Consider the following 66,223-nt stretch of genomic DNA (forward strand, 5'->3'; position numbering starts at 1 on the left):
ATCAAGTGTTTGCCAGTGCTCAATATCCTTAATGATGTGCTTATATGATGCCTCTTGTTGACTTAAAATGTGAAATTATTGCTTTCTTAAATTGCATGTCTTTCTTAGACCTCACTGGGCGCAATCTCATACCTTTCCTTTTGTTTTCCTTAGTAGGGTTGGTTCGTCATTCGGGGAATTAGCACTTAACTTTTATTTTAATTAAATTAAGTGATTAGGGTACTACATTATTTTGAATATGAATTGAAAACTTAAATTCTTTTTTGTATTTTAAGTTGCTTCGACAAACAACTGGATGCATTAGTTGTATTTAGCATATTTTGTTGTAAGATTGGATATTGGATTTGATTTTGTGGTTTGAAAACGACTCTTGATGAGAGTTGGGTAGGTGGTCCACTGATACCTTAGGGTACGCCCTTGGAAGAGGTGAGATCGTCACAAGTTTGATCTATTTATCATCTCATAAGTTTACAAGTAAGGACAAACTAATATCGAAGTCATGACTTGATAGTTCTATTGAATGGGGTGATATTATTGGAATACTTCTACCCGACAATTAGTGTGAAACAGGCTATGATCAATTTGAAGAAACATCCCGAAGTTTTGTGAATAATGGTAGAAATTTTGAGGACAAAATTTTTTAAAAAAGGGAAGAGTGTGAGAGCTTGAATTTTATACCTAATTGCATACACTATCATTATAAATTTTGAACGTGCAATCTTGTTGGATTGTTGACTACATGAAATATTTAATTGATTACCTTATACTTAAGTGTACTAGAATATTTTAAATTCATGCATGATTCACATTCATGAAATTTAATACAAATTAGACAAGAAACTAGTGGGGTAATAGTGAGATGGAATGAAAGTGCATGTTTTAAAATTTTATCTATTCAGCCATTTGACACTTAGCTTGAGGTGGACATTTGTCCAACTACTAAACCAAGCTAACACGACCTTATTTGACCCTTGACATGCAAAACAATTCTTGACCGAGGGAGAGAGAGAGAAAACATTTCTGGTTCCTTAATCTTCCAGCCAGCAACCGAGAGAGAGTGAGGGAGAGAGTTAAACCATTTACTCTTACCAATTCAAAACAAGAAAGAGAGTTGAGAGTGAGGAAGACAATGCGGCTTCTTGGTGTCCAAACCAGCTACATTGAGGGAGAAACATTGAAGCATTTGCCTTTGAGAAACCGAGGGAGAAGGAAACAAAACAGTCTGCAAATTTCAGCTTTTGTTGTGAGCAAACAAGGGGAAAAACCTGATAATTTCCCTTATTTTCTCCCTACCTTAGTTCTATAATGTCTTAACTTGAACTACATCAAGAAAAGAGGAATTTAATCCGGGAAAAAACACTTGAAAGCTGGAAATATTTCTGCTAAACACACTAGATGAAATCTGTCTGCAATGCTATGGCTATTTCTCACAAAATTTGTTAAGATCAATTTGTATGCAACACACACACACTCTAGCTCTTTTATCCGGTCATGCATGCCGAATTTCACTTTAAGAAAAGAAGGATCAGTGTAAAAACTTGGGGGAAAACTCTGCTTAAAAGCTGTTTACTTGCTGGAAGTTTTTTGTGTTGGCCGAGAGGAAGAATGCTTGAGTTTCACAGCTTTTCATTTGAAATTTTGGAAGAAATTTTACTAGGAATGCATGATATATGTTTTATCTCTTGTCTTATATAAGGTATTTATCTTTGAAACTAGTGAAACGTTGGTAAACTTGGTGGAAAATGTTGAAAGAACTTGCTGGAAATTTGTTGAGATGGCCGAGAAAGAAAGGAAGAATTTTTCCAGTTTTCCTCTATGAAGTTTGGCTGCAAACTTTAATATTGTAGTTCAATACACATTATAATACCTTAATCTTAACATGCATGTTGGATTTGAGTGTAAAATGAAGAGTTTTATTGGATAAAAATTTGTTTTCAAATTGTTGACTTGCTGGAATTTTTCCATCTTTGGCCGAGAGAAAAGGGGGGTTGGTTTCCCAAACTTATATCCAAATTTTTTGGAATTTGACTTGAAGAATTCTTGTTATGTTCTCCTTCTTTGTTGTATATATGTCGTGTCATGTGTTTTGCTTTTGGTTCTAGAAAGTTGGTTGTTTTAAGAGAGAAAACTTGAGGAACAATGCTAGAAATTTTGAAGAGGGTCGAGGATAGGGAGAGCTGAGAATTTTCAGTTTTAACTCCATAACTTTAGTTGTTATTAAGTATATCTTTGCTTCATATACCTCTTAATATCTAAAACTTGGCATGCATGTGGTAATTTACTTGATCTAAGCAAGGAATTTGGGTGAGTTTGCAAGAAAATGAGGAATGAAATTCCTGAAGTTTTATTTCATAAATTTGGCCGAACTAGAGCTGGTTATTTGTGCAGCTTGTAGCTGTAAAATTTTAAGGGTTTTGATGAATTGTTGCTTCTCACCTATTTTACTAGATGTATGTTGGTTGCATGAATGAACTCCCTTGAAAATCAAAAGTGAATTTGTTATGTGAGAATTTGGGAAAGGTGAGCTGGTTGCTTCACCTAAACATGGCTATAGTTTAAAACCCTTTTGGAATTGTGATTGGAGGCTAGGAAATAACATGTATGTAGATCATTTCTTAAGAGTTTTACCAAGTGAATAGTTAAATAATTATGATAATTATAAATTTTCTCAGGAGGTAATGGGGTGCAAGAAAGGAATCTCGAAGCTAAGGTGTAAAATGTTCTCTTAGAGTGAGTGTTCTATATTTGTTCGTAATGATTGAATACATGATGAACATAAATGTTATGTGTTTAGTTGAACAATACTTGTTGGATTATTGATGTTTGAATTGTTTAGAGTGAAATTTGTCAATTACTACTATGTTACTGAAAGGCAAGTGCATAGTTTATTGCACTCGACCTAGGTGAATTTTGGAAATGTTAAATGCCTAATTGTTACTGCAATTGTGCATGAATGTAAGCCGAATGTATACTTTATCACATCGACTAAATTGGGCCCCAAACCCCATCATTGGACAATCTATTCGAGCCAGTAACGGGCTTGGTCGAGTAGGCTAAAAGACCTTGGGTACTGAAATATTTGGTATACTCGAGTATTACCCCCTTAGTGAGGCGCCTATTGAAGTGATGAAGTGACTAATGATTGAAGGCAATTTTTTACTATTTGGAGAATATACGGAGGAGATTGGTGGAGTGTGAAGTGAATTGCAGGAAGTTGTGCAATGAATTACTGAACGGAGCTAAGTGTTACGTTTGGAAACGGACGGGAGCCGTCTCTAGAGTCCATATCGGTACCATATCTTTTGATATTGATTGTGCTATTTGATTGTTTCGTGAATTATCCTGCTATTAATTGGTTTGTTACTCCTGTTATATTACTGAAAGTGTGAAATGCTGTGTTTAAGCTTATTTATTTTCTTAGAACCTCACTGGGCGTAAGCTCACTCATTAGTTTGTTTTTCTTAACAGGGGTTGAAACATAGAGTCAAGGAATGGTGAGTTCAAGAGTAGAAGTCTTTTTTTTAAGTAAATTGCCATCTTATTTGTATTTAGTAAATTGATTGAACAACTTGTATTTGATTTGTTTAGTAAATGACGGGTGTGGCGAGTAGCCAAAAGTATGCCCGAGACTTGAATTGTACTTGGATGAATCCTTTTGTACTTAATGTTATAGTTTTACTGACTTTATCATTTTTAAGGATTGTACATATTAAATGTTGTGGGTTGAGATGGCTTTTCTTTTGTGGGAATGTATGATGGACTGTTAATGGCTTTAGTTAATGAAATGTTATCTCTCAAGTTAAAGTGAGTGAGTGAGTACTAGCAAGAGTTAGGCAGGCGATCTGCTAAACTCTAGGATATGTCATAGGGGAAAATAGGGTTGTCACAAGTCATATACCCTAATGATCAAGACGAATGCCCAAGCATTCAAACAAATTTTTCTTTTAGGCATTCTAGCACATTTTCCCTTATTTTAAGCTCCAGAAGAACATCCCAACTTGATTTTCTCTTTGCTTGCTTGGGGAAGTTGAGTCTCTTAAGCAAAACTTGCAATTTCCAAAAAGTTTTCTTATGTTGGCTTAAAAATTTAAGTTGGCGAACATGGATGTAAATTTGGAATTTAATGATGTAAAGGAGGTGAAGTTTCAAAACTTTGTAACTCACATTAAGGATACTCTAAAGAAACAGCTGAAAGACAGTGCTCTGGAAAAGAGTTTTGCAACTATGATAATTAGTTTGCGAGATGGCATCAAACCTTTTATGCAAATAATCATCGAAGCTTATAGTATGCCGAGTTTCTGCTCATGATCGCATTAGTCATACAAACAGGTTTTATTTTAATTAGTTATACAAACAGGTTTTACTTTTCTTATGTGGACATAAGATTATAATTTTTCTTTATTTTATCTAATATTTTTTTTTGTGTTTCAGTGTATGTGTGTATGTGTACATATATATTATAATATTTTTTGTATTTTTATATTTTTAAAATATATAAAAAATAAAATTTTGTGGGGCAATTTCATCCCATTTGGTTGGATACAAAACATCCTACTCAAAGTCTTTGCTTTTTAAAACACTGATTCCAATCTAGATAGTTGTGTATCCCAACAAAAGAAAGCTGTCTCATCCTCAATTCAAGCATTCAGGGACACCTGAGAAGAAAAATACGAGTATTCAGGGATACCTGTAGGCTACAGCACATTTGTGCCATAAAACAAGAGAGATGCCCCATGCTCAATGTCTGAGAAAATAAGCTTTACATGCAAAAAATAGACATATGGTTGAAATTACACAGTGGATGGGTGTTGAAAAGAATTATTAATGAATATGTCCAAACGATCGATCTGTTAAGCATGGAAAGTTAAAAGAGTAACATTCTTTTTAAGTCTCAAAGAAATGAAGAGCAAGGTACAATCTACCAATTTAGGGAATCCAAACTCTATTTTTACTTGTATTTTTCCTTTTTATAGTGCAAGAATTTTTAAATTAAGGTTAAAATCACTTGGCTTCAATCATGAACAAATAATTAATATTAGGACTAAATAGTTAATAAATTGAACGAGAAAGGGAAGACATCAACACTTAGAAGTTATCGCAATTGAAGACTTAAGTCGATCAATCCTTACTTTTGATGATTAACAAACAAAAATGATCATTTGCACTGATGTTTTTAGTGAGAATTTTACTAGAATAGGTGCTCAAATATTTGGAAAAAATAAAAAGAAACGAAGATTGTCACTTAGTATCAAACACAGTTTCGAAAGCGTAATACTTGATCGGACGTGCAAAGCACCACAATAGAAATATCCCCCTATCATGGGATATAGTATCGGATGCATAATCAAGGGTTAACTATCCAAATATTAAAGCAAATAACATTGGGTGAAGTGTCAAACATAACTCACTCTATCGGCCATCCAAAATGTTAGGAAATTGGCTTAATTTCTTTTAATCAATATCATTATTTTGTGTGAAAAGTAACTAGTTTCCTAATTGATTTTAGTTGCTTGAAGTAGCAACCAAGGAATTTCCTATTTTGTTTAGTATTTAGAAGTTATTCCCTATTCTATATAAGTCTAGGAATGAGCATTAGTTTTCTATTGTTATTTGGTTTTTTGGCCAAATAATGTTCTTTATAAATAGGTAGATTGACATGCTATAAAGACACACAAGAAAAGGAGTGAGAGAGTTCTTAATAGATATGGGAGTTATACAAGAGTTGGGCTTTTGGATCAAATTGTAATCTTGTAGTTCTTTTTTTCTCTCACAGTCAAAACAGTTTTTCTTTCTATGGATGTAGGCTTGGTGATTAAGCCGAACCATGTTAATTCTTGTGCATTGTTCATCATTCGTGTTAGTTATTGTTTTCTATTAAATTATTGATTTTTCCCTTTTCTATCTCAAGCAGTTGGCTTGATACCCTAACACAAAAATCAAATGCAAAACTTGGAAAGCTATTGATCTCTTTCAAACGCATCTATTGGAAAGAAAACATTTGGATCTCGATCGGGTGTCAGATGCATGATTTGGATGCAAAGCATTTGATTTGGACGTCTGACAGCTCCAAAGGTTAGTTTTTAACAATTAGATTTTTTTGACTGTTGGAGAATTTCTTAAACCAGATTTTCATCTTCTATAAATATTTCAAGGCCTAAAGTATCATAGCAACTTCTGCCTACATCGAACACAAGTTTTTTAGAGTGATTTTGCAAGAAAATACTCCTTTCTTCTACATTTGTAGTTCTTTCTTTGTGAGGTTGAAAAGTTCAAGTATTCTTCATTGTTTGGGTGAGTATTCAATTGTAACTTAGAGAGAATTAATTAGGAAGAATTGTAAATTCCTTGACTCAACTATAGTATGAAAACTTAGTGTAAGTAAGGGGTAAGCCTTTCTTATTACTAGTTGGTTTGCTTCATTAATATTGGAAGAAGCACTTAGTGGCTTGACCTCTAAATTTAGTAAAACTTAGTAGTGAAAGGAGGTGCCATAGAGGGTACCATCTCAATTGGTTTGCTTTCTTTTTTAATTTATTATTTTTTTCCTTGCTTATTTGTGTGATTTCATTGTTTTATCTCTTTTTACTTTCTACTTGTTTAAGTCTGTGATTATTTAGATAATTTGGCTAGTTAAAATTGGGTGAAAATTTATCATATTTTGTTCAGTTACTAATCAATCTAATTTACCCCCTCTTAGGTTGCACTAGAATCTTATAATTGGCATCAGAGTTTGATCTCTTAGAGATTAAACTCAATTGGCTTAGGAGTAAATATGGTAACCAACAATACTTTATATTTAGAGGGTGTTAATTATGTTAGTTGGAAAGAATGTATGAAAATATTTTTGCAATCTATTAATACTGAGTTATGGTATATTATTAATGAAGATTCATATGAAACTACTATTTTAGATGTGAATTTGGGTGAGTTTAGACCTAAAATTACAAACGAATTAAATGCTCAAGATAAGACTAATCTTACTTCGCATGCCAAGGCTATGAATATTTTGTACAATATTTAGATGCCAATGAATGTACTGAAGTTAAAAATTGTAAGTCGACTAAAGAAATATGAGATAAATTCAAAAAAAAAACTCATGAAAATAGTGATGATATTAGAGAACGAAAAAAAAACTTTGCTTATCACCAAATATGAATCTTTTACTATAGAGTCGTATGAAAATATTAATAAAATGTATTGTAGATTTAATGATATTATTAAAGATCTTGAAGTGTTCGGTGAGAAATATTCTTTAGGTGAAAGAAATAGGAATATTTTGAATAGTTTTCTCAAGGAATGATAAAGCAAAACTACTGCCATAAAAGAAGCAAAAAGTTTGAATTCTATATCTATTGAATCTCCAACCAGGCCCCTCATCATCCCTCTTACCATAATCCCTTCAAGCAACCCCACCCTTCATTTCAATTACCACTAGCTCCCTAAACCACACACATCCCAACTCCCCTCCTTCTAGTAGGGTTGCCTAAAACCACCAAGCACTTGGAGACCAACTAATACCAACTCCATCCTATCATGGCAAAATGGCTACTCATTCAATACTTCTCAACTTGGAATATACTCGAAATTAAAAATAAAGCAAAAAATTTCTGGGGAGAGAAGGAGAGAGAACTGACCTTCAGGGAATGAGAGTTTGTCTGAGTAAAGAGCTCTGGAAAGATAGAGAGGTTTGGAAGTGATTTGGCGGGATAAGGTAGTTAGTGGCCAGTGTTAGTTAGGAAAGATGAAAGAATTAATTTTACCCTTTTTTGAGTTAATTACATCTACCTCCCTTATGATTTGACCAAATAAGATCTCCAACCCTGAGGTTTAGCAAAATAATGGTCTCCACCTTGTGCATAACAGAGTCTAAATACCAAGTTGAAATAGAGTTTTATTTCTAACATCATATTTTCTTCCTGAAAAGAAGTACTAAAATTAGGCACATCAGAAGAATAAATATCCTCCAAAATTTAGAAACATACTAATAAATTCTAGACAAGAACAAATAGCATCTAAAAGAAAACCAGCCAAAAAATCCCAAAAAAAAATTGGGTTCGTAAAAAAATTTAAAGATCCATGAAATAATTCTAAGAACCTTTTTGCCCGAGTACAAAAATCATTCAGCAATTTTTGTTACTTTTTTCTTAAAAAAAATCGACGGCTAAGGATGTTTCATGGCTGGATTTCATGTTTATTTTGTTGAACTTTCTTGAATTCGAGGTTAAAAATGTGTTAAATGGATTGGGATCGATGAACAAAGGACACAAAGCGAAAGAGTTGATTGGCAAAAGTGCTGTAACCTTACGTTTTGATGGAGGTAAAGTTTCCAGATTTAAAGAAAAAAGGAAAGAGATGAAGGATCATTTGTTAGGATGGAGGATCATTTTGTAATATTGTCAAATCTCAAGGTTTAAATATTGTAATGTTGGTCAAATCTTAAGGCAAATATATGTAATTAGTCCAAAATTTTATGTATAACTAGCACAAGTGGTGAAATTAATACATTATGAATTGCTGTTTTTCGAAAATATGTGACGCCTCCACTTCTCCCTAAGGCGAACCAAAGGGTATCCGCGGGACGCCTGCCTAGCTCTCGCCAGGACTCAAGCAATTCCATTCAAGCTTGTTATCGAACTACACAACACACAAAAAGAACTTAAATACAGTAAATGCGGAAGCGTTCAAACTTAACAATAGTTATCCATTATCCAGCCCGCACTTCGGGTGTTCAAAGTACATCAAATTCCCAAAAGTTACATTTCAAATCCAAAAGTACAGCCCGAAACCAAGGCATAGCCAAAAGTGATAGAAATCCTAAACAAAAGTACATCAGGAGGGTTTTTCCGAGTACACCTCCGAGTTCCACCCTGTTAAGGAAAACAAATCTACAGGGTGAGCAAAACGCTCGTGAGGCCAAGAACACACATGCAGGCACATAGTTCAGATAACAAGCCCAAGTAACGATTCAAGTAATAGCTTGCAAGTAATTAATAATGCCCACCAACAATGTAACCAGAAACAATTCAAGGATATGGTAGCTCTCAGGAGTTAAGTTCCACTTGCTTTGCCAGTTCATTCGTATATCTTTCCGTGATGACTCTCCGTCAACCGGGTTAATATTTTCAAACCGTAGATCACCACTTACTTCTCATCCGTCCACCATACACCGCTTCGGGCCCGCACGACATTTATGAGGCGATACTCCACGAGTATGCCAAGCAAGATCTCTCCAATAGATCAAACTTATCATGTGAATCTCATGGCTCACCGAGATTCCCGACCAAGTCCATGCCGGCTCGGGTTCCAAGGTCGGCCTATGAGTTTGGGCGTCCCCCATGTATCATGTAAGTTTTGAGGAGATTCACTCCATCGACGTATGCAGCCATAGCATACCATGTCATGTATTTAAGCATTTGACAGGTTTAAGCATGTATTTCAGGTCATGTAAACCAGGCAAACCATGTTAAGCATGAGTCATTTGTTTCAAATGAGAACGAGTGCGATAAAGTACACACTCGACTCCATTTTTCAAAACTAAGCAGGTTAAGCATGTAATCAGGTAAGCCAAACATGAATCAAGTCCATAGAGTTCAAGTAGTCATACACTTGACACCCACCGAGCAAATCAAGAAGAAATATTTTTTGGAACTTCAAGTGTGCACGGTAGGATCCTCTTGAAGATCCTCATGTGCGCCTGAGCAATTAATAATATATTGTCATTCATATATCCTAACTATCAAGGAAGATTGTACACCAGTACAATCTGAGAAAATTTCATGAAATCGAACCTCAATTACTCGTAAATCGAGGTTCAATTAGAGTTTCTTAAAGTACAAAAGCATTTGGATTTTTATCTTGGAAATCGAGATTAAAACGTTTGCATAATGTCGAAAGAATAAAGAGTTCTTGGAAAACTCTATTTTCTTGAAAGTTGGAAAATTTCAGTTTTGATATGGATCTTTGAAAAATCGTATCTCACTCGATACAAGTCTAAAATTGGAAAACTTTATACCGTTGGAAACCTCTTGGAAAGTGCTAAAAGTTTTTAGAAGACACTGTTTCATGAATCTAAGCGGAAGGTATTCAAAAATGAGCTTAAAGTTGCTGTTCCAGAACACCCAGGATTGAGCCGGGGTTGGTTTTTCGCTAACTTTGGAAATTCGGCAGAATTCACTCGTTGCAAACCTGCCTTTGAAATTTATAAATCAATTAGAGGTACAAGTAAGGTTTAGGACAGAATAAGCGGATCGAGAATCGGAGTTTCGAACACCAAGATATGGTAGCTCAAAGTTGGGAAAAATTCAAGACTGTTGAACAATTTCCAGATTTGGGTTTCCGACTTTGGACCTTTAGTTAAGTATCGAAACGGACTTGAATTGGTACCAAATTTTGTAGTATAGTACGTCTGTATGAAGGGTATCTCTCTATCAAATTTCGTGGAAAAATACCTTCGGGAAGATGGTTAATCAATCAACCAAAGTTTTGAAATTACTAAGGCAAAACTGCCTTTAGCTCCATTTCTCTCCGTTTCCAAACATTCGGCTAAGGAAAACCTCCAAACATGGTTCATTTGTACAAGACAAGTCTAAGGAACATACATGGTACATTTGGTAGGTGTTTAGCACTAAGAAATACATTTAGTAAGACCACAACAAGTCTCACATCAAATCTGTCCAAATCCAAGGGTTTTCAAGAACAGGGCAGTCACCGTATTTTGATCATAACTCACTCAATTTAACTCGGAATTGAACATGGTTGATATTTTTGGAAAATACATTCATAGGGCTATAATTTCTCAGAAGAAATCATTTTAAAATTCAGTACACAACTAGCTCGAAATCGAGTTTCAAATCACAGCTTCTGTATTTCATTCCAGCAGAACAGAGAAACAGAACAGCTGAGTTCAAAAGAGTGGTGCGGCTCACACACATCGAACCAGAACGTGCATTATATACCGTTGGAAAGGTGGGAATGTCTAGTTTCAAATGCTGCTAACGGCACTTGATTTTAACGTCGAAGCACGGAGTTATGGATGAAATACGAACACTGGTTTGAGCATTACGGGAACAGTTTCCAGATTACTAGCTTTGGGAAATAAATTCATTTGACCAACCAAAACTCAATATTTTCCAATGAAAATTTTTATACAACTACTACAACATATAAACAACACAATCAAGCCATTAAATCATCAAAAATTGGCCTTAAAATAACCGAACAAGGCAGGGGCAAAATCAGAAATTTCTATCCCATGAGTTCCTTGAAGTTTCTACTAATAATACACCATTAATCCACCATTTTAAACACTAAACCAGCATTATATCCAACATCAATCATTTCATCAGCCATCAAACCAAGGGTGGGAGTTCATAGAGCCCACCATCAAAATTTTCCAACAATACAAGTTACCCATGTAAAGATTCAAGCTCATATGTGTAATTTAACCTCCATAGGACAAGTTTAGAGTGTTGGATCATTACCTACTTTGGTGGTTGTTCAAGTCAGAATTTTCGGCCCTTTGAAGCCTGAAGAAAACAGTGGAGAGCTCCTTTCTTTTGCAGCTAGATGGACTTCCCAAGTGTTGAGCTAAGTGGTGCTAAAATTTGAGAGGATTTGGTAGTGATTTGAGCAAGATTTTTGAGTGAAAAGTTGAAGAGTTTTGGTTGTTTCTTTGCAGCTGCTAGCCGGCCATGGAAGCTTGGAGAAATGATATATTTGGTCTGACTCTTTGGCGTACAAAGAAAGCTTAACGTCTAATAGTTTACGTGCGCAAAAGTCAACCGCAAATAGTGCGCATACGTGCGCGTTTTGTGCTCGATTTCTCTTAAGTTTGTTGCACTAGTGCACTAAACCTCTAAGGCACTTACATTCATATAAATATTATTCATTCTTAATTGTTCCAAAATAATGGTCCAAAGTCCCTCAACTAAGCGCGCGCGTGAAAACGCGTATTTCCAATTTAGGCGCGATAAAATGAAATTTTCGAGAAATTCTTATAACGATCGTACTACTAACTATCACTTGAGTGTTTAAACCTAAAATTGCCTATTTTAGGACCATTGTACATGTCTCCAAATTTTCGAGCTTATTGTACTTCCAATTGGCTAAAGTTTTCAGACACGTTTTCACTTTTCCACTAATCAAGCTTTTAAGAAAATAATTTTTGAAACGAGACACTTTAAAAATATAACGAAACTATAAAACCATGTACTTAGGTCTAATAAGGCTAGAAAATATTATTCGTGGCAAAAATCCAAATAAATAATTAATTAAGCCAAAATTAGGGATTTTAAAATAATAATTTTACGAGTCCTCACGTGAATTGAGTATTAATTCTTCAATTAACCTTTCTTAATCTATTATTGATCGTTCTTAATTCTCCAATATTAATACACTCCCGATTCAAGTATAGCCTAGAAAACGTGCACCCATCGTTCCGGACTAAACAAACTTTCGAAAAGCGAATTTTTCAACAAAACGCTTTAAAAATATAAAGAGGCGTCGTTCCATATAAATGGATTTAAAATGGTTGAAATAAATAATTCGGAGAAAATGAGTGAATAATCATTTAAATATTCCAGTAATATTCTATAAAAAAAATAAGAAAATTTTCAGGTCCTCACAAAATAATTTTTAAAATAATTTTATTGAGGTGTACCGGAAAGAAGTTCTCTCTAATACAAATACAATGCAGTGTGACGGGCTTTTAATATACGTACAAGTTAAAAAATCCGAAATACACCCGTTTCACTGCAAATATACAGGTCAACTAGTAGTTTAGGGTATATATCGAGTTGATCTAACAAGGAAGATTGAACAATCACCGGTGTTACTAAAGCTTCTTTATTATTTAAACTATCAATGATTTATAAGAAGTAAAACCTACTGAACTTATGCAAAATAACAAATGAAAGCTCCTTAGGTTATGGTATCCCTAACTACTTATGCAAGTGCTATATTTGGATCATTGAATACTACTATCTAAGCTAGTTATGGTGTAATTTCCTTATGCATTTGAATCCTACTTTCGTAGTGAATCCATTATACTCATAACTAATCCATACCTATTCTCATGGTTATGAAATTAGTTACAAGTTCATTTCTTCAATGAAATTACATGAAATGAATCACTAAAACCACATAGGTGCACCTCTACTCTCGTGAGTGTACTCCCTATGTTTAGCACTTCTTGAACCAGTGTTAAATTTCAATTTTCATTGCAGAAACAACACCTTAGATAATCACAATCAATGGTACCAAATTAATCATGATTTAAAGAGTTAAAGTGCTAAATAACTTACTCAAATAATAGCTTCAAATAACCAAATAATGAACACTAGCAATTATAGAAAGTACAACCAAACCCAAGGCATAAACTTTAGAAACACATAATAACATATAAATCCATAACTTGTATATTAACTAAATTTAGAATCAAGTACAAAAGATAAAGAGTTGGAAAGAAAAAATAACCCTTGTCACATGAGTTCTTTCCTTGCCTTCTTCATCTCCTTCTTCATCTTTGCCTAGCTAATAAACAAGAAGGATGAACTACTACTCTATACTAAACTAATCTAACACTAAGAGAATGGAAAAGCTACATTTTTACAGACTCCAAGCTTCTCCCGTATGATCCCTTTAGACCTCCCAAATGTCTCTGCATATAAACTACTCCAAAGCTCATTTTCCACTGGTCAAACTTTCCGCACTTGATTCCCAAATCTGAAATTGTTAAGATAGTCAATAACAAATGTTTTTGACTTGAAAATAAGCCATATTGTCTACCCTTTTGTCTTCTGAAGCATGTGCACCGAATTCCTTTGCAACTTATAGCTGGAAAGTAGTCTGAACACAAGAGAAATGGCCGAACAAATTGCAGAAGTTCGGCTACAAAACGTGCCTACACAAAACGCGGCTTGCAGTCGCGTTTTATCAACTCGCGTTTTCAATTTTGTGTTTTTGGCTTCACTTCAACTGCAATTTTCTCTATGATGGATGCCGAACTAACTTTTGTGTAAAACACAAAAGTTTTAGCCCTTTGAATTATCTTTCCAATGCTTCAAAAATCATCCAAATCGGAGCTTTTTAGACTGAGATATGACCACAATACTAACACCTGATCAAATCTCTGTTTTCAACTTTGGACAGCAGTGTTGAATTTTGGTATTTCGACTTTTTGACTGAGTAATCGGCTGAATTGGATTCTGATGTCTTCATACCGAATTTAGATCTATCTCTTAGCTTCAAAATGGTATAAATATCACCTCAATCCAATCTGTGTAGCTCCAGATATAGTTAAAATACCAAAACGTGTCAGAGTTGTCAAAGCTGACTTTTCTTGATTCAAATTGCATTTCTCCTTTTACACTTCATATTTTATTTTCACCACTTTAATCCATCTTCAATCATCCAAATATCTTCTCAATACACTTCATTTGATGATTGAATCATTAAACCTACAAAATATGAAGTTTTTACTATAAAAATCAATAGAAATGCAATGTTAGCCACTTTAACATAAAATGTAGATTTTTACCAAAATCTTAGTTATTTTAGTTATAAAACTAAATAATCAAACTAAAATTAACTAATAAAACACACTAAAAATACGTAAAATATATTCTTATCACAGTGGAACCTAGTTCTATTCAATGTCAATTGTTCATCTTCGTAGCCAATGAGAATTCATGAAATAGGTGTCAAATCTTGCATTTTCCTGGTGTTGCACTACTTAGGTGGCATTCCCTGATTAATTGCCTTTTCCTGATAAGAATATGACAATTTGGGCATTTGATAAAGATTTCAAGACTTGGAGCAATACTAATTATATGGTTTTCAATTATACAAAATGTAGCAATTTCATTATATGGTAGTTTCCCGTTCACTCAATTTTTGAACAAGAAATTACCTTGAAACCTGAAAATGGATGAAGAATTACAACGCATTTTAGAGTATCATATTGAGAGATTTTTTTTATAACTCCAGTTAACATTCGATCCATGTATCATTACTCCTTTAAACATTTAAACCATCCTTAATTCTTAAGAATATTTTTATGAGTTGGTGATGAGTAAGGCAAAAAAAGGAAAAAAGTTTCAAACTAATATCTTTTTATGAGTTGACAAAAGTAGAAAAGAATGGAGAAAACTCTTTACATTTTAGTGAAGAATTGTATTTTCTATTGCCAACACCTGTACCAACAAAAATATTTGTCACTAGCACCTACACCAACAAAGATATTAGCAAAAATATTTTTCATATTAATTAGCATAGCATATCACTCCAAGAAAACTGGTTTTTCGCGAATTATGCATCAAAAAGTCAAAAAAGTGCAGCAAAAATTTCGTGGAACAAATTTGATGAAATTCAGTTGCATCCCTAAAGTAGCTGCCACCAGAAAAAAAAAAAATCAATGGCACAAATTATGTATGTCCCACAAGCATTTGTATCATTTTTTACAATGGTGGTTAGAGTGATGCCATTACACTGGCTACACATAAAAGTCGAAAAATGCCTAGAATGCTCTTTGTAGCATAAAATTGTGTTGGAAAAAATCCCTTTTAATGATAGTTTATGATAGGTAAAAAGTTTAGACTCAATCTTCTAATGATACCATATTTACCCTACTCAAATATACTAGCATTTGATATCACAACAAAAATTAAGCTTGCACAGTACATTGAGAATAAAATATCATACACCACTTCAATATAAGTCAAATTCCAAAAACTTAATTACATGTGATCATTTTAAAGAAAAAGGCATGAACATCTTGGAGTAAGTCAAATTCCATAAATTACATCACATGTGATGATTCTAAAGAAAATGGTATGAATTTCTAGGAGTAACACAATAGTTCACTTCAAGTACAAGATGTTCATCTATCCCAACAAGTGCTTATTTTGGAAAGCACAACTTTAGCTCTTATCTCCCAAAAGCATCTTTGCATCTTAAACCCTGAAATAACACAAAAATATATTAGTAAAAGAAAAAATCTAGTCATTTCCAAAAAGTCTTCCAATATCTTGAGCAAGTTGTTTGTGTGTAATCATTTTATTTTTCTTCTTTGTATGATAGGTATAATTAGAAATGGCAACAGAGTGGAGTTGGGGCAGGGGAACCAAACATTCCATCTGTCCCCGCCCCCTCCTCCATCACCCGCTCCCCTTGCCCCAACTCTGCCCCCACCTTCTTCCCCCGCGGATGCCCACGGCACTAATAGAAATTAGAAATTTTCTAAGTGTAAAAGAATAAAATGTGTTTTTGTTTTAAGTAAAATGTGAAACTTTTATTGATAGAAGAATTGTAGCCTTTACACAATAGCAGGGGCTATTCATTCAACAAAATATCTACAGCTTTCAAAAGCTAGTCTATACAACTTATTAAAAGCTATCAAAAAACTTTTGGGGAATATCCCACTCCATAACCAGCTTCCAGTTCTCATAGGTCTTAGGCACTCCCTTCTAGAAAGCACCAATGAGCCAAATAGTATCAATAATCTGCTTCTACTTTACCATAACCACATTAGACACAACTCCATTCTAGAACAATATTAGGTTCCTAGTTCTCCAAGTGAAATACATTGAGATAGTCTGAGATAGTTTACGAAATCTAGTATACTAATAATATCAATTAATAATTTAGTATAAATATATTAGTAAACTATTTAGTAATTTGTATTAGTATAAATGTATAATTATTAGTATAACAAATAATATTAATAATATTACATATACATAATTTGATATTTATAACTAATAGTATAATTATTATAACTAATAATATTATATATATAATATATTTATTCTTTTAAGCGGGTGATGGTGTAAGCACAAATTTCGTTTCTTAAAATTAAAGACAAGAAAACTTGTGCAAAATATCTAATATATTAAATCAAATAATAAGATAATTACAATCTCTGAAAATTCTTGAATCAAAGATTCTTGAATCAAAGAAATAATCCCCTAATTCTCTTCAGATGACTTCAATTAAAAGGCCGAAAAGGCTTATTCTTCGATCAAGATGGTGTTTTCTATAATTTTGGCGTAGAAAATGGATGATTTGATGATGATATAGAATGTTTGAATCTTTAAGTTTTCAACACGAATGGAAGGAGGATTTATTTAACTTGATTTGGATTTGGATTTGAGGGAAAAGGTTCTTAAGAGAATTGGACAGAGTTTCTCCAAAATTCAGCGATTTCGATGTGTCTTTTGTCTTGAAATAAGATATCTATTTATAGCCAATATATGTAGACTGAGTCTTTGAAAAAAAACCCTTCTAGAACTTTCCTGCATTTTGGGTGACTTTTAACTCAAGAAACTCATTTAACTTGGGTTTAAATAGTGGGTCAACCCAAACAAGCCATTCTAAATTAATAAATCAATTAATCCACTTCAATTTAAATGCACATCACAAAATTTATTTGATTTAATAGCCCACAAAATATTGACCCAATTTAAAAGCGGCATACATTTGGAATATTCTTAGCTTAGGCAATCGCCAGCCAAATAGGTTTAACTTTCACAGCCTTACATGAGTTTCGGTGACCACCTAATCCTATTCACAAGCAAATTGGAATTTGCCGAATATCATTGATTTCTTAAACTTGATTCAAAGAAGTACACTTGCCGAAACTTGTAGCTTCCAAATTTTGCTTCCTCTTTGCCGGCCAAGAGGACCTCTGTAAAAGAAGCAAGTCACGCCTTCGATGGTTCTCATTAGAGCTTGTCAAATTCTAGTGTTCAATTAATGTTGATGGGAACTGGAGTCTTTCCATTGTTCCGTTGCACCGAAATTTATAAGTCCTCTGTTTTTTTAAAAATTTGCAGGTGGAATTAATATCTCCCACGTAACGCAGTTTGCAGTTTGACTCACAACAACAAAGATTACTCAAGTAAGCCATATTGTCACTGTCTTTCCTTTTTTTTTAAACTACACAACTTCTACTGAAATTATTTGTATGTAATCACGTGATGTTGTTGGTTGGCTAAAACCCGTAACAAACAAACATGTCCCTTGGGAATGCATCCTACACATCATTTTTTTTTCTTGCAGTTTCTCTTTTACAAAACAACGACCACCAAAAGAAAATTTCAAGGTTACACCTTGCGTGGGCACCCTAAATTGAAGCGAGTCAATGCTCCAATTCAATTGTCTGTAATTTTAGGGCCATAGCTTCTGACATTCAAAATACTAAGGTAATTTATATACTACATGGCTCTTACATCTTGCCAATGCCAATCTCTCTCTCTCTCTCTCTCTCTCTCTCTCTCTCTACGTAATATGATAAGAAGATCTCTCGTCACAACATATATGATGAATACTTAACTTGAAGAGAGTGCAACTGCAAACTCCCATGAAAACCTTACCATGACTTGAGAAGTACAATGAAGAAACTACAACCAAGAAATTAAAGAAGACACAATCACAAACTCTCACGAGAGCCTTATCATGGTTTAAGGAGTACAATGAAGAAGGTGCAACTAAGAAGTTGAAGAAGGCACAACTGCAAACTCCCACGAGAGCCTTATCATGATTTAAGCAGTATAATGAAGAAGGTACAACTAAGAAGTTGAAGAAGGTGCAACTGCAAATTCTCACAAGAGTGTTATCATGACTTGAGTATAATGAAGAAGGCGCAACCACCCATTTCAATGAGAGTTTACCAAAGGTTGAGAAGTCCTTTCATTTAACTTCACGTTGATGATTTACTACCCTTCTCATTGTCTTTGATCAAGCCATTATAACCAAATTTTCTTTTCTCTTGCTTCTATTGCAGATTGATTCCGACGAAATGGTGATGTTCAAGGAATTCACATCTTCAAACAAAGGTACCTCCTTGTCACCAACAACTCTGACGACTCTACTGACAAAGGAACAAAATTATTAGTGCATCCTCCTATCTAAGGAACTTACTCTGGTGAATGGCTTTCTTACAAGTATCATGAATTATAGGATTGGTCACTAGAACTCTCTTAAGATGATGACATGAAAGTTCACTCCTTGAAATCTCTTATTCATAACAAGGAATCAAGAACAACTCCCTTTCAAACTCTTGCCAGGCGAATCATAGATGGAGATGCACACTGGAGTACTTTCTTGAGACTCAGTAGCGAATTTTGTTATATCGAGAATTATTGGGAGTGGTTGGAAGATATCTTTGGAAGAAACAAACAAGTGCTTTGCAAAAATTACTTATTCGATGCCTTATATGCCTCACTGTTCATAGATGACAGGAATCCTCATGTGCTTAGAATATTTTGCAAGGCATGGTGCCCAAACACTTATACATTGCATACATCAATTGGAGAATTGTCTCTCTCACATTGGAATTTCCGCAAGTTAGGAGGACTCCTAATCATTGGAGGCATTTATGAAGAGGTAATGTCATGTGCAGAAAAACTAACCGGAGTTAATGAAAATAAATCAAAGCATATTCCGTAAAGTTGAGAGTATTTGTTTACGGCCCTACACCACCTTCAACATGGAGAAACCAACAAATATGGAGTTTCTACTAGCCAATGGATTAACTTCTGGTTTAAATGCAAAATAAGGTATCCAAACCAAAGTAGAGAATGATAAAGAGGGCATCTCATGCTCAAGCGATCCAAAATCCAGATGAGAAGATTGGACAACCACACAAATTTTCAAATTAAGACAATGGCATATTTGACACCATTGGAGTCAAGCCTCACTTGCAAGAAGAGATTTATCTTGCAGCATTTATATCTTGCTGGTTTTATGTCTTTGCTTTACCAGATGAGGACTTGCATTATATTAGGCTATCTATTTTCAAAATGGCTAGTATGATGGCTGCTGGATGTAAGACTTGCCTTGCTGTTCTTGTCTTGCCGAGTATCTATAGCAGACTTAACAAAATTTCAAATTCATATATCTCAGGGTGTGCGCGCACATCTTTTTTGTACTAGGTTCGCGAATTATTTTTCTACCCATTACTTAACTCTGAATACCATGCCTACTTAACTCCAAATATCATGCTTGGACCAGCAATAGCGAATTATTCTGGAGAGGGTGGATCATGATATTTTGCTAAAAATAGTGCTCGCGACCTCATTCATCAGGGAGACAAAGTAACTTAGAAGATAACTTCTCTTATAAAGAACCAAAATGAATTTTTCTTTGATGATGGCAAGTTAGCAAACCTAGAACTACATTATTTCTTAAGCGTCTGTTCAAATTAGTTAGTCTTACATGCTGATTCCTTGTTGAACCATACAATCCATATAGGTTTGCACGGCAATTCTGGTTTTATCAAGACACGTTGTAGGCACTTGGAGCAGATGTTCATTCCACAAATTATGACTTGAATCGAATACTTTGGTGTACTGCTATTCGTAATTAAATGGAGTCAAAGGTATTTTTTCTAATTATCCCTTAAATGCTAACGTGCATACATCTCCAGTTTTTGAAACATTGTGGTCCACAGTGCATGGTGCCTATCTCCTCAAAAAACGTGATACTTTGATAAAAAGTGCCCAAATTTGAAGTAGAAGATATCAAAGGGAAAGGAATTTGCAAACCTGAATAAACCTTCCAAGATTGGCAATACTCATGAAACAAAATGAAAAATCACCAAGACTATGAGAAGTGAGGAGCAAGTTTTGAAGAGGTCAAGCAACATGGTGGCTATTAACGGACTTGCTAACACTTGCTTATCTTTGACATCTACGCCATAATGCTCAAATATCAAAGTCAAGAGACGAGCATAAGGCATGGCCTTGTCCGTCCATTTATAACGAGTGACATTAGTTAAGTGACCAAGAATAATATTCCTTCGTTCCGTTGAAAGTGTCATATTTTTCATTTTAACATGTTCCAAAATATATGTCATATTAAGAAACTCAAAACACTTTTTAGTCTCGTTTTTTAATATAGTCTCTCCTTCTAATCATATGCATATCATTATTCAAATTTAAATTTTGAATTTATAAGAGTAAAATTGAAAAGAGAAGTACAAATACCACAATCAAACCACTATTTTTAAAAAATTGATTTTCAAAACATGACAAAATAATTGAAATGGAAGAAATAGTTTCTAAAGGAATGCTGTCAATGTCACCCAAACCAAACTCCATTTTATGCAGGAAATAATAGTTGGAGACTCTCATGACGTTCTTACTATTAGAACCAGGTAAAATATTATGATTAAACAAATATACTAACAAAATACACCTTAGTTGCAATAACTTAGTAGGAATAACTGCTTTTATCTTTTACCAGTTTATCATCTGCAACATGCTTCTCTTTGTGAAGGCGTCCGTAACAAAACTTATGCAAAGAATATTCAAACACCCAGTTTCGATCAAATTGCACAGTAGCCTTGCCAAGTTCAAAAGCAGAGCCCTCATCTTTAGCATCGATTAAATCAATCAAATAATCACCAGTAAGAACAACAGGCACTCCTTTCACATAACTCTCAATAATATCACCACTGAACTTATCCTTGTTTTTTATATTGGTACAGAACTGACCAACTAGAGCAGGATAACAATTAGTAGACAAATCCAATATCCGCCCCAACCAAGTTCAACAAACAAATCTCGAAATTTATAGGTTTCATTAAAAGTGAGATCTAGATTGACCTCAACCAAAACAGAGTATTATTTACTTGCTGCATATGCCACTGCTCATTCTCGGCATTCAAAAAGTGGAAATTATCAAATTGAGAAGCCTCACGACTACTACTAGACCCACCCAAATTGAGAAGCCTCTTACAAGGAGTGGGTGCTCCACCAGCATTTTTAGTATGTGGAAGCCTATTCAATACTAACAATAACAAATTCCACTAGTAAAATCAAGCCAAACAACCAACAAAATATATCACAATAATTCCATACAAAATCACTAAACAAGCTCCAATATGACAATTTATCCAACAAAATATAGCCAAGAAGCTTCTAACTTTATCCCAAATCACCACGAAATTGCCAAACAATTTACCAAAACTCTGTTTAAAAAATTTGTAAAAATTTGCACACACACTACACCAAGAACATATACTAACCGTTATGTATGAATTTAAGGCAGTTTGAAGCATTTAAATTCACGCGTGCAATTGAGAGTTGGTAGAAATATGAGCAATAACCATGAGGCCCATAATATTGTGTTTAAACATCATATCCACCATTTGAAAGTGGGGCAAAAATAGGAAATCAAAAGATAACTCTTTTGAGTAAGGGACAATATCCATGAAGACACACAGTGCATTTGCTTTGGTCAATCATAACTTTATTTGGAAAAAATTAATTGACATATCAACATTAGCAATTAGACAACAATTTCATCCGTTTGTAATTTCTGTTGTATGACTTAAAAATAGTCTAAGACTCTCTTAGAACCATAAGTTGATTGACTTGAGTGAATGCTATCTTTGCGACAATGCTAAAATAAGAAAAATAGTATATTGTGACTCTGGCCCTAGAGATCCATTTTCACATGAAAAGCTTAAAATAATTATGAAAAATCAATTATCGTTTTTCTACATGAATCACTTTAATTTATCTTTATATTCTAATATTTTAAAGTTATACATTTCATTGACTTTGTTTTTATTCAAAATATGAGATTGTGATAGAAATTCACATTAGAATGAACATCTATTGAACTTTTCAATTTTTGCATTTCATGTACCTTATATAAATTATTATTGTTTAGATTCAGACATGGAAGACCCAGAGAACAATAGGATGTTAGATCAGTGAGGGAAACAAGGCAAGAAATGATGCCAAAAAGGGCAAGAAAATCAACGGGAAATTGGATTAGACATAGGACTAGAAACAACTTCTATAATAATTATGAACAACATCCAAAAGAAAAAAGGAACATGGACAAAAAAAAATTTTCCCTATAGTTTAGGGAGCCTGACTAGTGTTCAATTTAGCCTTTAGATTTCAAGAAGGATTTCTATGAAATGCAAAATTGGTCAAATTAGGCAATTTTCTAATGTGCACTTCTTATGTTAAGTAATTAATTTTTTGTAATTCCCATTTTAACAATTTACCATTTGGTCCCAAATCATATCTATCAATCTTTCGGTGTATCTTGCAGTATTTGAAGAATATAACATCATAATAAATTCTCATATAGAAGTTTTTAAAATTGTTATGGCAGTCAAAAACTTAGAATACATTCATTTTCTAAGATGATTATAAATAAATACGTAGTGAGAGTTTTTACATCTTTCTTTATGAATTTTGGACCAATGGTTTATTGATTTTTCTTTTTGAGAATATCCTCATTATACATGTAATGACAATTATCTTCATACTTACAATCGTGTTTTAAGATTCTTGGAGTTATTTATGATATTGAGGTTTCAGTTTAATAAAAAGAAATCATTCAAGTAAATTTTCTTATGAAATATGTTTTGACGTGTAATTCTTTTGGGACAACTACAGTAAAACCTCTATAAATTAATAACCTTGAACCATACAAATTCTATCAACTTAAAGAGGTATTAAATAATCAATAAATTAATAGTTATGACACTGAGGTTTTAGTTTAGTAAAAAAATCATTCAAGTAAATTTTCTTATGATATATGTTTTGGAATGCAATGGCCTGTTGGGATAACTACACTAAAACCGCTATAAATTAATAACTTTGGAACCATACAAATTCTATCAATTTAAAGAGGTATTAAATAATTAATAATTTATTAATTTATCGAGTGTACTTACATATCAAAGAGATGCTCATTTAATCAACTAAAGTTTCATTTTATCTTATAAAAATACATATTATTCAATCAATAAAAAGAAGCTAAAAGTCTAAAGAATACGAACCATTCCATATCTATTTGATTTGCAAGTATAATTCAATTATGTTAATGTCTTTAAGTTGCTAATCATGAAGTTGAGGATGATATAGTGGCTTTATAACCTGTTATGTGGAAGGAAGCACTAGACACATCAATAACTTTTCATGATTTCTTATAAAAATATGAGAATTCAGGTCCAAAATTTTAAATGCAATAAGAAAAATTAGGTTTGAGATTGGGAAAAATATACTTTTGGTCCTTAAACTTTGAATTAAGGACACATTTCGTATCCAAACTTTTAGACGCACCACATTTAGTAGATGAATTAATTAGTTTTTGTCACATTTAGTCCAAAAACGGTAAATTGCTTAATTTGAATGGAGAAAGTCACGTGTTTAGTACGTAGCTGTTAAGTAAAAATAATTTCTCGATCAAAATCAACGGCCATGTTAGCCTTCTCTATCCAAATTGAATATTTTCCCGTTTTTGGACTAAATGTGATCCAAAATATTTAATTCATGTACAAAATGTGGTGTGTCTAAAAGTTTGGGGAAGAAATGTGTCCCTAACTCAAAGTTTAAGGACCAAAAGTGGATTATTCCAGGATTTGATTCAAGTAGATTTAAATTTTTAAAAAAATAACAACAATGGACTCATATTTTAGGAAAATATGATGTGTGATCTTAGTGAATTATTAATTTATGAGATGAATGGAACTAAAGGATTATGCAAAGTTTTTTTAAAAAATTTATTATCTTATTATTTTATTAGAATTATTAGTTTAGCTTGTTAGCCCAAGTTAGGACTAGAAAAAATTGTTATTTAATAGAGGTTATAAATTTATAGAGATTTTACTGTATTAGAAAGGAGTGAAATAAGAATAGAAAGAACATTTTCATAAAGAATTTTGGAATTGAACGAGAAAAGCGAAAAGAAGATCATCATCTTATTTTATTATATTTCATTTTGTAGGCGTATGTGTATCCTAAGTTCCACCTGCGACTAGTGCACCATGTCTAGTCTAGGTTGCTTATCTTTAAACTTTACATCCAGGAAAGTTAACCGAGAGAGAGAGAGAGAGAGAGAAGAAAAGAAGAAGCTTCACGAGTCCTAAAAGAATCGACATAAAGATTCATTGGAATAAAGAAAGCAAGAGAAGATGGAAGAAACGAGCCACACATTTCTTATTGAGGACCTTCATATTAAACATGCTAGGTTTCCTTGGATTAACGATCTGCCTTAACCCAAAAGCATTGAATCAACTTGAAGGTGCAAAATCCAAAATAAGCACACAGTTTTATGGCAATTCTGAACTCAGCATGATTTCTTTAAATCATCTACATTTAATTCTAATCATACCGTGGAACGATCAATTATTTCGTCTGAGCCAAGCTTTGCTCTTAAAATTACTTCTATGAGCCCATGCTAACTAAATTACATGATTCCAGCAAAAATATAAAGGTTTTATCATCTTGAAACAAAGTATATTAATAAGATTATATTTTGATGGTTTCCACCATGTTTTTACAAAATTAAATAAAATGCTATTAGAAAACCTAACTTCAAGTAATTTTTAGTAATGATAATTCAATTAATAAATACTACATAAAACTTATGGTGATAAAGCATTTATCAATCGCAAACCATTACAACTGTGTAATTCCAAACCATGCATGAATAAAACGAAAAATTGTAACTTGTAAGTTGTATCATGATGATATTGCTTAGGATAACCCTAACAAACTAAAAAGACCATAACTAGTGAATTATTTAAAATGACAATGAATAATTTTTACTTAGTGAATTGATCAACGGAAACGAGGGGTAGAAGCCTGCCAAAGGTAGTTGAGATCTTCCATCTCCGCGCTCCGCGCCAGGTTCTGCAGCTTTTGCCATTCCTCGAGCAATTGGCTCTCCTTCTCTATTAGCTGGCGAAGGTGGCCAGTGGCCCAACTCAGGGCTGCTTCTACTTGTTGATCGATACCTTGAGAACGGTAAGAAGCAAGGCTTCGCTCATATTCACGCTTCTCACTTCTCAAAGTTTGTAATTCTTGTTCAACTTTTGCAAGATTTTCAGCAATTTTTCTATCCATGGTTAATGCTCTTTTTGGAACTTTCAGGCTGTGTCACCCTTGGTAAATCCATTTAGGAAAAAAAGAAAAGGAGTAAAAGATAAGAGCATATTAAAAAAACTATCAATATCGTTCCTAGGTTAGGCCGTTTGAACGATATTAAATGTGAAATTCTAAGTACATAAAAAAAATAAAACTAAGACATAAGCATGAGTTATTTCAATTATTTTAGCATTTTTCAGCAATGTAATTGAGAAAAATTAGGAACGCAGAATGTAGCTACTGGCTAGGAAGAATTTTATCTTCCGTGTTATTTTTTAGTCTTTTGGTTTCTTATATTATGTTTGGCATGAAATCAGATGCTGCTAAAGCTCTATCAAGTATAAGTTAGAGTTGCCTAAAACATTGATGTCAGTAATAACAGCAGAATAAGAGTACCTGAAAAAAATTATACTTTTGGTCCTCGTTTTACCTTTTCTGGCCTGAAGGCAAATCTTTAGTGAATACTATACAGCTCTGGAAGTGCACGAGTAGGATGCAAATTTGCATGCTTGACAACCGAAGATTGATCATGTGTTTTGGGACGAACAATATAAACTATTGGTTCATGATAACTTTTTTTTGTGTGTGTTCATAAACTATCACCGTTTGAGAATAACGAGAAAGCTTACACTAAAGATATACATGCAGAAGAAGTGCCGAATCATAGCAAAACAACTACTTATACATGCGTTATCAAACTTGACTAGGAATACATTGAAAAAAAAAATTAGTGCAGTTAACAAATGCACATTCAAAGAACTAAACAAGATTGCAAAATAACGAACACATGTAAGAAGCAAAATTTATTAGAAAACACACGTTAGAAGCAAGAGTTTTGAAGTAAAGGAAAAAGAAATACCTGTATTGGTAGCTTTTTTGAGAGTCAACCAGGTTGAGAAACAAGGGTTATTGTTAGCAAATATATATAGTGTGTACATGGTGGATCGAGAGAACTAGTTTGCAATTTTATTGAAAAGAAAAGGAAAGAAATGTTCAACTGAAAAAATAAGAAAGAAACAACAAAGAGGTAATCTAGGGCTATGACACAAATGCAGTTATTACATCAAAATATGGCAGATGGCGTGCAGTCTATTAAGAAAACGGGTAACCTTACATTTTTTTCAGAAAGTTTCTATATTTTGTCTTAATAATTGTTAAGGTAATTTGGTTTTTCAGTGTTACCATAAATGTGGTCGCTTCTCTTTAGTGGCATAGGTGTGGTGAGATTTGGTAGTTTTGGAATTAAGGATTGATGACAACGTAGAGTAACTCAAAGAAATATCTTATTAGCAAGTTATTTCTGTGTTGTTACTTTAGGAATATCCCAAATAATATTCACGTTCAAAATATTCTTAGGAATGACACTATTCCAAACTTATTTTTGCTTTGGGTTAATTTCATTTTACACCTTTCAGCCATGCTATAACTCTCAATTTAGTCCCTAAACTGCGAATTATGATAGCTTAGTCCCTAAACTATTTAAAAAACCCAAAAAGATTAAACAATAATACAAAAAAAATCCAAAAAAAAAGGAAAAGAAATGCTCAACTAAAAAAATAAGAAAGAAACAACAAAGAGGTAATCTAGGAGTATGACACAAATGCAGTTATTACATCAAAATATGGCAGATGATATGCAGTCTAGAAAGAAAACTGGTAACCTTACATTTTTTTTCGAAAATGGTGTAAATTTGATTGCCGGGGTCAGCTTTTAGGAGCTGGGGAACATGTCAAGAACGCGGCCTAGGCAGCGCTCGATGGATTGGAGATAGGACAGAGGGGCGGAATGGAGATTTGGATTTTTCTGGAGGGCTTTGGTGGGGTTGACATTTCCGGAGCCGGGTAAAACGATACAGCAAATGCTAGGCTTAAAACTTTCGAAGATTCCTGCTATGCAAACAGCCAAGATACATGGGGTGGTAAGTTGATTGATACTGTTGGATGAATTAATTCTTCGTCAAAATAAACATACTTTAAAGTGATTCCACTAAGGGTTTATTTAATAATATAAAAAAGTACTGAAACAAAACTTTTTTTAGACATTTAGATGTTTCGAGTGTTTGATGAATGAAAATCTATCTACTAAACCCGTTAAACAGTGCTGAACTTGTTTGTATTTTTTCAACACAAGAATCCTAATTTAATACTTAATCTGATAAGAATTAATAGAATTACTTCAACTACCTTATCTTATCAACCAAATATATCCTTGTTATGTTCAAAATTCTTATTTAATTAAACAATATGATATTCTCTATCTAACGGTTTTCTATTTCTCTTTTCTCCCTTTTTATTAACTTTCACATCTTCTCCATACTCCTCATATAATATATTTTATCTTTTATATTAATTTGATTTAAAAATAAATATTGTCATTTTCATACCTAATAATTTTAAACTAATTAAATCATAGATTCTATTTCTTTTTTGGATAAAAAGATATAAGAGCAAAATTGTCAAATTTAACTTATTAAACATTCAGTTATAAATGTTTAAAAGTTAGTATAAATAGGTTTAACATTATAATTCAGACATTCATATATTTCTTTCGAGTGTTTAAAATTCAGTAAATTAATTGTTTCAGTATTCATATTTCAAAATTTAGACTTCAGAATTCAGATTCAGTTTTATCAAACGGAACCTAAATTTATTTAGCAAACAGAATTTTGGAATTTGAGCAAACAGATGTATAGCTAATGTATCAGGTCTTTTTTTTTCATGTGTCTATATCAAATTATGAAACATCAAACTTAGTTACTCTTTTACCATGTCTCTAGTTACTAGAGATGGCAACAGGAATGGGTGTCTGCGCGAAAAGGTACGGGGAAGTAGGAGGGGTTTTCTCCGCAACGGATCTTCTGTGCCATACTTTGTTTCACACCTTATCCCACTTTTTCTAATCTTGCCAAGTGTCCCTTGATTAACCAAACTCTCAAACTACCCAACCCAAATCATGTTAAATTGATTAATCAATTAACCGAACAGAGAAACTTAATCTCTATAACCAAAATCGATTAAAATAAAAACTATCTCACAAAATCACAATTTATCAAGGGAAAAAGGCCCTAAAACTCAGTTTAACATCTGTCCTCTCGTCATCATCTTCACCGTTGAAACAGACCCAGTTGACCTTCCGTTGCGCAATTTTGAATAAACCCACCAAGAAGATCTGGTATTCAAAGATTTTTCCCGCACAAACACTCCCGCACTAGAATTTGGAAGCAAGGGGGATTCCATATTCGAAGAACCGGCCGATGAAGGTATACGCTAGTCTATGGGATGCAAAAGACCCGGCCACAAGAGGCGGCCTTGTCAAGACTGACTGGTCACAGTCTCCCTTTACTGTTTCCTTGAGAAATTTCAAGGCCGATGCTTGTGCATGGAGCTCTGGGAAATCTTCTTGTGGATCAAACTCCACAAAGCCATGGTTCTCTCAGGAACTTGATGCCACCAATCAAGCCAGACTGAAACGGGTGCAGCAGAATTACATGATATACAATTATTGTACAGATGCCAAACGTTTTCCTCAGGGCTTCCCTCCAGAATGCACCGCCAACAACTCCACAGCCTAAAGAATAGTGACTGTTACTTCTCCCATAGTTCTAAAGAATTGTGTACCCATTACCCAGTACAAATTTACACTAAAACTAAATATATTTCTACAAGAAGATCTGGTATTCGAAGAAACCCACCAAGGGAAAAGGAAAATAAAACTTGGGTTCCTCTCAAAAATCTTGAATTTTCCTGCTAGATTTTAGTCTGCAAAATTTGTGTCTGTGAATGGGGGAGAAAGATAGTCTACTGCGGGAGTGTTTGTGGGCGTGAGAAAGATAGTCTAACCCGGATCATCAATTTGTGTGTGTGAATTGCGAGTGATTTTTGGGAGATAATGGGGAAGATGATGAAGATGATGACGAGAGGACAGATGTTAAAATGCGTTTTAGGGCTTTTTTCCCTTGATAAATTGTGATTTTGTGAGATAGTTTTTTATTTTAATCGGTTTTGATTATAGAGATTAAGTTTCTCTACCCGGTGAATCGATTAATCAATTTAACATGGTTCGGATTTGGTTGTTTGAGAGTTTGGTTTATCAAGAGACACTTGACAAGATTAGAAGAAGTGGGATATAGGGTGTGAGACGGGGTGTGGCACAGAAGATCCGTTGCGCCTGAATTTGTCTCAGAATGCCTTGGAAGGGACAATTCCACCAACCTTTGGAGGGCTATTGAAACTTCAGGAAATGGAGCTTGGATATAACAAATTTCAAGGACCCTGTCCTAGTGAATTATGTTATTTATTGAACTTAGGACGATTAAGTTTGAGCAGCAATCTGCTTTCTGGTAGACTTCCTAGTTGCATAGGGAATATTACTTCCTTAAGATATCTATATCTGGACTCCAACAATTTAAGTTTTAACTTGCCCTCAAATTTGTGGAGACTCAGGGATATCTTGGAGCTCAATTTGTCCACAAATTCTTTCAGCGGTTCTTTTTCCTCTGAAAATGAAAATTTGAAGGCACTAATAACTGTGGACCTGTCTGTCAATAACTTTCTTGGAGATATTCCCACAGCCATAGGAGGACTACAGAGTTTACAGGCACTATCCTTGAAGCATAATAGGCTGCAAGGATTTATTCCGGAATCTATGAAGAATATGTTGGAATTACAGTATCTGGATTTGTCATTTAACAATTTGACTGGTGAAATTCCCAATTCACGGGAAGTACTCCAGAATCTTGTATACTTCAATGTGTCCTTCAACAGATTTAGAGGACCAATTCCACATGGAGGACCTTTTGCCAACTTTACGAAGCTATCTTTCCTCTCAAACGAAGCATTGTGTGACGCTCCTTGGCTCCAACCTTGTCAAACTTTGGAACAAAGTTCAAGGAAAAAGACAGTCTTGTTTGTGTTGTTGGCACTTGGATCAGCAGTTGTAGCCATGGTAGTTTCGTTTTTGGTGATAAGAAAATGGAGAAGAAAAATTATGTCTCCATCTAACTTAGATCCAGATACAACATTTGAGAGGGTATCATTCCACGAACTCAGACAAATAACAAACGGGTTCAGTGAGAGTGCATTACTTGGCTCCGGAACCTTTGGTTCTGTTTACAAAGGAATACGAGAAAATGGGATGACTTGGGCTATAAAGGTTTTCGATTTGCAGCTCGATGGTGCATTTAAAAGCTTCAACAGGGAATGTGAAGTCTTACGGTGTCTTCGTCATCGTAATTTGACTATGGTCATCAGTGCTTGCTCAAACCCTGACTTAAAAGCTTTGATACTTGAATACATGCCCAATGGAAGCCTTGAGAAACGGCTTTATTCAGGCACTCATATCTTGAACATCATGCAAAGACTAGACATTATGATAGATGTAGCTTGTGGTTTGGAATATCTCCACTATGGTTATCCAACTCCTGTGATTCACTGTGATTTGAAGCCCAGCAATATCCTACTAGATCAAGATATGGTTGGTCATGTTTGTGACTTTGGAATTGCTAAGTTGTTGGGAGATGGAGAAAGTGTGGTACAAACAAAGACTCTCGCTACATTCGGATATATTGCCCCAGGTAATTCTTCTAGATTGCAATTCCAATTTTTGATGTCAGTCAAAAGATGTTTCGACTTTTAACTAATTAAAAATTTTTTTATTCAGTACCGAAGTTCTGAATTTAGCAAACGAATTTAATTCAATATTGATGCTAGAGTATGGACTAGAAGGACTGGTTTCAACAAGTTGTGATGTATATAGCTTTGGGATCACATTGATGGAGACATTCACTAAAATGAGGCCTAAGGATGGGATGTTTACTGAAGAGCTAAGCTGCAGCGTTGGGTACAAGAATGCTTACCAGATTCTGTGATTCAGCTTATGGATATGAACGTAGTTCATCTTCAAGATGAACCAGTCAAGAATAAGATAGCATGCATATCATCTATCCTGGAACTTGCTTTATGTTGTACAGCAGACGCTTCTAAGGACAGAATGACCATGAACGATGTCCTAAAGCACTCCAGAAGATTAAACTTCAATTCTCTGGGGCTCAAGCCTTTGAAGCAGGTATATAACTGTTATATAAAGATAACTAAAAATTGCAATTTTCTGTTTGAAATTCATGACATATCAGATAATTATTCAAAAAAAAGAAAGTATTTGTTGATGCATTACTTTTAAGTATCTTCTGTTCTGAATATATGGCAGAGGCGTATGGTGTAATTGTGGTGAATCCTTTCCTTTGACTCCGGGCACGCCAACCAAATGCTTCAAGTTCAAGACAGGAGCAAGAAATTTTTTTTTTCAAAAGGGATGTTAATTTCTGTATTTCCTGATGTGATTCAGGTAGCTTTTTAACAGCGGTTTGCTTGTAATGTCATCAACAATTTGCATTTTCCTCCGAAGATATATGTTGGTGCTTAATTTGGCTACATGGTTATCTCACTGTGTCTTGTGCATATTATCTTGAGCTTGCAATTTGCAAATCATATCCTGGAACTGTCCCATGAAAATGATCTTCAGTGAAAATGTCTGTAACTCATCTTAGGAAGAGACAGAGTCGAGATGCATGAAAGACAGCATAAACAAGGCATGAATGCAGGGCAGTAGAATAGATTTCAGTTTATTAATTTCTTACTTATCATAAGAACTTGACAGCCTATCCAATCTCATGAATATTGTCTTTCGAAATGGCAAGTCCTAAAAGTCTCAACGCATGGGTGATGATAATCAAAATGTAGTCACTGCAGTTTTTAAAAATCGAAAATCATGCTCTAATCTAAATTTTTAAGTAGGCTAGGTAACCTAATTATTTTAAAAACTATGAGTTGATTACCCTATTTTTTTTATTTGAATCAATTCAGCTTTCTCGGTTACTCCTTTTTCGGATTCTTTTTTAACACCCCTATCAAACAGAGCCAATGACCAACCATCTCCATCCGTCATGCTACGAAATGGAGGGAACATTTGTTAAATAGCTCTAGTTTGTGAGTTTACTCTTAATGGACCTCTTCATTTGGGAACATCTCATATGTGTGTGTGTGTATATATATATGTATGTATGTATATGTATGCAAGTGTATGTATATAAGTCAATCGTTCTATTTCTAAGTGTACCCTATGAAAATAGTAATTATATTTCAGAGTGTGGTGAGTGCACTTTTTGGACTTAAATTTGAATTCTTCATTTAAGCCTTTAAGCGCAGTGCAAAAGCTTCTAGACCGTTGTTCTTCCAAAGACAAATTAATCCAATAGAATATCATTGAGAAAAAATATTTATGACCTCGACTAATACAAAACTTTTAGTTTATCTCAGTTTTTGGTACATTTTAAAAACTATGTTCTGGACACATCGAATTTAGATTTTTGTTTCAAATTTAAACTTCTAAGAACAGTTAATAATATTGCGGTTTCAATCTGAGAATAATAAATAAGAAAAAAAAAATATGTACTTTAATGAAGGGCTAATTGCAGTTTGCACCCCCAACTATTCTGCGATCGGAGATTGCACATTAAAGTTCTAATTTCTGCAATCAACTATTTTAAACTTTTGATTCCTAGAACAATTTAAAAATCAAGCTAAGTTGGATTAAAAAATAAGTGTGGTGTGACCAGTCTACCGTTATTTTTTAAGGCAAATTCCACTTTACCTCCCTGTGATTTGATAATTTTTTACATAACCGCATACGGTTTTAAAAACTATATATAACCCTCTCATAGTTTGGATGAAAATATCAAAGTGATGGAAATGATCACTCGTAACGAAATCACCTAAAATATCAAAAATACCCTTACAAAGGTTGAAAATTATTTATTAACCAAAGGGGGTTATGTGTACATTTTGAAAACTATAAGAGGGTTATATGATAAAGTAGTAAACCGTAAGGGGTTTATATGATAAAATATAAAAACCATACAAGGTTAGTGTATTATGTATTTATAAGGGTAATTTCGACATTTTTAAAAATTCCGTTACGAATGACTATTTTCGTCACTTTGACATTTTAATCCAAAGCATGAGGAGATTATCTATAACTTTTGAAACTATAGGGGGTTATGTAGAAAACACTAAACTATAGGGGATAAAGTGGAATTTGTCCTCTTTTTATTGCACTTCGAAAAATACCCTTTAAACAATAGCCCATTAAAAAAATCTTATGAAACAGAGAAAGAAAAAAAATATATAATTCATGCATGAGGAGGTCCAATATCACCAATGTGAGACATAAATCTTCCCAGGCAGGTAAGTGAATCCTAGCAAGCAAATTCATGACCAAATTAATATGTGAAGACTGCTTTCAACAATATAATTTCAAGAGTATATACTACTTCATTGAATTATGCTGATTGGTTTGCTGCTCCAATTTCCACTTCATATAGTTACCACAAACTCTAGCATCAGTTCCTTTTTTGTTTATGCATTTTTTAGTTTTTCATACATAGTCGTTTTACATGGATATCACCAAATTGCACGAGACATAAATGCTTTCTGCAAAATTTGAAGAAGTAAAAAGGTAACATATTAAGCAAATTATCTAGACCTAGTACGTTAAAATATTGTAAAGTAAATCAATGTTAGAGAGAGAGAGAGAGACCTTTTACTTCAATCTAATGGAGTCATTTCTTTTCCTTAACATTTAATAAGAAAGAAAACCTAGTACCTTAAAATTTTTGTATTTTTCTCAAATAATTAAATCGGGAATAGGACATTAAATTTGAAGAGCGTCAAGAACATTGTTTCAATATGTACAAGGAATTGATATAAACTAAAACTTTTTACCTATAACAATCTATACTTAAGAAAGATTCAAACAATTTTTCTTTAAGTTACATCAAATCATGTATATTTGTACATTAATTTATAGTAAAAAAGGACAATGATTTAAAAGATTTTGTATTGTATTTAGAGGTTTAAATGAACAATTAAAGATTAAATACAAAAAGTTTCAAGATTATCGCCACTCGCTATATTCTTTAAGCGTAAGTACTTTAAAATGGAGTACATAAACCTAGAGATGGATGGATCGATACATATATATACAATTCACAAATAAATGACATAAGCAGCTAGGATACATAAATATATGCAAGGCACCCTCATTTTTCATTTTTCATGAGAATTTCTCCAATAATAAAAAAGGGTTTCTGATAAAGAAAAAATCATTATCTAATAAGAATTCATTAAGTTGCCCGATGAAGATTTGGTCTAAGCGGATTTCATGGTGACCTTAGCTGATTTTTTTACTGGTGGAGTCATGACGCCTATTTATCTACTTATTCATTTCTTGTTATCAATTTTGAAGACTCTTTACAAAATTCTCAATTCCAAGTCAATTGAACTTGAACTTTCCAATAGTAGCCCATATCTTGCGTCCATAAAGGCTTGGGCTAAATAAGTCTAAATTCTTGGGTTTAATTGTCACTTTCAAATCCTCATCAATATTCCAAAAGATTCCAAAGGAGACTTGGTGGAAGGAGCCTCGGGCACGAAAAGTTTTTGTTATGGGTAAAAAACAAAAAAGCCCTCTGTGGTAAACTTAATACACAGAAAAGTCCTCCATGGTTTCAAAATATACAACACGACCCCTCATGCTTTGAACTACATTGTAAAGGTGACGGAATCTGTTAAAGTTAACGGAAATGGACAAAATGACTAAAATACCCTGATATAATTAAGCAAAAGACAGCTCAAAAAAATCATTTGTTTTATTCTCTAAATAGAGAGAATTGAGGGTTAAGGGGTAGAATAGGTATATTTGATAAAAATTAAGTATAAATTTTTTTTTTTAGGTTCCAATAAGTCATTTCCGTTAAATTTAACGGATTCCGTCACCTTTACAATTTAGTTCAAAGCATGAGGTATCGTGTTGTATATTTTGAAACCATAGGGGGCTTTTCTGTGTATTAGACTTACCACAGGGGGCTTTTTTGTTTTTTACCCTTTTGTTATCAACCTTTTGAAAAATCAGTCTATGTCAACTTTATCGTTTTCTAAGTGTGCTCTGTTCAAATGCGTTTAAGATGATGGTGGTCTTGATACTCTTCGCACTTTTTGTCAATCTTGCGTTTCTCATTTCTGATGCACCAACCATAAAAATAATCATTCAGATAATGACTAAACATGGGAAAAATGGACAAGAAACGCGCAATTTGACTTTTATTCTCCATGTAATCGAACGACAGAATGGGATCATAGGAATCTAAACGAAATATGGTGAATATAAGCATATTAAACTATGTAAAACGCAACAGGCAATTTAACTTGTATTCGCTATGTAAGCCTCTAACCACAAAGTTTTTAGGCCATCTCCATTCTTATGTGTAAACTAAATCAGTACAATATTTATCAAGGAAACAAACAAATATAGAACTTCGCATCATATAGGAAAAATCTAGATCCGTGTCTAATTCGGACAAACATCAAGCGAGATAATGTACTTTGAATACTGGGCATTTGCGTCATTCTATGAGTTTTCACTAATTTGATTTGAACACCATCACTTAGAGTTTTTAAATTTTGTTTGGATTGTGACTTTTTTACAGAAAAATTTTTTACTTTTTTTATAAACATATTTATTACCTCACGTATATCAAAACGCTACACTACATTATTTTATAAAAAAAAATTCTAAAAATAAGCAATTCAAACATGTTGTTGTCTTTCTCGAAAGGAAACAAACACAATTTAGTGAATAGCTTTAATTCTTGACTCTCCAGTCCGTGGACTAAGTCAAGAGTTGACTCTCCACTCTCCAGTCTGTGGACTAAGACAGGAAAGGTTCAACTCGTCTTTCCACCCAATGAATGCCATACACAAATTAGGGTCCTTGCGTCTATAGTCAAATGAAGTCTAATAAAAGCCTGCGAATAAACGAGGTTGAGATTAAAGGAATAAACATCCGGAATCGCAATTGTATATTGAGCAAATTGTTCAGCTGGCTCCTAAACTATTATTGTTATACACTTTTGGCCCCTAATCTATAATATGTATCATTTAAGTTCTTAAACAATTTAATGTGTAATGTGCAAGCTTCTGAACTGTCTATCAATTTTTGCTGTTTGAGCTAATGGAATAAAGGAATAAAATTGTTCATCCACAAAATAAATGAAGGGATGACAAACTTTTAACTCTTCTTCCTCTTATTCGTCGTGCGTTCTCCCATTCTTTAGCACTAATTTTTATGAGCTTTTATACGAATGACGGCAGATAGAGTTGTCTTTTTATTAAAGGACAATTTTGCCTCTCCATTCCATTAGATCAAACAGCACAAATTGACAAAAGAGCAAAAGGCTTACGCATTACCTTGTTTAAGAGCTTAAACAATGCATATTATAGCTTACTCATATATTTTGTGTGACAATGTACAATTATTTATCCCACTATTTTGTGAGTTCATTGTAATTAATGACTTGTAACCTAGCAACGAGTTTATATTTATCCCAGCAAGGTGTGTTGCTTATAACTACATAAGCAAAAATATTTTTCAAAGCAAATGCATGTGGCACCTAACGCCTAAGCATTAATCTGCAGCTAATCCGTTTACCGAAACATTACAATCACACTATCTTGGCCAAGACCTGTAATTATTGTCTCTTGTCCTACTCTTCCTTTGGTTTGGATTGGAAAAAAATAACAGGGAAATAGAAAATTTGAGCCTTGGACACTCGTGCTTCTTAGGAAAGATAGCTGCCGTCAAGGTTGAACGGGTCTTAATAAAGGCAGTGAGTGCAATGTTACGTGATTATCACTAATAGACTAGGAGACCATGCACTAAAATGATACGACAAGCGATTTAGAATTCTCCACAACTATTACTATCATTTATCATTTGAAAATAACTAACCTGCACGTCTGCGACGAAGTCCAACATGTGGCATAAATTTTCATTTACAATTCATATAGTTATAATCAACTCACAATATGTGTTAGAATGAACGCAGATATTTCATTTAATCGAGATTTGCTTACTTTTGAAGTCTCGAACTTGGTTGTTTCATCAACAAACCATATGGCCTCGATTGCAGATTATGATTCCCATTTTGATAAAGAAGTTGGACTTCTATCTCAAAACTAGTTGGTTACGAGGGAAGTGACCCAAAATCTTCTTAATGTGACCAAGTCTTGTTAAAGGTAGTGACCGTAATGATATGTGATTATCACCAATAGACTAGGAGAGCACACACTAACGTGACAAGACAAGCAATTTAGAATTCTCCATGACCATTATTACGACTATTTGGAGCTAACCCAATGATGTCCAAAGAGAGGAATTAATCTTCCCCCGGTGGCCATTTGATTTGTAGCCAGAGAATTGAGCAGCAGGTCTTCATCAAGACAAGATGCTTAAATTGTCCAAGACTACTGGGAAAGAGATCGATAATACACTTGAAAAGCTACCATGACACTTGTCGGCCATGGCGTACAAATGACAATTTCACACTTACAAGTCAACTGTTCGTATTTTTACCTAGTTTTAAATTATAAAAAATTAAAAGCATATGTCTCAGACATAAGAGTCAAGGCTATATTAAATTCACCAAATTGAGTAACAGATTTCCTATAAGCTTTTTTTTTTCCTGTTTTCCAGCAGAATATGTAGCAATTTAAAAGAAGAAAAGAAGAATTTAAACCAGCAAACGTATCAAAATAGAACCTAGGTGAACAGATGAGGATTGTCAAATTCTTATAACTTCCTCATGGACAATGAGTAATGGCAATTTATTAATGCACATATGTAAATACTTAATTAATCAGGAACCTGTTTTATTCAAAATTCTTCAACCTGGTGTTGTGGAAATATATCAAGTCAACCGCAAATATATGGCTATATAAGTCCTGCCCAAGCTCACAATGTACCCATGTTCTATATTTGTTTGGCATTCCTCAAGTTTTATTTACCTCTATATAAGCAATGAAGAGAACTTATTTTCTTTTCGTTGCAGCCGTGCTACTGTTGCATTTTGTCACAACAAGCTCAGCTAGCATAATTGCTGCCGGCAACCATAACAACACTGCTGATCTGAATGCACTTCTAGCCCTCAAAACCACCATTTTCGACCCCCAAAGGATCATCCCAACCAACTGGTCCAATTCGAACTCTGTTTGCAACTGGATTGGAATCACTTGTAACGCTCGCCATCAAAGAGTCGCAGCCATCAACCTTTCTTACATGGGAATTGTAGGAACCATACCTCCAGAACTGGGAAATCTTTCTTTCCTAGTCTGGCTAAATGTTAGAAATAACAGCTTTCATGGACACCTTCCACCAGAGCTATCTCGTCTCCATCGATTGAAGTACATCAACCTTGCAAGCAATGACTTTGAAGGAGAATTTCCATCATGGTTGGGATGTTTAAGTGCTGTCTGGTACATCAACTTCGAATTCAACAGATTTTCTGGTTCATTATCAGGCAGGCTCTCTAATTTGACAAAGCTAGAGGTCATTGGGTTGGGTGGTAACTTCTTTACGGGAAACCTTTCAGAAGAATTTAGCGCTCTACCAAAATTGAGAGTTTTGGAAATTCAATATAACCAACTTGTAGGCCCTCTGCCATGGGCTTTGTTTAACCTCTCCTCATTGCAAACAATTGGTTTTACGAATAATAGCTTATCGGGTTACCTTCCAGCACGTATCTGCGATCATCTCCCACAACTCCAAGGGCTTTACTTATCATGGAATTACTTTGAAGGTGAACTTCCATCAGGCATCGGAGAATGTTCAAACCTCCAAGTTTTATCCTTGTCATACAACAGATTCAGAGGGCATATACCAAATGGAGTTTGGAATCTAACCACGCTTACACAAATATATTTGGGTGGGACAGACCTGACAGGTAAGCTACCAACTTGCCTTTATTTTGAAAAAATTCTTTTGCATATTTCGAGCCATCAATTCATCACTATTAAATGTTTAAGTGGTAATGAGTTTAGATGCACATGCGTGGGGAAATACTTAATGTTTAACCAAACTGGATTTAAGCAATAATTTCCTGTCTGCTTCTTAAACCTCACCCCTTCTATTAGAAAAAAAAATAAAAAAACAAGGATGTGGGAATGTTTGAAATACTTTTGGTACAGATACTTACACTAAAAAAATTGGGGAAATTACTCAAGACCCTCATGTGGTGGTAATGTGCCATCTAACTGTCACGTGGTTTCAAATATTACATTTAACTTCTTTTTGCTTTAGATTGAAAGGTAATATGGATGAAATTCATTCAAACTAATAATTTTTTTTTTTTTGCAAAATGACTACTCTACCCTAACATGCATAATGTCAATTCATCCTTCTTTCTTATTTCATTTCATACTTGAAAGTATTTTTAGTTTTGGCCGCATCCTGTACGTTATCTATATTCATTTCAAACTAAATTGTCTGATTTTTCTTATGTCTTAACTTGCTTCTTTATTTTGTCAAAAAGAAAAAAAATCTTCTTTACTCAATCAAAATTTCTAAAGTTTTTAGCTATAATCGGCAATTGTCATCCATGACTAATTGACGTATTGACGTAAGTTTATTGCATGAATTATGAATTTGGACTGAAATTCCATCTTAGCCCCTTGAAAGTTGTTCAAAATCCTCATAACCCAAGAAGAAATTTTCATTAGGTTTTGAAGGATTTTTAGACTAAATTTATAAAATTCACATGGAACATTTAATTAAAAAAGAATGTTGTTGGAGGTCACTAATTACTTTAGAAATATTGGTGAATGGTTCCTTTAATTAAATTCAAGGCAAAATACACTTTATTCTCTTGTGGTGTAATGCTTTTTCACATAACTTTCCTATAGTTTCAAAAATTATACATAATCCCCTTATGATTTGAATTAAAGTATCAAAATCACTGAATTTGTATTCCATAATGGAGTCAACTAAAATGTCAAAAGTACCCCTATGTAAAGTTGAAAATTATTTATTAACCATGGGGGGTTATGTATATATTTTGAAAATCATGAAGGGGTTATATGGTAAAACATAAAATCATATGGGGTTAGAGTGTCATGCATACTTGTTTATATAGCTTGGTCACTTCAACCATTTTAGTTTTTAAATAACGGTAATTTCGATATTTTTATGGGTTCCATTACAAATGATCATTTCCGTTACTTTGAAACTTTAATCCAAATTATGGAAGAATTATATATAACTTTTAAAACTATAGGAGGTTATGTGAAAATTACTAAATCACAGGAGAGTAAAGTGTATTTTGCCCTTTAATTTATTCTCATGTCATGAGTTGTTGGCAGGTGAAATTCCAAAAGTCATTGGCAATCTCTATAATTTGGAGATACTAGGCATAAGGAGTGCTAATATGACAGGTAAAAAGCTTCATACATTTTGAAATCAGCTCTATTTTATTATTGCATTATAAGAAGAGTTTTCTTTAAGTCAAATTTGAGCTTGACTAAGCAAGTACAAATTGGACTCTTTTTCGGATCCCGAGCCTCACAAGTTGTGTCTTGCACAATTTCATACAAGCTTGCTCTTGATATAAATCAGAATGACTTTAATGTAAATCATTTTGGGCATACAAAAGTTGGAGTTTTGAGTAAAGAAATTGGATTTGGGAGTGAACAAGTTAGATTCGGATGTAAATCCGGTATAGTGATTTTGTCATTGGTTGATGCAAATATTTTTTAGTATGATTTAAATTATTAATATACCCCCAAATGGTGTGAAACGGAACTTGTGAGGCGCGTCTCCCACTTTCTCATTTGTTAACATGTTAGTTCATACTGGTCCACGGCATAAGCAAAAACGGGTTTAGGCATTCAAGCTGAGTTCGATCAACTTGATCTCAATATGCCATATATAAGTCAACCCCAATTGATTGCACTAAATCTGATTAAGGGCTTACAGACGATGCAATGGGAAATAGGAAGACGAGGGAGCACTTAGAAAGAGGGTATATATGGTGGAGAAGCAAGAGCGTGGATGTTGGAGTTAGAAAAGTTAAATATTCCCGTGTTCCACTTGACAATGTCATACGTTTAGTTTAAGCCATACCAAAATGTTTTATCATTTCCAAAGTTGTCAATGAATTTTACCATTAGCATTCCTAACTTTACCCATTGATTCAATTAATTTTGCTGAAATTGCCTCTTCCATTAAGTTTAGTTACTTTGCACACACTTGTTAGAAAACAGGATTTTGTGTTCCTTCAAGGATTGTTTCGGAAAATAATCTAGGTTCGAAGTGGATTCTTCCTGTCCTTGTTTCCTTGTGTCTCCATTGCATCCTTCCCTTTCCCATACCCACTTTTCCTTTACCACAAAAATTTAAAAAAAAAATACTTAAACAAATGATATCCAAGAGTTTTGGCATGTTGTCATGCTTTAATTTTGTTACCAGCTAGGTTGACAAACTTCGAATTACAAGATGCAAAATAACGCCAATTACCTGACCACTGTGAACTAGATAAATTAAGGGAGTTAGCTTTTTAATTAGCAACGATTCAATAGATACTCAAATGAAGAGAGAAAAGATGTTTTTAAGCTACACTAGTTTATGCTTAGTTCATCTATATTAGGAACAGGATTTACATGAACTGGTCTTTATCGTTTTGTACTCAAATGCTTGCTAGCTTGTAATCCGTAGTGCTTAATATTACGTATTTCCTGTATATGTCCATTTTCTCATTACTTACCTCTTTCTTTGACCCAATTGTTTCACGTCGAATACCTCATTTTCTTGTTACCAATTTGATTTGTCAGGTATAGTACCTCAAGAGGTTGGTAATCTAAGCAAGTTGGAAGCTATACAGTTGACCTCAAATAGGTTGACAGGTCCCATCACGCTGAAACTTTTCAATATTTCAACACTACAATTTATTTCCCTCTCGGAAAACAGTTTTTCAGGCGAGCTTCCATCGACTTTAGGTGTTTCCTTACCCAATCTTGAGGAACTCTATCTCGGGGGAAATACATTCACTGGAGCTATACTAACATCCATCTCAAATGCTTCTAGGCTCAGAGTACTAGACATTGGCATTAACCATTTTAGTGGTGCAATTCCTCATTCTCTTGGAAACTTGAGATTACTAGAAGTCTTGTCCGTAACAAACAATGATTTTTTTGGGGACTTGCAATCCAACGGGTTGAGCTTCATCAACTCTCTTGCAAATTGCAAGAATTTAAAATCTTTGAGGATTAATGGGAATCCTCTGAATGGCTTCCTCCCAAAGTCTATCGGAAATCTTTCTAGCTCACTTGAATCCTTTTATGCAGGTAGCTGTGGAGTCATAAGTGAAATTCCAAGTTCGATTGGTAATTTGAGCAACTTAGTAGCACTGTACTTTGACAACAATAGTTTGACAGGGTTAATTCCAACTACAATCAAATGGTTCTTGAAGCTTCAGAGGATAGATCTAAGCGACAATCAAATACTAGGTGCTATTCCAAGTGAGTTTTGTAATTTGCTGAACTTAGGAGAATTACGACTTGGAAAAAATATGCTCACTGGTATGGTGCCTTCTTGTTTAGGAAACGTTACAGCACTCAGATATGTTTATCTCAATTCTAACAATTTAAGTTCTATGATACCAACAAGCTTTTGGAGCCTCAGATATATTTTGGAGCTAGACATGTCAGGAAATTATTTGACAGGTTCTTTGCCTGCTGAAATTGGAAACTTCAAGGCATTAGTCTATTTGAACCTTTCAAATAATCAATACTTAGGTGGCATACCAAGCACTATTGGAGCACTACAGGATTTGCAAGAACTCTCCTTGGAACGTAACAATCTACAAGGATTGATACCAGATTCCATCAAGAATATGTTGCAGTTACGGCATTTGGATCTATCTTTTAACCATCTGGAAGGTGTAATTCCCAACTCATTACAGGTACTATCAGATCTCCAATACTTTAATGTGTCTTACAACAGATTGAGAGGACCGATTCCTCAAGGAGGGCCATTCGCAAATTTCACAAACCTGTCTTTTCTCTCAAATGAAGCATTGTGTGGCGCTCCTTGGCTCCAACCTTGTGCAAGTACATTTGAGCATGAATCAAGGACAAAAAGGATCGTCATGATTGTTCTGTTGGCATCAGGATCTGTCATATTAGCCTTGGTGATTTCAATTTTTTTGATGCGGTTAAAGCTGAGAAAGAAAATTCTAGCTCCAACTCAGAACTTGCTTCCCATGGCGACATTTGAAAGGGTGTCCTTCCATGAACTTAGACACATAACAAATGGATTCAGCGAGAGTAACTTACTTGGCTCGGGGAGCTTTGGTTCAGTTTACAAGGGAATTTGTGAAAATGGGATGGTTTGGGCCATAAAGGTATTCGATTTGCAGCTAGAAGGTGCATTTAAAAGCTTTGATCGAGAATGTGAAGTCTTAAGCTGCCTTCGTCATCGAAATTTAACAAGAGTAATTACTGCTTGCTCTAGCCTTGACTTTAAGGCTTTGGTGCTCGAATACATGCCCAATGGAAGCCTTGAGAAATGGCTTCATGTAAACCATCATGTCCTAAGTATCAAGCAAAGGTTGGGTATCATGATAGATGTGGCTTCTGGTTTGGAATATCTCCACTATGGCTATTCAATGCCTATAGTTCACTGTGACTTGAAGCCTAGTAATATTCTCCTAGATGAAGACATAGTTGGACATATTTGCGATTTTGGAATTGCGAAGTTGTTGGGAGACGGAGAATATGTGATACAAACAAAGACTCTTGCTACATTTGGATATATTGCCCCAGGTGACTTTTCTTGATTCCAATTTCAAATTTTTTATGTCATTCAAATTAAAGTTTCAACTTTTAATGGCTAGTACAGTATGTGAAATTTAAAAAATTTGAAAAAAAATGTAAAATTGGTGAACTGGTACTAGTACTTGACTTTAACAAGTTGTTTCAAATTTTTTTGATGCTAGAGTATGGACTGGAAGGATTGATTTCAACACGTAGTGATGTTTACAGCTTTGGGATTATATTGATGGAGACATTTACAAAAAGAAAGCCTAAGGATGAGATGTTTACAGAAGAATTAAACCTCAGGCGTTGGATACAAAAATGCTCACCAGATTCTGTAATTCAGGTTATAGACGCAGATTTGCTTCATCCTAAAGATAAAACGGTACAAAGGAAGATTGAATGCGTATCGTCTATCTTGCAACTTAGTTTAAGTTGCACGACAGATGCTCCTGAGGAGAGAATAAACATGAAAGAAGTTCTAGGAGCATTGCAGAAGATCAAACTTCAGTTTATCAAAGATATCACACCTTGAAGTAGATGGTAATACCATTATATATGAGATAATCCATTAGCAACTTTTTCTGTGATTGCATAGTATATCGAAATCTCATTCCAAGGCTTACCATTCATTCAAGCAGTACTCATGTTTTTCTATTGAATATATGGCAGAGCCCTGGAGTGCAAATTTATATGGGGGAAATTATTTGTCTTGCTTAAAGTTCAAGACGGGAATGAGATATGTTGTATTGCCAATAAATTTGTTTATGGAGACCTTAAGTTCAGGATCCCAATTTATATGTTGACTCGGTGTTTATGCTTGTCATACATATATGGCAATTAAGGTGGTAATTTACATTTAGTTATTCATACATCTTTGACCTTTTCAATTTTTGCATATAAATGAGAAATAAATTGATCATCAACATATATCACCATGTAGAGGTACACATAGGCATATGTGTTTATACATACAGAACATGAATGTGGCATTTAGATTCATGCATTTAGTTAATTACAAAATTACATTTTAAAGGTGCCAAGAGCAAAGATAGCAAAGTAGTTTTCTGTGCTACAATTACTACTTAATTTATAATTTACTACTTAATTTAGTTGGAGAATCTTAAAATTAATAATTAACCATTGCCTCAAGCTAGAAAATGGTGGGAACATTTGTTAAATAGCTCAATTTTGAGAAACTACGCTTAATGGAGTTCTTCATTGGATTGTTGGTGGTTCAGGGAGCAACTCATTTCATACCTTCTCTTAACAGTAGATAGATATTTTTTTATAAAAATTTCAGCATGTTCCACCTCCTTGATGTTTGGAAAATAGAATCATTTGACGTGTGTAGGTATTGTTCATGGTTTATTTTTTTGTTATTTTGCCCCAAGCAAGTTCAATTTGACCCGTTTAGACCCTCAACCCAAGTCTCTCCTTCCCCGCCAAAAAATATAAAAGAGTATTTTGTCTCTATTTTTGGGACGGAGTAGGAACTAGGAAGATAGGAAAAGGAGGCTGAAACTCTAAATATTTAATTTTGCTTTCTTGATGTGGCACAATCTTTACTGTTCAATCTACGAGTGAGGCCACTGTAGATTATACCTACACAAGTTTTTAGTTTTTACCCAAAAAGTACATGGCAAAGAACACATCTCTAAAACAAAGTCCTAGATGATGCACTAGCTCTGAAACTGGCCTTGTGCAAAGCTGTGCATTGAAACTGGAGCAAGGTTAAGCTGAAGTTTTGTAACAAGGAGCTGTGGAGACAAATCAAACAGCAGAGCCCTGCGGACATCAAGATGGCAACAGTACTGGAAGACATCTCTAAGTTACAGAGGTTGTTTTGCATGTGCTCTTTTGACTTGTGTAGACAAGAACATATGTTTGTTAGCAAAAAATTAAGTGATGATGCTTTAGGCGTTATTGTTGATGAGGAAGAACATATGTTCAATTTAATCAAGTGGTTTTTCAGATTTATCCTTGTCTTATCAACTCGATGATGGGCAAAGATGGTGACTTTCCTTCGATCAATCTTGACTTTGCTTAGAGCTCCACTTGGTTTTTAAAAAAAAAAAAAAAAAACTCCACTTGGAACCAAAATGTACTAAATAAAAAAATTTTCACTTGTATTTTATTTTTCTGTTTTGGGCCTAATTTGTTAATTTCCATGCTTGGACCACCATTTTTTTCTTTCGGCTTCACATATTCCAGAAGGAAACTGTGTTTATGCCCCAATAATTGGGCCTCGCCTCAATTGGTCTAGTCACTCAACTTTGTGAACTTTAAAGTGGAAATCAATTAATTTATTCTTGACAGACACACATTTGAAAGATAACTTGCACATTGCGATACATAAAATATAATAGAGAAAATATGTATTTTAACAACTGAGGACATACTTAATTCCAAATTCCGACCACAAGGATAAGTTAAAACTTGTCAATGCGAACCTTAAGATGCAAAATGTGCCAAATATGAACCTTAAGGTACCAAGGTTAAACTTCTAATAATGCATCCAATGCTTCTAACTCACAAGAAATCTCTAACAAAAATGAAGAGTAAAAGGCAACAACCTGTTATTTACCAATGTTAATGAATTTGGATTGCCAGAAAACTAGCTATAAGTTGATGCCTCTTTAGCTGAAGCAGAATATAGAACCGAATGTGATCCCTCACCAAAAAGTGAACCAAATTAAACTTGGCATGAACATTTGACGTACAATCCCTGGATAATTACATGGATTAATTGCTTTACAGTTAAAATTACGAACTTTTGATAATGCATCAATGTACAAAAACTTCCTAAAAGTGACTGCACGTCAGGTCTTATCTTTCCGCTGTAAATAGAACTATTATAAAGTAAAGAGCCATTTTGTACATGCACCAGTTACTGTGCTAAGTGAACCTGTAACTTGGGAATCTTAATGATGTCCTCTTATTTGAACTTTTAACCTTTTATGTCTTTGTTTAATAAAACAAACAGCAAGAGAAAGCTGAAAATATTAAAAACCTCATTTTAGAGATTAAAAAAAATTGAAAAAAGGGGTTTTAATGGTCCTCACGTGACTTGATTCCGGCTGAAATTGAAAAAATTTCTTCAATTGTCCACTTTCATGCAAAATTGAATAGATTGAAGACCAAAATTGATCTACAAAATAGATTGGGGACTGATTATGTGCATGTACTATAGATTGGGGACTAAAATTACAATTCTCTCCAAACGCAAACCATGATCACCTATTTTGTGTTCTGAAGAATTTACTGATTTTTTTTCTTTTTTAGTGGTCTCTCTAACCTATTAAAGAATTTAGACATATTAATGAGTGTTGATTGAGTATCTAATAAAAAAGTTATATAACAAATTCTTTTATAATATTAATCACATTACTACAATTTTAGTCCACTTTGCTGCAACTAAATTGGTTATGCCCCAATCCATCACTGCAAAAGATAAGTGGACTACGTATAGGCATAGCATCTGGTCGCGCGACTGGGAAGGGGGAGGAGGAGGGAGAAGGGCAGGTGGGGGGTGGGGAGTGGCAAGGGGAGGAGGAGAGGGAAAGGAACAAGGAGAGGAGAAAGAAAAAAAAAATTAAAGTTGCCGGGCGGTGGCGAAGGTGGTGGTAGGTTGCGGTGGGGGAGGAGGAGGAAGAAGAAGAAGAAAGGAGAAAGGAAAATTTTGTTTTGTATGTTTTGGGTATTTTGAAGTGCATAATTTAAAATTTTTGAGAAGTTTTTTTGGATTATTGTAGTTAAAGTTATTAAAAAATTGATAAGACACAAATATAGCCAAAAACACATTTGCTAAACAAGCCCTACATATTACTATCATGCATGTTAGATCGTATTTGTGCAAATTAATATGGCTGATGCTTTATTATTTGGAAAAAAAATTTTACGTGGATCACAAATACATTTTTTAATTATCTTTCTATCATTCCAACCACTATTTTTATTTCACATACATCAAACTATAAAAGGTGTCAAAACAACTATTCTAATAATGTCAATCCCTAACTTTGAATTTAACAATTGGTTCATTATCCACTTATTAATTCTTTGACAGTACATTTTTCCAGTCTTAGGTAGCATTTGATTCTCTTTATCCACCTTCTTTTCGTTGCTTCATCCTTCACTCATCTTCTAAATCTAAAATAGAAATAAACATAATGAAAATGGCTCTGGTGTAGTCTAATTAACCTAATTATCATAAACTTCGCTCAGGTCATGTTATGGGCTTCATGTTCCGCGTTTTTAAGTCCTCAGTATTACTTTTTTTTTTTTGTCAAAAAAAAGGACCTGACCCCACTTCAGGCCCCAACCCTTATTCGGGTTGTTGGGTTACCCCATTTTCGTTACTGGGACTCGAACCGGTGACCTACGGGATACTACCGCATGTGGTCACCGGCTGAGCTACCCAGGAAGGGCAAGTCCTCAGTATTACTGTTGAAGTCTTTTGTCGAAAATAAAAGACTTTGGCAGCATCACAGCGGAATATCTTGAATCGCCTATGATTAATTATTTAAGCCAATGATTGTAGCATTTCAATTAATTGTGATCTAAGCTGATGAATACCCTGTACGAATTAAACCAAGTTGGTTGCTTGGGTTGAATTCCTTTTAATAATTAGGGTAAATTTCACTTTACCCCGTTGTGGTTTAGTGTTTTTTCACATAACCCCCCAGTGGTTTCAAAAGCTATACATAACCTCCTTATGATTTGGATTAAAGTGTCAAAGTGACGGAAATGATCATTCGTAACGGCGTCACGTAAAATGTCAAAATTACCCTTATGTAAAGTTAAAAATTATTTATTAACCAAGGGGGGTTATGTGTATATTTTAAAAATCATAAGGGGGTTATATGGTAAAGTACTAAACCATAAGGGGGTTATATGGTAAAATATAAAAAGCATACGGGGTTAATGTGTCATGTATTTATAAGGGTAATTTTGATATTTTTAGAAGTTCCGTTACGACTGAATATTTCCGTCACTTTGGCACTTTAATCCAAACCATGAGGGGGTTATGTATAGCTTTTGAAACCATAGGGGGGTTATGTAAAAAAAAGGGTAAACCACAGGGGGGTAAAATATAATTTGCCCTAATAATTAAGGAGAAGGTGATGAGAAAGGGCCAAGTCCAATTTGGGCTTCTGACCATGGGGAAAAAGATACGGCCATGGGGCACCCCCGTAGGAATAACGCTTCAGTTCGAAGTCAATAATTCTCTCCCATTTTGCTTAGAGGATTCTTACTCGGGTAACGTATAAACTAGACATCTAGGTTTAGCACTATGTGCATATTTGGCTTTAAGTGGAGCTCTCTCCCATCTAATCAAATTACTATAAGTCAAAAGAATATAAGGATCCTTTGTCTTGATCAAGTAAAATTTACTCGAATATTGAAAGTAATTCAATATTTAAGAACATAATCATTAAAACTTTTCATCCTGATAATCTCGGAGCGTCGGCTCTTCCTTAGATATTTATTTACTTTTAAATGTTTTAGATGAAGACGGTAAATTGTCGAATGTTTCAGATAAAGTTAGTAAACATGGAGATATATATGTTTACTCCCAATTGTAGGATAATTAGCCATATCTAATTGAGCTTGGTTCTCCCCCCCCCCCCCCTTCCCCCCAAAAAAAAAATATGGAGGACACTTCACCGTAGTAGTCAGGGTATAAGGAAAATTTTAAAACTGAGAAAAGTTTGTTAATAGCATATTTGGGGACCAAATTTGTTTTAATTGAAACATTAGGGACAGTTTGGCACACGAGCCAAATATTGAGGATTAACACTGTATTTTTTCCTTTATTTCATTTCATGAGTTTGGTTTGAACACCATCACTACTTAGAGGGGTAAATGCAGATTGGTCAACCGACAGGTTCATTTTTTGTTATTTAACCAGAAGATAAACATAATTAACCCCCTTATACCATAGACTAGATTCACACAAGAATTTCCAGTCAACTGCCTTCCATTCATGCAGTAAGACTACACTAATATCTTCTTTCGTTGGACTGGCATCCATCTTGGTTGGGAAAAATCTACTTTTCATTCTTATACTTTGAGTTAGGGACACATTTCGTCCCCAAACTTTTAGACGCACCATATTTAGTACATGAATTAATTATTTTGGGCCACATTTAGTCCAAAAAGGGTAAAATATTCAATTTGGATGGAGAAGGCTGACGCGGCCGTTGATTTTGACTGAAAATTTATTTTTATTTAACAGCCACGTGCCAAACACATGACTTTCTCCATCCAAATTAAGCAATTTACCATTTTAGACTAAATGTGGCAATAAATAATTAATTCATGTACTAAATATGATGCATCTAAAAGTTTAGGGACGAAATATTTCCCTACCTCAAAATTTAGAGACGAATAATGGATTTTTCCCCATCTTCGTTGGAAGCAAACACACGGAAATGAGTGAATAGATCCAATTCTTGACCGTGGAGCATAAGGACTTGGACCGGAGTAGTCCTTGACCGAAACTTGTATTTCCACACAATGAATGCCTTAAAGGTCAGATATAATTGTGGTGCGTCTTAGTGAGACAATGAATGCCTTAGACTCGTACAGGCCCATAGAGGAATAGGACACTTACTCTACATCTTCTCTTCTTTTATACTTCAATTTATTTTTGTATAGAAATTTTCAGACACTTAATAATTTTAGCTTGGCTTGGAGTAGTATCATTTTCATCATTCTTGGAACATTGTTATACTCAAAATTCAATTTTGCCACATAGAATGCTAAAGCAGCAGAATTGCGTGTAACATCAATTGCTCTATAAAACACTCAACAGCGAAAGTTGAACCAATTACATAAAAAGCTAGTCTAAGGAAATTTGAACCATAGTTATTAAATCTGACCCAAAACTCTTCCCGGAGAAATGATCGAGTCATCGGGTTGATGGTTAACTGTGGGTTGCATATTAATTATATAATATAATATAATAATAAATCTTAAATTATAAAAATAATAAAAATTTTAAGTTAGTGGTTCAACCAACGGTTCAACCAGTGATTTTTTTCCAATTCATTGGTTAAATTGCCGGGTCGTTAATATAATATAATAATGTTTTGATGTTTTTATTTGTCAACTTTTTCATCTCGATTTCGTCAAAAAATGTAAAATGAAAAATATTCTTCCTTAATCAACCAAAATTTGCAACAACATTATAAGCAAGTAGTTATAGCCAGGAATTGTCATCTACGACTAATTGATGTAAGTTTATTGTGTAGAGTACAAATTAAGACAGAAAATCCTTCGTAACCCAATGAGAAATTTTCATTGGGTTTTAAAGGATTTTGAAACTAGACTCATAAGTGCATGAAAAATTTACATCACACATTCACTATTGCTGATAATCGCTAACTACTTAAGTAGTGGTGCAAACTTCGTCTGAATAAAGAAGTTTTTGTTTTCAACAAAACAAAGACAAAAGTTAGGAAATAAAAAACTCAAAACATGGCGAACACAGAGTTACTAAACCTAATCTCACCTAATCGATGGTTCATTTGGTCAACTTAGTGATCTTGGATTAGTAGTTGAACTGAATGAGGAAGGAAATCGTTAACTAGTCAATAATTTTCAACAATTCAATCGATAAAATCTAAAATTCTGACCTGTTCAACTAATAATTTAATAATTATAATGTTTTAGTAATTAAAATATTTTATTGTACAATATTTTAGAAACATCGACTGGATCAGTAAATCTATAGCTAAGCCGCTAACCTGTTGTACCAATGGCCTTGCCGGGTCGATGTCTAGGCCGGGATTAATGACTATGCCAAACACAGTTTTGTTTGATGTAAGAAATAAAATTGTCAAAGAGGAACGAATTAACACTATGTATATTAATGGGGTAGAGTTGTCTTTTGCACAAAACCATTGGTTTTGATGGATTACATCTCTCTTGCCTTTCAATCCAAAGCATAAGGATGTTAAAAGTATATTTTCAAGCCACATGGGGGTTTTGAGTAATTTCCCCTTAAAATTTTCGGACATTTGAAACTTCATGGCTTTACCGTCTATGAAAGAAAATGTAAAAAATATTAATTTTGATATGCATATTTATATTTTATATCAATTTTATTTCTAATTTATGCACACATTTAAAAATCCATCAACATACGCATAGAGATTGGCATCAAAATAACCTCCAATATTTGGGATTTTATGTAATCGTCATTTTGCCAATATTTACGAAAAATTTCAATGATACTATTTGAAACTTGATTGAAGATCCTCAGAATTCCGAAATACATATATGTTATATACATATAATTATTCCATACCGTTAATTATATTTATCATCATGCTGTGATTTTTGGGCAGGTGAAATTCCAAAAGTCATTGACAATCTCTATAATTTGGAGAAACTAGGCATGGGGCATGCTAATGTGACAGGTAAAAAACTTGATACATTTTGACATGAATTTGTTTGAAACATTGTCTCAAAATGTTTTGCCATTTCCAAAATTATCAATGAATTATACCACTTGCTTTCCTATCTTTACCCTTGAATTTGTTGATATGCTTCCTCTTTCATTAAATTTAGGTACTCGACTTTAGACATGTGAGATACAAAAGTTTTGCAATGTTGTCCTGCTTTGGTTACGGTGGGCAGAGTTAGTGGTTAAAGCAGTTGACGAGGACAACTAAACCAATCATGGGTAGGATGAAAATGATCGTAAATTAATATGTACAATTAATTAAACCAATCATAAGAGAAATGATTATTAATTATTAAATTAATAATTGTGAGGGAGCAAACGAATGGTTAATTAATTAGTTGAGATGGAATATTTGTAGGAGAAATGATATGACGTTGGTGCATGATTGTTCATTATATTTGTGGGTATAACATAAAGAAATTTTAAAAAATGTATTTGTAATGGTATTAGACAAAATTAATGCAAATGAATTGATGACATAATAACCAAAGTTGATATTTAATTAGACCATATTTGTCACTTTTAAATTTTCAACATTATCATCACAATCACCTAATAATACTTTTACCATCTGATTAACATGTTGCCTATGTATTGTCAACCAATAGCACAACAAACTTTCACTGATGACCAACCACAAACATTATAATTACCAAATTCGTTATAATAATATTAAAAAAGCTTTTAAAAGATCAAAGTTTTTTCGTTCATTAAAATTTTATATCAATTTTTCCCTATAAAAAGTGATTTTTAAAAAATTGCATGTAAATTGAGTGTGCCCGTTATCACTAGTAATGCTAATGGTATTCATACTAGTGTATAGATATTTAAAATCAAATATTCCTATTAATTAGACTATCTAGTGATACATTTAAGAATATTTTTAATAGGCATAAATACAAAAATATAACTCCGCATTGTCTATTCTAAAAGTAGGACAACAAACAATCTTCACATTTTTTTCTAACCAATTTCATTTGTCAGGTATAATACCTCAAGAGGTTGGTAATATTAGCAAGTTGGAACTACTAAACTTGGAGTCCAATAGTTTGACAGGAGTAATTCCAGCTACAATCAAATGGTTGTTGAAGCTTCAGATGATAGATCTAAATGACAATCAGATACAAGGAGGTATTCCAAGTGAGCTTTGTTATTTGTTGAACTTCGAAGGATTAAATCTGGCAAAAAATAAGCTCTCTGGTACGGTTCCTTCTTGTTTAGGAAATGTTAGAACACTAAGATATGTTTATCTCAATTCCAACAATATAAGTTCTAACATACCAGCAAGCTTTTGGATCCTAAGAGATATTTTGGAGCTGGACATGTCAGCAAATTATTTGACTGGCTCTTTGCCCACTGAAATTGGAAGCTTCAAGGCATTAATCACATTGAACTTTTCAAATAATCAATACTTGGGTGAGATACCTAGCACCATTGGAGCACTACAGGATTTGCAAGAACTCTCCTTGGAGCACAACAAGTTACAAGGATCGATACCAAATTCCATGAAGAATATGCAGCAGTTACAGCATTTGGATCTATCTTTTAACAATCTGGAAGGTGAAATTCCCAGCTCACTACAGGTACTATCAGATCTCCTACAATTTAATGTGTCTTACAATAGATTAAGAGGACCAATTCCTCATGGAGGGCCATTCACAAATTTCACGAACCTATCTTTTCTCTCAACTGAAGCATTGTGTGGCGCTCCTTGGCTCCAACCTTGTACAAGTACATTTCAACATGAATCAAGGACAAAAAGGATAGTCATGATTGTTCTGTTGGCATCAGTTTCTGTCATATTAGCCATGGTGATTTCAAGTTTTTTGATGCGGTTAAAGTTAAGAAAGAAAAATCTAGCTTCGACTCAGAACTTGCTTCCCATGGCAACATTTGAAAGGGCATCCTTCCATGAACTTAGACAAATAACAAATGGATTCAGCGAGAGTAACTTACTTGGCTCGGGGAGCTTTGGTTTAGTTTACAAAGGAATTCGTGAAAATGGGATGGTTTGGGCCATAAAAATATTCGATTTGCAGCTAGAAGGTGCATTTAAAAGCTTTGATAGAGAATGTGAAGTCTTAAGCTGCCTTCGTCATCGAAATTTAACTAGAGCAATTAGTGCTTGCTCTAGCCCTGATTTTAAGGCTTTGGTGCTTGAATATATGCCCAATGGAAGCCTTGAGAAATGGCTACATTCAAATCATCATTTCTTAAATATCAAGCAACGATTGGATGTTATGATAGATGTGGTTTGTGGTTTGGAATATCTCCATTATGGTTATTCAACTCCGATAGTTCACTGTGATTTGAAGCCTAGCAATATTCTACTGGATCAAGACATGGTTGGGCATGTTTGTGATTTTGGAATTGCAAAGTTGTTAGGAGATGAAGAGTTTGTGGTACAAACAAAGACTCTTGCTACATTTGAATATATTGCCCCAGGTGACTTTTCTTGATTACAATTTCGAATTTTTTATGTCATTCAAATTAATGTTTCAACTTTCAAATTTCAACAACTAGTACGGTATGTGAAATATAAGAACTTCGAAAAAAATGCATAAAGTAGAGGTGAACTGATACCTGTACTTGACTTTAACAATGAGTTTCAAACTTTGATGCTAGAATATGGACTGGAAGGATTGGTTTCAAAAAGTAGTGATGCTTACACCTTTGGGATTTTATTGATGGAAGCATTTACAAAAAGAAAGCCCAAGGATGAGATGTTTACAGAAGAGTTAAGCCTTAGGCGTTGGGTACAAGATTGCTTACCAGATTCTATAATTCAAGTTATAGATGTAGATTTACTTCATCATGATGATGGACTGGTACAAAGGAAGATTGAATGCATATCATCTATCTTGCAACTTGGTTTAAGTTGTACAACATATGCTCCTGAGGAAAGAATAAACATGAAAGAGATTCTAAGAGCGCTCCAGAAGATCAAACTTCAGTTTATTAAAGATATCGCTCCTTGAAGCAGGTATAAACCATTATTTATGAGATATTCCAGTAGCAACTTATTCTTCAATCTTATGGTATAACAAAAGCTTATTCCAAGGATTACTATTCATTCAAGTTGTACTTATGTTTTTCTCCTGAATACATTGCAGAGTCCTGAGGTGCAAATGTATTTGGGGAATCTTTGTCTTGACTTTGTCACCGCCGAAATGCTTAAGGTTGAAAACAGGAATGAGATATGTTGTATTTACCAATAAGTTTGTTTACAGATATGGAGACCTCAAGTTCACAATCCCAATTTATATGTTATGAAAGCCCAAGCAGTTTACTTGGTGTTTATGTTTGACATACATATATAGCAATTAAGTTGATGATTTACTTTCAGTTATTGATCCATCTTTCCCTTTTTCAATTTTTGCAAATAAATGAGAAACAAATTGATCGTCGATATATATCACCATATAAAGATACACATAGGCATATGTATTTGTAAATATAAAGCATGCATACGGCATATAGATTCATGTATTTATTTTATCGGTCTGACTAATGGGTGCTCAATGAGTGCACTCGTTAAAATATGCTTTAGATGTTTAGAAATATAAGATTAATTGGGAAAAATGTATAAATACAAATAGATTAATTAGGAAAAATGTATAAATGTAAGTGAAGAGGCGATTTTTGGTTGGTAGCTGAACCGACCTGAATCAGTCCTCTCTGAGATGAGGTGAGGTGAACTCCTGGATCCGAAGTCAACCTCCTTGTCCGAAGTGAATGGCGGGGCTTCTCCCCTGGGATCACTCCGACGATCAAGTTAGTATGAGAACGAGAAATATGCTAGAGTATGAGCAAATGAACAGTGTATGCTTACTTGTTGGAGTGTGTGGGGTATTTATAGAGCGAGAGTGGAGGGCAGGACGGAGGTCTTATGTCGGTGGGACCCATGCCCTGCCATTACGGCTCTGTTCCCTGTCAGGGGGCCTGACTCTGACACTGTAGCCGCCTGGACAGGGTGACGAGGAGTCCTTTGCAGTAGTCATTAAGTGCGACAGTGCTTTTCAGATAAAGCACTGTTCCCGGATGATGTCAGGTGACTTGCCTCATCCGCGTGCAGCTGAGGTGGAGGTGCCGAGGTCACCTACACGGTAGACTAGGGATCCGGCCGAGCTTAAGGGATATGCCCGAGGCACGGGTGAGCTCTGATGTCGGACGAGGTGAGGTCACCTCGGACATGCGGGGTGGCCGAGGTGAGCATCCTCAATAAGCCCCCCAAGCCTCGGGAGCTCCGGGCTAGGGAGGTTCCGAGGCTTCCTTGTGCCGAAGTCGTAGAGAGCCGGAGTCCCGAAACTGCCCCGGAAGATGCGGGGACGCGACACGTGGACGTGTCAGTTGACAGGATGTGGTCACTGGTAACCGTCGCGTCGTGAAGTAGTGGGACGTTTCGTGCAGAGGGTGTCAGCTGAAAGGACGGGGTATTAATGAGGAGAGAGGGAGGCACGACGTTTTGAATTCGAACGTGGCCGTCCTTTCGCATTCTTGCCGCCTCTTCGGATTCTCCCCAAACCCTTATAAATAGGGGGGGTCCCCCTCATCGCACTTCTCACACCTTTCATTTTCATCCGAGACCCGCAAAGTTCGCGAGCGTAGCCGAGGTCAATATAGTAGCCGAGATCGGAGTAGTAGCCGAGATCAGATCCGAGGTCATCCACTTCGTCCAGTTCCGTAGGCAATAGTAAGTACCCTTCTTCTTTCTTATTTCGTCTTTCACCCATGGCCAAAACGGCTAAGACCCACAAAGAGACCATAACTCCGAGCCACCTGACCGAGGTGAGGCCGGATCCTGGGGAAGAAGCGACGACATCTAGTTCGGAAGGGTCGACCCCGAGTTCTGAGAAGGGATCAACCGAGGCGGGAGCCAGTGGGGCAGCCTCGGAGTTGGAGTCATCCGAGATGAGCGAGGGTGGTTCCGAGGTGGACTACAACGAGGAGCTCGGCGTCGAGACACCACACGACGAGGACGCCCTGGAGCCTGTCGCTCCCGAGGACCTAGCCAACATCGACTTCGGCAAGATGCCGAAGTTTAGAAGTCGCATCCGAAGAGATAGGGCCGTGAAGGTGATGAACAAGTACCCTTTCCGGTCGGGGTACGAGATCATTCCGGCCGGAGCAGATGACTCAGCCGAAAAGCCCCCCTTGGGCACAGTGGCCATCTATGTCCAACAGTTAGAGGCCGGGCTGAGGATGCCCACGTCAAGGTTCTTCAGGGACTTGCTTCGTCACTTCGGCGTGAGGATTACCCAACTCACCCCGAACGCGATCCGCATCATTATAGGGTTCGAGATGCTGTGCCGACATCAGGAGGTGGCTCCCTCTGTCGACCTCTTCCGCCGATGTTATACCCTTAAGGCGCACGGGACAGACAAGGGATGGTTTTTTGTCAGTAACCGGAACAATGCCATTCCGAAGTTGGTGGTCGGTTCTCCCAGCTCGATCAAGAATTGGAAACGCGACTTCTTCTTTGTGTCCGAAGTGGACTTCCCTAGAGGTTTCTGGTGGAGGCCAATCAAAGCGAAGGCCGATCCTTCCGCTGGGGATGCCAAGGAGGAGGACTTCCAGAAGCTGATGAGGTCGGGACTTCGGATATACAGTCTGGACTACCCCGAAGCCGTGCTGGTTGACGGGGGAATCAGCCGAGCTTTGCTCAGTCCCGACAGAGCTCCCTTCACTTCCACCAAACTTAAGATTCCTTGTAATTTTCTTTCATAACTTTGCTTTCACTTCGGCTAAGACATATGATAATATTTGTTTTTTGTGCAGTGACTAAACTGTCCGACATCGTCGTATCGGGCTCGTCCGAAGTGGCCAAAAGGCAGAAGAGGAAGAGCTCTGATGAGACGTTGGCACCTCCGCCGAAGAAGAAATCGCAAGGGCAGGCTGCCAAGACCTCGGCGGCCAAGAGCACTCCCACCCCGGTTGGTCAAAGCAGCTCGGCCACCGCTGCTACGGGGTCCACCTCGTCCGTGCCAGAGGGAGTGCCTCTTGGAGTCACCACGGCACTCCCACCTCATGGCCGAGGCAAGCAGCTGAAACCCCCGGTCAATGCAGTGTCGGGGACCTCGCTATGGAATCGTTTCCATAGTCCCCCGGTGTTTTCTGGGGATGAAAAGACGCACCCCGCCGGGCACTGGTGTCCGAACTGGAAACTTTCGGTCAACGACAGGTGCAGCCATCCTCGGGTTGCCCAAGAGTTGGTGATGCACTCCCCCCTACCAAGGGACTTGGAATTTATGAAGAAGTTGACCCCGGCTGAGATGGTTCAAAGCCTCATGGTGAGCACGGCTTCCACCTCAGCCTTTGTGGCCGAGATGACTCACCGGTACTGTGCTCTAGTCGAGGAGCAGGACACCGGCAAGTTGCAGAATCAAATCTCCAAGTTGGAGAAAAAACTGTTGGTGTCCGAGTCTGAGAAGGCCGAGCTTGAAAGGCGGCTTAAGGAGGCCGAGGTGAAGGATGAGGAGGCCGCGGCTACTATCAACAGTCTCCGATCGGCCCTCGAAGAGGAGCAGAAGAGGGGGGACGAGGTGAAGGCGTCCCACGAGCAAGCTCTCGAGGGTGCCGGAGCCTCGGCCGTAGACGCTTTTCGGAAGTCCGAGGCCTTCATCAAGGACCTCGGCCAACTACTTACGCCTAACTTCATGTTTGGTTTCACATCGGCCGTTGACGAGGCCGCAACTCACCTCTCCTCCGAGGCCTTGGAGTCCTTAAAAAACCATACCAGTTACAATGAGGACTCCAAGGAGTTATGCGATCGGATGGCCGAAGGCATTCAGGCAGGAAGGAATTTGGCCGAAGTCCAGGTCGAGTTCAACAAGTGGCTGTCCGAACTCGACGAAGTGTTCGAGGACGTGGAAGTGGAAGAACCTGGAGGAGAGGACGCTGAGGGAGACGAAGCCGGAGGGGACGTCGGCAAAGAGCATGGAGATGAAGTTCACCCCAAGGAGGCCGAAGAGAAGGATGCCCAGGAAGGAGCCAAGACCGGGGATGGAGCCGAGACGGGGGTCTAGGCTTGCGGCTTTAAGGGAGTGGCCGAGGTGGAGAGTGCTTAGTAGCATTCGGACCTCGGCCTTGTACTTTTGTAACGCTCTTTCTTATTGAATGAAAGCATATTTCTTCTCGTCTCAGTGCTTTAATTTCTTGCTTTGACTTCATCCCTTGCTTGTCCCCCTTATTTTTTAATAGCGTAACAACGATATTGAAGAATAACATAATAACTGAAGTCATTACTTGATTAAAAACTCAGGCGTAATACAATCTGAGGTTCTCGGCGTGCCAAGACCTCGGCACTAATGAGCCATCTCGGTAACTCAGTTTACAATACCCCTTAGCGTCAGATTCCACAACTCGGTAAGGGCCTTCCCATTTCGGGCATAATTTCCCTTGCGGTTCAGCTCGGCTGACTGAGTTTTTTCTAAGAACCAAGTCTCCAGGTTGGAATCTACGATGTCTCACGCGGGCATTGTAGTAGTGTGCCAGTGTGTTCTTGTAAGAAGCTATCCGGGCTGAGGCGAGATTCCTTCGTTCTTCGACGAGGTCGAGGTCCAGCTGCCTCTCTTCGTCGTTCACCTCGGCGGCATAGGCTGCCAGCCGAGGGCTGGGGGTAAGGATCTCAGCCGGGATGACCGCCTCGGCGCCGTAGGTCAGGGAGAATGGGGTCTCTCGCGTCGCTGACCTCGGCGTGGTCCGATACGACCACAGGACACTGGGGAGTTCCTCCACCCAAGATGACCCAACTCGGTGTAGTCGGGTCCTGAGACCATGTAGAAGAGTCCGGTTGAAGTTTTCTGCTTGACCATTGGCCTGGGGGTGGCCTACCGAAGTGAAGTGTTGTTTGATGCCGAGGTTCTCGCACCAAGTCTTGAACGGGTTCTCGGCAAACTGTCTCCCATTGTCCGAGATGATGACCCGAGGTATGCCGAAGCGGCAGATAATGCACTTCCAAAAGAATTTTTGAATGGCCAGCCCTGAGATGGTCCGAAGTGGCTCGGCCTCGACCCACTTGGTGAAGTAATCCACAGCGGTTACTAAGAATGTATAACCCCCGACGGCTTTGGGGAAGGGACCTATGATGTCTGTCCCCCATTGCTCAAACGGCCAGGGTGAAGTGATGGGGACCATGAAGTTTGAAGGCTGGTGGTGCTCGGGTGCGTGGACTTGGCAGGAAGGGCAGCCGAGAACGAGGTCCTGGGAGTCTTGCCGAAGTGATGGCCAGAAATATCCCAGGAGCATAGCTTTCTTAGCTAGCATCCTGTGGCCGATGTGAGCCCCACATAGGCCCTCGTGGATCTCGTGGGGGACCTCGCGTCCTGCCTCGGGGGTGACACACCTCAACCATGGGCCGAGGTAGGAGCGCTTATATAGTTCTCCATCGCGGAGTGCATACCGAGCGGCTTTGCGTTGTATCTTCCTTGCTTCAGCTCGGTCTTCGGGAAGGACTCCTTGACCCAAGAAAAGGATGAACGGGGTCATCCAAGTTTCTTCAGAGTGCACGGGGCAGGCCACCTCTTCCACGTACCCTGGTTCACTCAGGACCTCCACCAAGACGGTTTTGCTGAGGTCAGAGAATGAAGTGGAAGCCAGCCGGGATAAGGCGTCGGCTCGCTTATTCTGGGACCGAGGGATCCTTTGGATTTCGAATGACTTGAAGTACGCGGTGAGTTGGTGAACTTTGGAGAGGTACCGTTGCATGGTCTCATCCTTGGCCTCGTACTCACCAATAACTTGGCGTACCACGAGCTGGGAGTCACTGCGGACGTGGATTTGCTGGGCGCCGAGCTTGCGGGCTAGCTGGAGTCCAGCGATTAGAGCCTCGTACTCGGCTTCATTGTTGGTGGCCGGGAAGTCAAAGCGGAGGGCGTAAGAGCAAACCTCCCCCTGAGGTCCTTCCAGGAGCAGTCCGGCTCCGCAGCCGTCTCCATTAGAGGATCCATCGACATACAATGTCCACAGGGATGAGGTGGACACCTCGGGTAAGGCTGAAGTGGACTCCGGACCTTCCGTGAAGGTGAGCTCAGCAAGGAAGTCAGCTAAAGCTTGAGCTTTTATGGCGGTGCGTGGCTCGTAGGACAAGTCATATTCTCCCAATTCGACAGCCCACTTGGTGAGGCGACCAGAAGCTTCGGGTCGCACCAATATTTGCCGAATGGGCTGGTCGGTCCTGACCGAGATGGGATGGGCTAAGAAGTAGGGTTTCAACCGCCGAGCTGCGTGGACGAGCCCCAGCACAAGTTTTTCCACTTGCGTGTATCGGGTCTCCGGCCCGCGGAGGGCTCGGCTGACGTAGTAGACCGGCACTTGGGTGCCCTCATCTCGGATGAGCACAGCGCTGACAGCCTCGTCGGCTGCGGAGAGGTAGAGGTAGAGCTTCTCCTCGGGCCGAGGTGAAGCGAGAGTTGGTAGGTGATGCAAGTACTGCTTCAGCTGGTCGAAAGCAGCCTGACACTCCTCAGTCCAGGCGAACTGGTCAGCATTTTTCAGCACCTTAAAGAAAGGCAGAGCTTTCTCAGCTGATTGGGACAGGAAGCGATTCAGCGCGGCCAGGCGTCCATTCAGCCGTTGGACTTCTCGGATGTTCCGGGGTGGAGACATGTCATGAATGGCTTTCACCTTGTCGGGGTTGGCCTCGATTCCCCGGTGGGAAACCAGATACCCCAAGAATTTTCCCGAGGTGACGCCGAAGACGCACTTCTTGGGATTCAGCTTCATCCTCGAGTCTCGCAGGACACCAAAGACTTCCCTCACGTCTGACAGAAAGGATGAAGTGGTGAGGCTTTTAACGAGGATGTCATCCACATAGGCCTCCACATTGCGACCGATCTGATTCTGGAAGAGTCGGTTGATCAGCCTTTGGTAGGTCGCCCCGGCGTTCTTTAGCCCGAAGGGCATGGTAGTGTAACAATAAGTACCTCGGTCGGTGTAGAACGCCGTTTTCTCTTGGTCCTCCTCACTCATTCCTATTTGATGATACCCTTTGAAGGCATCTAGGAAGCAGAGGATTTCATACCCCATCGCCGCGTCGACGAGGGCGTCTATCCTTGGCAAAGGATAGCAATCTTTGGGGCAGACCTTGTTGAGGTCGGTGAAGTCAACACACATTCTCCATCCCCCGGTGTCCTTTTTTACCATGACTGGATTGGACAGCCAGGTGGGATATTGGACCTCGTGGATCATCTTGGCCGGCAAGAGCTTGTCGACCTTATCCGATATGGCTTGGCTACGTTCGGGGCCGAAGTGCCTTCGTTTCTGTCGCACAGGTCGGGCCTGCGGGTCAACGTTGAGTTGGTGAGTCATGAGCTCGGGTGGCACTCCGACCACTTCATCCGCGGACCACGCGAAGACGTCTCGGTGGTCTTTGATCAGGGAGATCATTTCTTCTTTCAGGGGTGGGGGGAGTCCCGCCCCTACCTGGACCACTTGGTCAGGTTTCGCTTCATCCACTACCACCAGTTCCACTTCATCCCCGGGCTCCAGCCTGTTGGGCTCTTCTGCCTTCTGAGGGTCGATGCAGTCTATGGAGAGGACCGCTGGCCTCTTTTCTTCTGACCTCGGTGAGGGCCGGGGGGTGACTGCTGCTTGAATGGTGGCGAGGTAGCACTCCCGGGCGGCGCCCACATCGCTGCTTACCTCGGCCACCCCCGCAGATGTTGGGAATTTAAAGCTCAGGTGGTAGGTGGAGTATACGGCTCTCAAGGCATTGAGCGTGGGCCGGCCTATCAGCATATTGTAGGGGGAGTCTGCTTTGACCACCGCAAAACTGACAGGCACAGTTCGGCAGCGTGGATGACGCCCGATTGTTACCACCAGGGTCAACATGCCTTCCGGGTGGACGACGTGTCCCCCGAATCCCACGAGGGGAGTCCTGACAGGAGTGAGTTGCTCCTTGGTCAGTTTCAAACTTTCGAAAGTCCGGTAGTACAAGACGTCTACCGAGCTTCCGGGGTCTACGTAGACCTTTTTGACTACGTAGTTGTTGGTGAGGACTTCAATCACAAGAGCTTCATGATTGCTGGAGGCCGCAGGAACGGGGTCAGCGGGACCGTAGGTGATGACCTCGGACAGCCGAGAGCTCGGCTCGGCCACCTCCATCTCGGCCTGGCGGTAGGTCCGCTTCCGGGAGTTCTGGCTGTCTCCTCCCGTTGGTCCTCCCGCGATGGTGTTGATCACCCCGGCGATGTTGGGGCCGTAGCCCGGTGAGCCATCGCGTGGGGGCTGCTTGTCCTCCCTACGGTCTTCGGGACCTCGGCAATGCATGTTCGTGTCCCGTCGGTCGTCTCGGCGGGGGCCCCGGTTCTCCCGGTGGGAGACGCTTCGGTTGAAGCCTCCATCCTTGCGGACGAATTGCTTCAGGTATCCCTGCCGGATCAAATTTTCGATTTCCCGCTTCAGGTCATTGCAGTCTTCAGTCTCGTGCCCTACATCACGGTGGTAGGCACAGTAGAGGTTCGAGTTCCTCTTATCTCTCCTCCCCGGAATTTCGGGAGGGTTGCGGCCGAGGTGATTCTGCCTCATCACAGCCAGGACGTGGGTCCGGCTCGAATTGAGGGGCGTCAGCTCGGCGTTCGAGGTGGACGATCTGCCTTTCACGATCCGGTCGAAGACACTTCGGCGGTCTCGGGGTTGGTTTGAAGTGCCACTTGAGCCTGGTTCACCTCGGCCAGTGTCTTTCCTCCTCCGGGGATCTTGCCCCGTACGAGATGCTTGGGCTTCTCGCTTCATGCGATTTACATCTTCACTTCGGATTCCCTGGTCCACTCTTTCCCAGAGCTCCCGGAGTGTACGGGGGTACTGCCGATGGATTTCGGTGTTAAAGATCCCTGCTACTAATCCGTTGGTGAAGGCAGCAATAGTTACTTGCTCGTTCTGGTCAGGTATCTGTACATTCTCCTCGTTGAACCTTTGCAGGTGACTCGCCCTGACCCTGTTGCAGGTTCAAGAGGTAAGCTGAAGTCTTTGTTATTGGTCGAGACGACACAAAGCGGTGGATGAACCGGTCTATCAGCTCATCCAGGGAGGAAATGCTCCCCGGTTCTAAACTCCAGAACCACTTCCGGGCGGTCCCGTGCAGGAAGATGGGGAAAGCCCGACAGATCACGGCGTCGGGGACGCAGTAGAGTCGGAATGCGGAGATGAAGGCGCGGAGGTGATCCTCGGGGTCACCTCGGCCGTCATAGGTGTGCAAATTTGGAAGCTTAAAGTTCGGGGGCACCATTTCCCCGTTGATGTCATCAGTGAAGGGCGGAGCCCTCATGTAATCAGAAGCTAGGCCTCCGGGACGCCGAGGTGGGTCCTCGGCTCGTTTTCCCAGTAGTCCCCGAGAAAACGCTCGGGAGATGGAGGCAATCTTGGAGGTTGCCTTGGATGAGGCTCGCCTGGAGGTGCTCCGAGATAGACGCCCATCTTCGGAGTCCTCGCCTGAGGGCACTTCAGGGGACTTCGTCGGTCTCCTCTTGGAAGACTCGGCTTTTTCTTTTCCCTGCCTTTTGAGGTACCTTCCTAGCTCCTCAAAAATGTTAGGGTTGTCTGATACAAACTCGGCCATCTTGGCGATGGCGTCCTCATTGTTGGGCTGGGTCCTTTGGGACCCTGGCTCTTCAGATATGCGGTCTTGCTGGGCACCCGAGGTCTGCCCAGCCCCAGTTGAGGGAACTCTTCCGCTTCTGGAGCGCGTGGATCTCATTTTAATAGCTATCTCGTTCCCACAGACGGCGCCAATTGAAGAGGCGATTTTTGGTTGGTAGCTGAACCGACCTGAATCAGTCCTCTCTGAGATGAGGTGAGGTGAACTCCTGGATCCGAAGTCAACCTCCTTGTCCGAAGTGAATGGCGGGGCTTCTCCCCTGGGATCACTCCGACGATCAAGTTAGTATGAGAACGAGAAATATGCTAGAGTATGAGCAAATGAACAGTGTATGCTTACTTGTTGGAGTGTGTGGGGTATTTATAGAGCGAGAGTGGAGGGCAGGACGGAGGTCTTATGTCGGTGGGACCCATGCCCTGCCATTACGGCTCTGTTCCCTGTCAGGGGGCCTGACTCTGACACTGTAGCCGCCTGGACAGGGTGACGAGGAGTCCTTTGCAGTAGTCATTAAGTGCGACAGTGCTTTTCAGATAAAGCACTGTTCCCGGATGATGTCAGGTGA

The 66,223-nt window shown here is 37.1% G+C and overlaps 4 protein-coding genes across 4 annotated transcripts; all 4 read left to right on the top strand.

Moving 5' to 3' along the window:
• Positions 1 to 29,148: 29,148 nt before the first annotated feature.
• LOC113752086 (xyloglucan endotransglucosylase/hydrolase protein 22-like) lies at positions 29,149 to 29,466 on the top strand. The gene has a single exon (XM_027296224.1). It carries the CDS (start codon positions 29,149 to 29,151, stop codon positions 29,464 to 29,466), a length of 318 nt encoding a protein of 105 aa, XP_027152025.1.
• Positions 29,467 to 30,134: 668 nt separating this feature from the next.
• On the top strand, positions 30,135 to 32,114 carry LOC113752087 (receptor kinase-like protein Xa21). The gene is made up of 3 exons (XM_027296226.1): positions 30,135 to 31,467; positions 31,786 to 31,958; positions 32,100 to 32,114. Exons 1-3 carry the CDS (start codon positions 30,135 to 30,137, stop codon positions 32,112 to 32,114), a joined length of 1,521 nt encoding a protein of 506 aa, XP_027152027.1.
• Positions 32,115 to 38,804: 6,690 nt separating this feature from the next.
• On the top strand, positions 38,805 to 45,125 carry LOC113752088 (probable LRR receptor-like serine/threonine-protein kinase At3g47570). Its single transcript, XM_027296227.1, has 4 exons — positions 38,805 to 39,726; positions 41,141 to 41,212; positions 42,608 to 44,599; positions 44,773 to 45,125. Exons 1-4 carry the CDS (start codon positions 38,805 to 38,807, stop codon positions 45,123 to 45,125), a joined length of 3,339 nt encoding a protein of 1,112 aa, XP_027152028.1.
• Positions 45,126 to 52,997: 7,872 nt separating this feature from the next.
• LOC113752089 (receptor kinase-like protein Xa21) lies at positions 52,998 to 57,176 on the top strand. Its single transcript, XM_027296228.1, has 5 exons — positions 52,998 to 53,019; positions 54,051 to 55,511; positions 55,692 to 55,894; positions 56,180 to 56,245; positions 57,027 to 57,176. The coding sequence occupies exons 1-5, from the start codon at positions 52,998 to 53,000 to the stop codon at positions 57,174 to 57,176; spliced, it is 1,902 nt and encodes a 633-aa protein (XP_027152029.1).
• Positions 57,177 to 66,223: the final 9,047 nt, after the last annotated feature.

Source organism: Coffea eugenioides, chromosome 11 (genome assembly GCF_003713205.1).
Source record: "Coffea eugenioides isolate CCC68of chromosome 11, Ceug_1.0, whole genome shotgun sequence".
Classification (NCBI taxonomy): domain Eukaryota; kingdom Viridiplantae; phylum Streptophyta; class Magnoliopsida; order Gentianales; family Rubiaceae; genus Coffea; species Coffea eugenioides.

Coding starts and splice junctions, on each gene's coding strand:
- LOC113752086 (XM_027296224.1), top strand. CDS start 29,149: ATGAAGGTATACGCTAGTCTATGGGATGCAAAAGACCCGGCCACAAGA.
- LOC113752089 (XM_027296228.1), top strand. CDS start 52,998: ATGGGGCATGCTAATGTGACAG. Junction 55,512..55,691: donor ATTTGAATATATTGCCCCAG/GTGACTTTTCTT, acceptor CTTTGATGCTAG/AATATGGACTGGAAGGATTG. Junction 55,895..56,179: donor TTCATCATGATGATGGACTG/GTACAAAGGAAG, acceptor AATACATTGCAG/AGTCCTGAGGTGCAAATGTA.
- LOC113752088 (XM_027296227.1), top strand. CDS start 38,805: ATGAAGAGAACTTATTTTCTTTTCGTTGCAGCCGTGCTACTGTTGCAT. Junction 39,727..41,140: donor GGGTGGGACAGACCTGACAG/GTAAGCTACCAA, acceptor AGTTGTTGGCAG/GTGAAATTCCAAAAGTCATT. Junction 44,600..44,772: donor ATTTGGATATATTGCCCCAG/GTGACTTTTCTT, acceptor TTTTGATGCTAG/AGTATGGACTGGAAGGATTG.
- LOC113752087 (XM_027296226.1), top strand. CDS start 30,135: ATGGAGCTTGGATATAACAAATTTCAAGGACCCTGTCCTAGTGAATTA. Junction 31,468..31,785: donor ATTCGGATATATTGCCCCAG/GTAATTCTTCTA, acceptor ATATGAACGTAG/TTCATCTTCAAGATGAACCA.